Below are 72089 nucleotides of genomic sequence, written 5' to 3' on the forward strand. Positions count from 1 at the left end.
TCCGAAGCGTAACTTCGTGGGCCGGGACAGGGGGGCGGAGGGTGCAGCGAGACCCCCCTCGAGGAGAGGTAAGACTGGAAGCATCTCAGGGAACTTTGGGAGCGGTCGTCTCCCACTGCGACGAGAGGGAGGAGAGAAGGCAGAGAAGGGGAGGACAGAGCCGGCGGGAGTGTGGGGAAGCGGAGGGGCTTTGGGGACCCGGGGGAGGCTCCAGCTAAGAGTGGAGCAGGCGGGTCGGTGCGGGCAATCGCGGGACTTGCTCTCCGGCCTGGAGCGGGCCGCGGGAAGGGGTCACTTCTGCCGGGCTGGACAAGGCCTGGCGGGGGCGCGGAGGCCAGGGGTGGCCAGCGGGAGCTCCAGGGTGGGAAACTGCGTTTGTTCCCGGCGGTCTGGGGCCGAGGCGGGGCCGCCGGGGGTGGCCAGGCGTGCCGAGCGCCGGGCGCGGTGCATGCACCCAGCTGGGGCAGGAGCGGGCAGAGACGGAGGGAGTCGTGCAGGGCGGCCGAGGAGAGCGGGGGGCGTCCTCGGGGGGCGCGGGGGATGCTGGCCCGCGGCCCAGGCGCGCGCGGGGCTGGCCGCGGCTGCGCGGGCGCCGGGTGGCCGAGGGCGCGCGGGCGGCGGACGGGCCGGGCGGGCGGGCGGGCGGGCGGCGCGGGCAGGGCCGGGCCGGGCCCAGGTCGCCGAGGGGCGGCGCCGCGGGCAGCCGGGCGCGGGCGGGGCGGGCGCGGGGACCGTCGCCGACTTCCGGGAGCGCCCGGGCGCGCGCGCGCGGGTGTCAGTGCGTGTCCGTGCGTCTGTGTGTGTGCGCGCGTGTGTCGCGCTGCCGCCGGGCCACCGCGAGGCCGCCGAGCGCGGGGTGCCCAGGCCCGAGCCCCCGGTGCCCGCAGCGGCGATGGGGGCGCCGGCGCGGCTGCTGCGCGCCGTGATCATGGGGGCGCCCGGCTCGGGCAAGGGCACCGTGTCGTCGCGCATCACCCAGCACTTCGCGCTGAAGCACCTCTCCAGCGGGGACCTGCTGCGGGACAACATGCTGCGGGGCACAGGTGGGAGCCGGGGGTCGCCCTCCCTCCTCCTCTCCCCTCCCCGGGGCGGCCGGCGCGGGACGCGGGCCCGGGGTGCGGCGCAGCATCCCCCAACCGCCGCCCGGACTCCCGAGCGGCTGCGCCCCGCGACCTTCGGCCTCCGCGGGCCGCGGCGGGCGGGAGGACCCGGGGAGAGGCCGGGGTCGGGGCCAGGTTCGAAGTTCAGAGATCCAAGGCCGCTCCGGCTTCGGGGGGCGAGTTCCGCCCCCCGGGAGCGCTGCCCGAGGGTCCATCCAGCCGCGACTTCCCCGCCTGCCCTTTCCCCTGGAACGCTGACGTTGGACCTGCCAAGGCGTGCTCGATCTTTCTTTTTTTTTCATTTTTTTCCCTTTTTTTTTGGTGGTGGTGGTGGGGGTGCTGTTTAAACTCTGATTTTTTTTTTCTGGCTCTGACCTTTCCCCCCCATACTCAGAAAGCCCAATATGCAGCTAGAAAATTTTGGCTTAGATCTTTGCTCCCCCCCCCCCCCCCCCGAGATTGCTTAAAACATGAAAGCAATTCTTGTGCATGGTCATCTGAAAGATTGTTTTGTTTCTCAGTCCTAAAAAAAAATTTCTACGGACTCAGCACAAAAGCTAGTGAACAAACCTCACTTTCTAGCGAGGGAAGTTTGTGTTAAGCAAATTATATGTTAAGCGAGATCTATGTTTTTTGAAAGTCAACGGGACAAAATGATTTCTAACCTCAGAAGTGTTGTTCACCTCTCGTTTCTAAAGACAACCCATTCTGAAGCTTCTTTTGAAAATTATAAAAGTGATGCTTGCCCAGGAGTAAAAAATTAGATGGAGACAAGACAAGAGAAAAGTACAGAAAATGACAACCACTATCTCTCCACTTCAGTCTCATTCTGCAAAGGGAACAGTGTCTTGTGTTTCCCTTTGAAGGGAGTATTTATATGCAAATGTCTGCATATTCCTAATATTATATAAAGGAATTTCATACTATGTCTTTTGTGCTTATGCATTTTCACTTTATGTCACATATATCTTTATATGTGTGTATAATCATGATTTGTCACATGAAAATATGGAAATTCCCGTTCACTCTCTTAAGATTTGTATGATTATCTATTTGCTGAATCTACTCTTATTTACTTAAGCAACCCCTGTTGATGGAAATGAAGGTTTGTTTGTTTGTTTTTTAACAGGGGGTGTTGAATTAAAGGCCTGTCCTCTATCACTAAGCTACATCTCCTGCTGGACTGGGAGGTTATTTCTGGGTGGGTTTTGGTTGTAACTGTTCATTACAGTTAACATTTAAATGGAAGGAAGAATCAATCACTTCAGTGTTTTTGTCTCTTGGAGTTATTTGATTCAGCACTTAGTCTTGGGAGTTACTACTTTTAATTTTTCCTTTCTAAATTTGATCTTTAAAAAAATCATAAAAATATTTTAAAGGCAAAGTTTTCCAAAGAGTTAAATGGCTGGACTATTTTGTTCTTGACACAACATATTGAAGTAGTTAGGTGACAATAAAAAGTCAGTAATCCTGCGTCCTGTTGAGGTAAGGTTTTCCAAAGTGGAATGGAGTAAAGAATTTTTATGGAAATTTTATCTAAAAAAAAAAAAAAGAAAGGTTTTATTTTTTGCTTAGTAGACAGCTTCAGCATAGAGCTAAGGATACATTAATTTGAGAAAGCAGATTAAGACCGAAATATAAAGCTAATTAAGGAAGCTTTAAAAGTAGGAAACAAAGTTCTTTGTTTATTCTGCTTTTGTTTTGTGTGGGGTCACCCCCAGCTGTGCTCAGGGCTTACAGCTGGCTCTGTGCTCAGGGCTTTTAAGTGGTGACAGAAATGCTAGGCAAGCACCTTAAGCCCGAATTATATTTATTTATTTTTCCCTCTGCGGTTCGTTCTGAGATAATCAGGGGTCATGCACTTGGTCGGTTGTGTGGCCTGCAGATCCCAACCAGCTGAGCATTTTGTTCAGGAACTGTGCTGATGAATTTTGTTTTGTTTTGGTTTTTGAGGGGAGGCACATCCAGCAGTGCTCAGGGCTTAGTCCCTGCTAAGTGTCCGGTGCCGAGGGATCACTCCTGGCCGTGCTCAGGAGACCATATATGGTACCTGGGATCAAGTCCACACCCACCACATGCAAGCCAAGTGCCTCTTCCTACTGTACTGTCTCTTGGGCCACGGTGCTTCTCCTAATGTGCTCTTCCCCTCATTCCTCTTTTCCTTTTTGCTTTTAAATGTCGTTGCAGAATTGTTCTGTTCTAAATGACTTCCTGTACACCTTTCCCCCACTTTTGTGGGCACGTTCACACATTGTGAAATAGTCTTAAAATTGGTATTTAATTTCATCTGGTTTAAAAGCTTTTCTATTTTTGGTCATCCACGTTCTTCATTATTCTTCAGTGTAATAAGTACCGTTGGGATTATACATTTATATCTGGCATCATCTGAACACTTCAAGTAAATTGTGTAGTGTGGAATTTCTATAAATAAAGTACATTCCGGTCTACTCCCCAGCTATCATTTCATGAGGCTGTTATGTTTTATAACCCATGATTACTTAATAGCTAAGGTATTAAGTAATACATCATCTGTATTAACATCATCTGATGTCACAAGGAAATACAGCAGGTGAACAGTCATGAATCCTGAGGAACGACAGACCACCCTGCTCACGAGAATCACTCTTTGTCATCCTCCTCGTTTTATTTTTCTATCAAGATTTTTTTAAAGAAAAGTTTTATTATATAACAATGCTAAAAGCAATCTTGGCGGGCCCTCGGCTAATTCTCTACAACCCTTTCTCTTGGCATATATATATATATATGGGAACTGTTATTTCCAGACTGCTCAGACCTTTTGTACTTGATAGTTGCCTAAACAAATTTCCAGCTCATTCAAAATGAAGGTGTGGCTGATGTGGGTCATGAATAGACTTTTTTTTTTCTTTTTGGGTCACACCCAGCGATGCACAGAGGTTACTCCTGGCTCTGCACTCAGAAATCACCCTTGGTAGTGCTCAGGGGGCCATATGGGATGCTGGGAATTGAACCCGGGTTGGCCACGTGCAAGGCAAACGCTTTCCCTGCTGTGCTATTGCTCCAGCCCCTGAAGAGACTTTTAAAGGAGATTCTATTTGCTTTTTGGGTCACACCCGGCAATGCACAGGGGCCACTCCTGGCTCTGTGTCCAGGAATTACTCCTGGCGGTGCTCAGGGGACCACATGGGATGCTGGGGATCGAACCCGGGTCGGGCATGTGCAAGGTAGATGCCCTACCTGCTGTGCTATCACTCTAGCCCCTTAAAGGAGATTTTAAAGGAGAATTGAAATGGGGCCTTGAGAGCATGCCTTGCACGCTGAGTCCCTGTGTTCAGTCTCTGGCACCACATGCCTCCTGCATTCCCTTTCCTTCCCCTTTAGGCACCTCTAGGAGTGACCCTCAGTACCCTGGACCTGAGTAGCACTGCACCATCAGGCCTACACATTGAATGGTCAGACTTGCACAGAATAGACTACCTGTATGCCCTGAGAATTACTTGGGAGTACTACCCCCCACCCCCAACCAACACACACACAACATAGTTTTAGTAGAATTATAAATGATTTTTACTGTAATACAATTTCATTGCTCAGGTTAGTGTATTTCATCTTTTAGAATTCTGGTTATTGTCCTTAAAATTAAAGTTGGTTTTAACCTTTCCTGTTTCCCTTTAAATTTTCTTTTCTGTTTTTGTAACTGTAAAAAGCTTTTAAAAAATAGTTTATTAGCCAGCAGGTCAATCTAATCTGTACTACCTGTGTATCAGCAGCCTGATGGCACTTTCAGACTTCCAGATATCCCAAAATTGCTGCTGTGCGTTTGGCCAGACCCCAACAACTTGGGGCAAAGTTTGCCAAGAAAGTAAACGGCCAAAAGTTAGATATGAGGGAGACACACCCACGAATCACCTCTGGCTCAGCTATATAATTGGAGGCAAGGCCTCTCTAGTTCCTAATCGAACTGCTCAACGGCCATGATCCCAGAGACTCAGAGACAAATCTCAGAACCAGGCGGCTTTTGCCAGAGAAGTGTCCTGTCCCCGCAGTGGGTTAACTGGCACCGAGCCACCCCAGGGGGGAAAGGTTGTTGGCCCTCTGCCTGCTCTCTCTTAGCAGCTTGGTGTCTGCCATCTTCCAGAGGCCATTGGACAGTCAGGATTGGACCCGCAGTGATGAGACACGCCAGGCCTCACGGGATGGGGGTGGAGCCAGCCCTTTCCTCCCCAACCCAACGAGACCCCGAGTCACCACCCACAAAAGGCCTGTCTGGCTCCTGATCAAGCTGCTTAATGGCCATGATCCCAGAGACTCAGGAACAAATCTCGGAACCCAGTGGCTTTTGGCGGAAATGCGTCTGGTCCCTGTAGCGTGTTATCAGAGCTGGGCCACTCCGGGTGGGAATAGGTTTTCATGCCTTGGCCTACATCCCCTGGCAGCTCAGTGGCAGCCATCCTCCAGAGGCCACTGGACGGTCAGGTTTGGGCCCACAGTGACGAGACATGCGGGGCCTCATGGATGGGGGTGGAGCTGGCCCTTTCCTCCCCACCCCAACAAGACCCCGAGTTGCCGCCCACGAATGGCCTCTCTGGCTCCTGATCAAGCTGCTTAATGCCCATGATCCAAGAGACTCAGGAACAAATCTCGGAACCCAGCAGATTTTGGCAGAAATTCCTTCACATTTAATTGTTAAAATTTCAGAATTCCAAAATTGCTCAGCCACTACTGCGGCCACACGACATCATATGTTATTCATAACCAGCAATAGAAAACAAATTGTCTACCGTTGCTTTTCTGGCAGATCTGAGTGTTGGGTCTGGTGTTGAAATATTGAATGTAATCAAAGTAGAGAGAGAGTAACGTAGAAATCATCTGCCCCACAGGTAGGGGGAGGGTGTGGGATGGGGGTATACTGGGATTTTGGGGGGCGGAGAATGGGCACTGGTGAAGGTACGGGTGTTTCATTGTATAACCGAGACTTGAACCCGAAAGCTTTGTAACTGCTCTCATGGTAATTCAATAAATATAATTATTAAAAAATAGTTTATTATTGATTTAGGGTTTGGGAGTCACATCTGGTGGTGTTTGGGGGATACCCCTGGCCCTGTGCTCTGGGGCCAGTCCCACTGGTGCCAGAGGTGCTGTGGATTGAGCTGGGGTTGGCTTCATGGAAGGCAAGCACTTTAACCCCAGTATTATATCTTGGTCCCAGTAATTTATTTTTAAACTAGCTTTTTATGTTTTGTGTGTGGTAGGTGTGAAACTCCCAAATTGGTTATTTTTTTAATGTTTGAAACTTTATTTTTATTTACTTGTTTTTTTTTTCTTTTTGGGTGAGACCCAGCAATGCACAGGGGTTACTCCTGGTTCTACACTCAGGAGTTACTCCTGGTGGTGCTCGAGGGACCATTTAGGATGCTAGGAATCGAACCCGGGTCGGCCGCGTGCAAGGCAAATGCCCCACCCGCTGTGCTATTGCTCCAGCCAAGTTGTTCATAATGCAGTTGTTTCAGGCATTCAGTGTTTCAACACCAATGTTTCCAGTTACCCATCCAACCCCCTCAATCCTGCCCCCTTAGCAGGCTTGAATTAACTTTATATTGCTTATTACGACAGATATCTCACAATAGTGTTACTAAGATCACTGTCTGAGGATATACAGAGCTGTTTGGTGAGAGCTGAGTCTTCTGTGTTACTGTTTTCACTCCTTGAGCTTAGTGGGCTTCAATGTAACTTTCCCCTCTAATTTACTTTGCTCCTCCTGGGCTATCAGTAGGACAGCCTATGAAATTTGGAGATGTCATGTGGCTGTTTATATAGGAGCTGTGGATCTGGGATGACTCGCCAGCTTGGCATCTCTGAGATTAGTTGTGGAGCTGGGCCATTTGTATGCCAGAAAAGTCATGTGTGGGTGGGGTGTTGGGTCTTCCCACCCCTATCCTGAAAAGGCTCCAGAGATCTCAATCAAAGACCAGACATACTTGGGATGACTAAGCCAAGGCATCTCTAATCCAAATTGGCTAATTTTTTTTTTCTTTTTGGGTCACACCTGGCGATGCACAGGGGTTACTCCTGGCTGTGCACTCAGGAGTTACTTCCTGGCGGTGCTCAGGGGACCATATGGGATGCTGGGAATCGAACTCGGCCTGGCCGCGTGCAAGGCAAACGCCCTACCCGCTGTGCTATCTCTCCAGCCCCAAATTGGATACTTTTTTAATCAAATAGGAAAGGGTATCTTTTTGAGGCACCTACTCAGAAACAGCCTTGAGTTATAGGCAGTCAAAGGGATAAAACTTTATTAAGTGTCCAAAGACTGTACTAGCAAGAGTTCCTCCAGGTAATTCTGAGGAAGGGTGAAAATCTGAAATGTGGCAAATGAGCAGTGTAAACTTTGATGTAGGAGTTGAATCAGAGAAATAAAACCAATTGAAGCATTGCAGACTTCAGATTTTAATCACGTTTGTGCATCAATATTTATCGGCAGAAAAAATATTTTAAATGAAAAGATTATTAATTATCCATCGTTATTCAGTCACAAAATTCAAAGCAATGTTATATTTTTATATCCCCATGTAAAATTTTTGTTTTTGTTGTTTGTTTTGGGGCTGTTCCCTGTGCATGGTTGGGTGAGTGGGTTTCCCGGAGTGCTTGGGGTGGGGGGTGGGAGGATCATGCTGTGCTGAGGACGAAGCTTAATTCTCCCACCTACAAAAACATGCACATTGCTTCTTTGAGCAATTTCCCATTCCTATATTCCAGTTTAATCAATGATAATCTGTGATCTGAATAGTGATGTGTAAATGGCTTTACTTTCTTTTGTGGACTTGGCATTTTCATCTTTTTTTTTTTTTCCCCCATTTGGCCCTCTTATTCCCTTTCTATCAGCAATCACTTCAAACTAAATACATTTCAATATCCACGTCTCAATACTTTATTTTCTTTATGCTGACCCCTCAGATAACCTTAGTTTTGTTATCAATATCCACAGGTTTGTCTTTTACTTTTCTTGTTCTTTCTTGGTGCCAGGATTGAATACAGGGACCACATACATGTGAGACATGTACTATACGAATGTACTTGTACTGCAGCCCTGATTTCTGTATTTTGTTTTCTCTGTCCATCAATTTTATATATGATATTTTATGTTCATCAATATTATTCTGCATGTATAATAAATTATCCAGTACTTGCCTTTTTTCTTTTTACTTTTGGCTTCATATAATTTCCTCAAGTTACTTACATTTTATTGTGAACATGAAAATTTCATCTTTTTTTATAGCAGAATAATAGTCCATTGTACACATGTACCACATTTTTTTTATCCAGTTGTCTACTGAATAGCACTTGTTGGTGGCATATTTTGGCTATTGTAAATAATAATAAATATTGAGGTGAATATAACTTTTTGTGTTTTATGTGAGTTTTTTTTTTTCACTCAAAAGTGGTGTTTCTGGAACATACATAGCTTTTTTTAAATTTTTTTTTCTTCCATGGTATTTGCATTGTACCCAGCAGTACTCAGGGCTTACTATGGCCCTGTGCTCAGGTATCACTCCTGGCAGTGCTGGGGGACCGTAGCAGAGGCTGAGGCTCAAACCTGAATTGACTGTTCTCAAGGCATAGCGCCTTAAGCTCTGTAACATCTCTCTAACCCCTATACTTGGCATCCTAATAAAGGTCCAGAACGGTTGCATTGATTTATATTCCCACCAACAGGTTGAAGAGTCCCTTTTTTCTTTATTTCCTTCATTTGGTGTTATTGCCTCTTGATGTAATAAGCCGCATGGTGGTCTTAAGTTGCTTTGTTTGGTGATCAGTGGTCGTATTTTTTTATACACTTTCTGTGTATCCTCTTTGGAGTGAATGTCTGTTTATTTATTTATTTTTTAAATAGGTTTATTTGTTATTGTTGGATATTTTTTCTGTCACCTGATGAATGCAAAACAGGTATCTTGTCCCCATTCAATTAGCTGGCTCTGCATTCTCTTTATATCTTGTTTTTCTGTTCAAAAGCTTTTCGATTTAATGAAGTCCCAATTGTTTATTTTTCATTTCTTTTGCTGCCCCTAAATATCTCTGATGTGAATTTCCTGAAATATTTTGCCTATGCGGTCTTCTGTGTACTTTTTTTGTTAAAAATTGTAATTGAGGTCTTTATCTTGGGTTTATTTTCGTATATGGGGTTAGATACTAGCCCAGCTTTATCTTTAAGCAATGACTGTGCAGGAGGTCCCTATAACTTAGTTATAAAAACTTACTTCCCCAGTGAGTAGCCTTAGATCATTATAAACACTGATAAGTATGCGGGTTTATTTCGGGGATTTCAGTTTTATTCCACTGATATCTGTGTCTCTTATTTCAGTATTGCACAGTTTGAATTTTGTTACTCTATAGTGTAATTTCAAGTGAGGTAACATGATAGTTTGGAGTGAGATAACATGTGGACTCATTCTCATTTTTCTTTTTCTTTCTCAGGATTTCCATAGTCACTTGAGTTCCTTTATGATTCCATATATATACACCTTAGTAGTTATTGTGCTGTTTCCTTAAAACACGTAATTGAAATTTTGATTTGTGCTGCATTAAATCTGCATATTGCTTTTGATAAAATGTACATTTTAACCTTATTACTTCTCCCCATCTAGGAACTTGAAATGTCTTTCCCTCTCTTAACATTTTATTTTATGTCTTATATTTATTAAATTTTATTTTTTTGTTTTGTTTTTTTGGACCTTCAGATTATGAGACATATTCGATATGCCAAACACAGTAACAAGTCTCACAATGTTACTGGGCCCGCTCGAGCAAATCGATGAACAACAGGAGGACAGTGACGGTGACAGTGACAGTTTTTTGGACCATACCTTGTGGTTCTCAGGGCTTTCTCCCAGCTCTGTGCTCAGAGATCACTCTGTGCTCAGAAATTACTCCTGGGGGTGGCTGGGATCCAATCTGGATTTGACCTCATGCAAGGCAAATGCCTTATCTGCTGAACTATCACTTTCGCCCGTTCTATGCCTTTTAATAGTTTTTTTTTTGTATGTTGCTTTTCTGTTCTTGGGCCACACCCAATGATGTACTCAAGAATCACATCTGGTGGGCACTGAGGACCATACGTGGTCCCTGGGATCAAATCTGAGTCTATTGCCTGCAAGGCTAGGGCCTTACCTATTATCTCTCCAGCCCAAGTTTGTTAGACAAATCTTTCACCTCCTTCATTAAATTCATTCCTCGGTATTTGACCTTGTTATTTTTTTTTTAATGCCATTTTTTTTATAGACTAATAAATTTTTGTGCTTGGGTTTCAGTTATACAATGATCAAGTACCCATCCCTCCACCAGTGCCCATCCTCCCCCACCACGGGTCCTAGCACCCCTCCCACCCCCCATCCTCCCCCCCACCCCCCCGTCCCACCCTGCCGCTGTGGCAGGGCATTCCTCCCTGTTCTCTCTCTCTTCTTTTGGGTACTGTGTTTTGCCAGAGAGGCATTGAGTGGCAATCATGTTTGGTCTATAGACCACTTTTAGCATGTCTCTCCCACCCTGGGAGGGTCTTCACAACACCCTTTATTTGGTGCTCTCTTCTCTATCTGAGCTTCCTTCTCACCTAGCACATGTGGCTGGCCTTCAAGTCATGGAGCTAAATTCCTGGTACTAATCTGAGCCCTTCCTGGGTGTTAGTCTCCCGTTTTGTTGCTTTATGTTCCCCAGATGAATGCAATCTTTCTGTGTCTATCCCGCTCTTTCTGACTTTAATGCCATTTTGAATGGAACTACTTTTCTACTTTCTTTTCATTCATTATTAGTATATAGAACAATCTTTATATTGATTTTGTAACCAATCACTTTGGTGTACTAATCTTTTCTAATAGTTTTTCAGAGAACTCTGTCACTTTCTATTTGTATTTTAGCATATCTTTCGCAAATAAGGGTAGTTTCACTTCACTTCCAATCTGGATTTTTTTCCTTCTTGTCTAATTGTTTTGGCTGACACCACTAATACAGAATCGAATAGAAGTGATGATCCTGGACAGGCCTTATATTCTTCCTGATATTTAAGAAAAAACTTTAGCTTCCTGTTGGGTTTTACATTTGTTGTAAGTTTTGATTTTATGACCTTATGCTCTATATAATATACATATATGCATGTATTATATATATTTATATATGTAATAACTTGGGCTGGAGCGATAGCACAGCAGTAGGGCGTTTGCCTTGCACGCAGCCAACATGGCCGACCCGAGTTCAATTCCTCCGCCCCTCTTGGAGAGCCCGGCAAGCTACTGAGAGGATCTCGCCCACACGGCAGAGCCTGGCAAGCCACCCGTGATGTATTCGATATGCCAAACACAGTAACAACAAAATCTCCAATGGAGACGTTACTGGGCCCACTCGAGCAAATGAACAACAGGAGGGCCTTTACCTCTTTACCTTTATGTAATAAGTTATGCTGAAATCTGTTTCTCTTTTTAAGGGGGCCTCCCCAGTACATAAGGGACGTGGGGGTCACTCCCGGTAATACTTCCCCTGGCTGTATGGGCTGGGATTGTTCAGTGCTTGGGCCCAGTGGTGCTATGGGCTACCAGGGCCACTCTTTAGTGTGAGATGTTAGAACTCAAACTTGGGGTCTTCAGAATGCAAGCCCAGCTACCTCTCCTGGCTCCACTAAATTCTTACTATTCCTATTTTATTGAGTTTTCTTTGACCTTCTGTTGGCATCTTTATCATTTGGGGGCCACATCTGCAGTCCGGGGTTGGAGATGTGTTTAAAAACTCATCTGGCAGTGCTCAAGGACTACAGGGCCATTACATGCGAGGGACAGAATCCAGTGCCTCACATAATGTTCTGTCATTTAAGCCACAATGGTGGCCAGTGAGAGTTTTTATCTTGAAGAGTGATTTTGATGAATTGTCATGTTTTTTTACTTATCTACTGATGTTGCCGTAGGATTTTGTTTGCCATTTATTTTATTGATAGAGTGTATAACTTTGATTGTTCTATGTTGAATCATCCTTGCATGCCTGAAATAAACTGCACTTGGTCATGATATATGAACACGTCTTTTGCATGCAAGGAACCACTGAACCACATCCCAATCCCCTGATTTTCTTTTGGGATTTGGGCTCTAATTTTATAACATATGGTTTAAAAAAAAAAGGATAAATGGATATTATCTGACTCCCCATAAGTTACTGATTTCTTATTTCGTGTCTAAGCATATGGTCTATTGAAAAAGTTCTGTGTGTCTATTTTTTTGTGTGTGTGTGACTTTTTGGGTTATGCCCAGTAATGCTCAGGGATTACTCCTGTCTCTGTACTCAGGAATTACTTCTGGCGGTGCTTGGGGAACTGTATAGGATGCCGGGAATTGAGCCCGGGTTGGCTGCATGCAAGGCAAACACTGTACCCACTGTACTATCTCTCCAGCCTAGTTTTAGATGTCTAAAGCCAGTAAGATCGGTACTCTGTCTACAGGGAGTCTGATGGGTTGTTGAATTCAGTATGCAGTGTTTTCTTAACAGTTGCTCTATCTAGGTTCTTCAAGGATATTAAACTGTAGTTTTCTGTTTTGGGTATGATGTCTTTGTCTGGTTTTAGTTTCTGGGTAACATTGACTTCATAAAACATACAACTCCAAGGAGAACAGGTTTAAGTTCTTCCCTAAAGACTTGGCAGAACTCACTGGTAAGGGCATTTGCGGTGGAGAAGTGGGCGGGTGTTGTTTGTTTTATTGTTCAATCTCCATCCTTGTGGCTGGTTGATTTCCATTTCATGTTTCAGTTTTGATAAGTCGTCTTTACCTAAAATTTTATATATTGTCAAATTTAAATTTTCTTTTATTGTTGTTATTATTATTATTATTACCTCCCAATCAGTGCTTAGGGGCCTCTAGGGCATATTCGGCAGTACTGATGGGTGTGTGGGGACTATGTGGTGCTGGAATCAAACCAGGTTGAGCACATCCCAGAGGTGGGCCCTACTGCTATACTATCCTTTGGCTGACAAATTTATGTTTTTGGTTTTTTTTAATTTTATTTATGTTTTATTGTGAATATATTTTTTTAAATTATTATTAGTGAAACACCATGAGGTACAGTTGTAGATTTACAAATTTTTGTGCTTGGATCTCGGTCATACCACGATCAAATACCCATCCCTCCACCAGTGCCCATTTTCCACCACCAGGATAATATCCCTCCCCCCCCATCCTCCCATCCCCCCATCCCCCCCTGCCACTGTGGCAGGGCATTCCCTTTTGTTCTCTCTCTCCTTCTGGGTGTTGTGATCAGCAAAAGAGGCATTGAGTGACGAACATGTTCAGTCCAGTCTACTTTCAACCTGCATCTCCCCTCCTGGGAGGATCCTCCAAACACCCTCCACTTGGTGTTCCCCTTTCTATCTGAATTGTCCTTTCCCCTAGAATACCCGGCTGGCCTCTAAGTTATGGAGTAATTCTCCTGGTGCTGCTCTCAGCTATTCTTGGGTATTAATCTCATATTTTGTTACTTTATATCCCCCAGATGAATGCAATCTTTCTATGTCTATCCCTCTCTTTCTGACTCATTTCGCTTAGCATGATACTTTCCATATTGTACCACTTGTATGTAAAGTTCATGACTTCATCTTTTCTAAGAGCTACATAGTACTCCATTGTGTAGATGTACCAAAGTTTCCTTAACCAGTCATCTGTTCTTGGGCACTCAGGTCTCTTCCAGTTTCTGGCTACTGTAAAGAGTCCTGCAATGAACAAACAAGTGCAGATGTCACTTCGGCTACACATTTTTGCCTCTCTGGGATATATTCCCAGGAGTGGTATCGCTGGGTCAAATGGGAGCTCAATTTCTAATTTTTTGAGGAACGTCCATACTGTTTTCCAAAAGGGCTGAACCAGTCGGCATTCCCACCAACAGTGAAGGAGTGTCCCTTTCTCGCCACATCCGCGCCAGCAACGGTTGCTTTTGTTCTTTTGAATGTGGGCCAGTCTCTGAGGTGTGAGATGGTATCTCATTGTGGTTTTGATCTGCATCTCCCTGATGATTAATGATGTAGAGCATTTTCTCATGTGCTTTTTTGCCATTCGGATTTCTTCTTTGAGAAAGTTTCTGTTCATTTCATTGCCCCATTTTTGGATGGGGTTGGATGTTTTCTTCTTGTGGAGTTCAACCAGTATTTTGTATATCCTTGATATCAACCCCTTGTCAGATGTGTATTCGGCGAATATTCTTTCCCATTCTGTAGACTGTCTTTGTATTTTGGTCACTGTTTCTTTGGAGGTACAGAAGCTTCTTAGTTTAAGATAGTCCCATTTATCTATCTCTGTTTTCACTTGCTCAGCCAGTGGCGTGTCATCTTTGAACATACCATTAGCCTCAATGGCTGACAAATTTATGAATTTCTTTTGTTTTAGGCTGGAGCGATAGCACAGTGGGTAGGGCGTTTGCCTTGCATGCAGCTGACCGGGGTTCAATTCCTCCTCCCCTCTTGGAGAGCCCGGCAAGTTACCGAGAGTATCTTGCCCGCATGGCATAGCCTGGCAAGCTACCGGTGACATATTCAATATGCCAAAAACAGTAACAAGTCTTACAATGGAGATATTACTGGGCCCACTCTAGCAAATCGATGAACAATGGGAGGACAGTGCTACAGTTTTGGGGAAACACCTGGGAATACTCAGGGTTTACTCCTGACTGTGCACTCAGGAATCACTCTTGGCTGACTCAGTGGACCATATGAAATGCTGGAGATCAAACCTGGGTCAGCTGCATGCAAGGCAAGTGCCCTGCCCATTGAGCTCTTGCTCCAGCTCCCAAACTTATGATTTCTTCTGGGTTATTTATTGGAATATAGCTGCTCATAATAGAATTTGTGATTTTCTGCATTTTCATATCAGTTGTAATTTTCGACTTATAAATCTAACTTTTTAATTAAAATTTTCTCTCTTCTTTTGTAAACTTGGCTAAATGTTTTGATTCTATCTTTTTGAAAACTCATAATTCTACTCTTGGTTATGTTTGCTGTTCTTTTTCTAGTTTTATTAGCTCTAAGGTTCTGTAATTCATTTGTGATTTTTCTTGTTTTTCTCTGAAAGTCTTTATCACTATTAGCCCTCTTTGATTCCACATCTGTTGTATCCCATGGGTTCTAATAATTTCTGTTTTCACTTCATGTATATCCATGTTTGAAATTTCTGCTTTAATTTCCTTATTGACCAGTGGTTGCTAAGAAGCATATTATCTAATCTCCATATGTTTGAAGGTTTCTGATTATTATTATTATTATTATTTTCTCTGTGTGTATGGTGCTGTAGATTGAAAACACGTCTTTTGCATGCAAGGAACCACTGAACCACATCCCCATCCCATGATTTTCTTTTGGGATTTGGCTCTAATTTTATAACATATGGTTTTTTTTTAAAAAAAGGATAAATGGATATTATCTGACTCCCCATAAGTTACTGATTTCTTATTTCGTGTCTAAGCATATGGTCTATTGAAAAAGTGTTGTGTGTCTATTTTTTTTTTTTTGGTGACTTTTTGGGTTATGCCCAGTGATGCTCAGGGATTACTCTTGTCTCTGTACTCAGGAATTACTTCTGGCGGTGCTTGGGGAACTATATAGGATGCAGGGAATTGAACCCGGGTTGGCTGCATGCAAGGCAAACACTGTACCCACTGTACTATCTCTCCAGCCTAGTTTTATATGTCTAAAGCCAATAAGATTGGTACTCTGTCTCCAGGGAGTCTGAGGTGGTTGCAGAGAATGAGACCAACAAACATATAAGCAGACAAACAAACACACACGATTTGCCCGAGCTTTAGTATCGCCTGGGCAGTCATCAGTGAGTGCACAGGCTGTTTATTCAGTACATATCAGCCCCCTACTCTGCTTCCTAGGTGTATTATTAAGTTAACAGACTTAACAACAGTTAGTAAGCACATCAAAGGTTCAGTGGATACATTAAGAGCAGAGACTGGGATATTTCACACAGCAAATCAATAGGCACCTTTAAAGTATAAAAGATGACAGTTTTCTCTATTTTTGCCAGTGTTGCTCTTTACATCTAGAAAACCCTAAACTCTTTTATTCTTTTCTTTCATGGCCTCATTTTTTGCTTCTCCCATAATCTATTCTATTCTGAACGCATTTTTGCTCAAGTTTATATTCTAAGACTGACACTGTTCTGCCCAGGACACTGTCCCGACCTTGGGTTTGGGTTTTTGTTAGGGGGATGGTCACCCACACTGCATGCACTTGAGGATAAAAAGTAAATTCTGTTTTTTTTTTGGGGGGCGTGAAGTATTTTATATATATATATATGTATATATATATATATATATATATATATATATATATTTAGCCCATTGATTCTCGTTCATTATTTTAGAGTGTTATTTCTTTGTACTGTATATAGCGGATCTGTCCATATTTGTAAATGGAGTTAAAATCTCTCACCATTCCTATATTACTGCATTACTGTTACTCAGGCCCAGAGGTTCTGGGGGCATTAGGGCATTAGACCCTCACTGGATGGAGTTTGAGGCCCCTCAGAGACACACTGTCCACTGCGCTTGTAGGGGAAGCATGTGCTCCTGCCTTAGAACTATCGTGCCTGAGAGAACGGGGGTGATGTGCTGAGAGGACCCAAGAGAGGTCTGGGAGAATGGGGACAGAAGCTGAGAGAACAGGGAGCACGTGCTTGAGAGATCCTGGGGCCTCCACGACATACATCTCTTCCATGTAATAAACTGCTGCTAAGACCAACCAGCCTGGCCCTCGTTTCCTTCCTTCGCCTGACCATCGCCATCGACCTCCCTGGAGTGGGGAAACGGCCTGAGACTACCGAACGCGGCAGAGGGAGAGATAGGCTGCTGCTGTCCCTTCGCCCGTCCTTTTTTGTGTGTTTACACATCTGGCGTCCCTGGGTGGGCTATCTTCTTGGCCCTGGGAGTTTGCTTTTTGATCCATTCTTTCAGCTTGTGTCTTTTAATGGGTTTATACCATTAACATTTAGGGTAGTTACTAAAATATATTTTTAGGTTTCTTTTCTGGATTTGTTATTCTTTTGTCGTTGTCTGTTTTCTTTTCTTGTATTTCAACATGCCTTCTTTTGTTTGCTTTGAGTTTCTTCTGTGTTTGATTTCCACAGGTTTTGTTTGAAGGTTGTCAGGAGTAAGAGTGAGTACAGGAAGCTGAATTTGCAGAGGTATTTTGAATCAACTTCCGTGTAGGCAGCCTTTGGAGCCCTTCCCTTGCAGGCTGTGGAAGCCCAGGGCCCATCCCTGTACATTCCATACTTGTAGGGACAGGTCGGCCGTAGGAGCTATAAAAACCAGACCAAGTGTCCATTAAACAAAATTGTCTTATGACAACTTTTTTATATAGGGGCCACACCCAGTGGTGCTTGGGACCCTGGGGACCATTCCTGGTGGTGCCAGGGTTCTGACTCAGGACTTTGCACATGCTTGGCAAGTACTCTACCACTGAACTATATCTTGTGGTCCCCTTATTATAAATTTCTATGCCTTAATTTGCGTTTCCTGACACCTAAATGTTACCTGCCTCAAACAGAAGATCTCAAATTTTAAAATACCTTTTTGAATTTATTTTTGTTTAACTAGGACGTTAGGAATTGCGATATGCTGTTCAAGACAAATACTTCATTATTAATAATTACTTCAACATAAAATTTCCTCTGTTGACATTAGGCTACCTGTCATAATGGTATATACATCAAAATTTGAACCGGGGAGACGGGAAAGCAGCTATTCGAACACAACGTGCTCTCTCAGCTTCTGTCTTTATGCAGCCCCCAACTTTAAGCTCTGAAAAACATTCTTTTCCTTTTTTTCCATGGAGCAGATCTCTTTTACATTAGTTGATGGTTTTCTTGATTGTTTGCTTTGTTTGTTTTAGTTTCAGGGTCACCCCCAGTAGTGCTCAGGGGTTACTCCAGGCTCTGCATCCAGGAAGTACTCCTGGCGGACCATGTAAGATGTTGAGGCTCAAACTTGGGTCGACTCGTTTCTTTTTTTCCTATCACCAGTCCCAAGATTTGTATGAAAAGATTTATAGGTGTGGCCTACTAGGCAAGTTGATCTTACATTCATTGTAGCGGACAGCAGTTTTGCTCATCTCTTTCCCCGCCTGCATTGTAATTTTTAGAGAAGATTGATTTTCATTTATAGGAGACACCTTTACTTGTCTCCTAGGGCTGGAGAGAGCCCCCACTGAGTAGAGCACATGTTTCATATGCAGGAGGCCCAGGTTTGATCCCTGGCAGCTCAAGCACTGACAGAAGCAACGTCTTACCCCAGCACAGAGCCGGGAGTAGCCCCTGAGCAGTGCCAGATGTGCTCCTCCCCGAACCCTCCCATATACTTGATCACTTGACCACTAGACATTCTGGTACTCATCATCTGCTTGAGCAGGCACCAGTAACGTCTCCATTCTTTCCTGTCGCATGCTAGTGTAGCCCAGTGGTGTCTGCTCGTTCTAGGAACATGAAGAGCCTCAAACCGGTATTTCAGGGTCTTGATGAAGAAGTCTGACCATCTCGTAGGTGAGCAGCCACACTATCTTTTGACATCACATGGAATTCAGTCAGTAATGGCTCTAGTCCAGCAGTCATCTCCAAATCGCATTACGTGTCTGGCCCATCTGATTTTCCTTGGCAAAGGAGACAGCATCCCTGATTCTTGATCATTGATGGAGGTCGGAACTCCACATTCTTTCTTTCATTTGAGTGAAGCGTGATACTCCAAGCATAGCTCTTCCTCTTTGGGAGACCTGAATAGCGTACTCGTCCTGTTTTCGTAGGGCCCAGGTCTCTGAGGCATATGTTAATGCAGGAAGAACAGTAGAATCGAAGAGATGTGCCTGGAGCTGGAGGTTTTTCGTTCTCTTAGCTATTTCTTTGACACTCTTGAAAGCGTTCCAAGCCGCTCTCTTCCTCCTGCACAACTCAGGTGCCAGCTCATTCGTCATGTTGACTTCTCGACCTAGGTACACATAACTGTTGCTTTTGGAGATGTTCATTCCATTGAGAGCAAATGGAATGTCAGGAACGAGACCGTTTCTCATAAACATTGTCTTCGTCAGATTCAGTTGTAGTCTGACCTTTCCACACTCATGGTCGAAGCATCTGTGCTGCTTGGCTAGTGTTTGGTGTTATTAGAACAATGTCATCAGCAAAGTGGAGGTGGTGTAGTTGACGACCGTCTATCTTCACTCCCATTCCAGTCGTCGCATGATGTTCTCGAGGGTGGCACTGAAGAGTTTCGGTGAAATGGTATCACCCTGCCGAACCCCTCTCTTGACATCAACGATCACTTCTTTGTAGAATGGTGAGATCCTTTTAGTGAATCCATAATAGAGCTCATGGAGGATCCTGATGTATTGAGTTTGAATGCCCTGTTTGGCTAGGGCTTCGATGGCCGCTTCAGTCTCAACACAATCAAAGGCCTTCTTTAAATCAATGAACGTTAGACAGAGCAGCATCTTGACCTCCCGAGAAACCTCAATGAGCTTGGTTACCATGTGGATATGGTCGATCGTGCTGAATCCTTTGCGGAACCCGGCTTGCTCACATGGTTGTTCTTCATCTAGTGTTCTGCCAATCCTATTCAGGATGACTCAAGTGAACAGCTTGTAGAGGACAGACAACAGGCAGATCGGCGATAGTTGCCAATGTCATGGAAGTCTCCTTTCTTGTACAGTAGTACAGTCCTGCTGGTTTTCCATTGGGATGGAACCTTGCATTCAGACAGGTAGCATGTGAAGAGCTGAGCCAGTGTATTAATGAGTACTGAGGGCAGAAGCCGGGAAAAGAATTTGCAACACCTGCCTGTCCTTCGCCAACTACAAGACCAAGATGACTGCCCTCCAATGTCCTGATAGATCCATCACATCTTCCAGAAGGTCAATAGAGAAGATTATTCATGACTTCTATTCGGATCTCTGAAATAGCCACGTCCACCTGCCCACATACCAAATTCCGCAGGATGGATATATCGTTCCCAGCGTTCTCCCTTCCGAAATTCAATACGCCATTTTGTCGGTAAAGAAGTGAACAGCACCTGGCCCAGACAAGGTCAGACCCGAACACCTGAAGAACCTGCCATCAGTACTCCCATATACATACATACATGTATACATATACATATATATATATTTTTTTCAAAGTTTGATGGTGATGAGTTGCTTTGATTTTTGTCAGAAAAACTATTTATTGTCCTTCTATCCTAAATGATAACCTGGCAAGGTAGAGTATTCTTGGTTGAAAATATGTTTCTATTCCAACTTGGAATATCTCATGAATGTGTCCTAGATGGTTTCTGTGGAAATGCCTATGGTTAATTTTATGGAGTTCCCATATATGGACTTTGTTTTTCCTCTTGATGCTTGTAGTATTGATCTTTTTTTTTGTTTGTTTGGTTGGTTTTTGTTTGATTTTGGGGCCATGCCTGATGATGCTTTGGGGTTCCTCCTGGCTCTGCATTCAGGAATGACTCCTAGAAGTGCTCAGGGGACCATATGAAATGCTGGATTGAACCCAGGTCACCTGCATGCGAGGCAAGCACCTTGCCTACTGTACTGTCTCCAATCTTGGAGAATAGAGTTCAGTACATTAATATTATGTGTACAGGTTATCTTAGTTATCCCTCTCAGAACTCAGCCCTAAATAATTCAGAAAAAAAAAATGCTACACAATGGAGTACTATGTAGCGGTTAGAAAAGATGAAGTCATGAAATTTACATACAAGTGGTACTACATGGAAAGTATCATGTTAAGTGAAATGAGTCAGAAAGAGAGGGATAGACATAGAAAGATTACATTCATCTGGGGAACATAAAGTAACAAAATAGGAGACTAACACCCAAGAATGGCTGAGATTAAGTACCAGGAATTTTGCTCCATGGCTTGGAGGCCAGCCACACATGCTAGGGGAAAAGGCAGCTCAGACAGAGAAGGGAGCACCAATTAAAGGGTATTGGGAAGATCCTCCCAGGATGGGAGAAGCATGCTGAAAGTAGACTATAGACCAAACATGATTGCCACCCATTGCTTCTTTTGCAAACCAGAACACCCAAAAGGAGAGAGAGAACAGAGGGGAATGGCCTGCCACAGAGGCAGGGTGGGATGGGGGGTGGGAGGGATACTGGGATCCATGGTGGTGGGAAATGGGCACTGATGGAGGGATGGGTATTTGATCATTGTATAATTGAAACCCAAGTATAAAATTTGTAAGTCTACAACTGTACCTCATGGTGTTTCACTAACAAAAATTTAAAAAAAAAAAATGTAAATGATGGAGAATGGGCACTGGTGGAGGGATGGATACTGGATCATTGTATAACTGAAAGCCAAGCACAAAAATTTGTAAGTCTACAACTGTACCTCATGGTGTTTCACTAATAAAAATGTAAAATAAAATTAAAAAAAGAACGCATATTAAGATTTTTATTTTGGCCACATGCAGCTGTGCTCAGGACTTACTTTGGATCTGTGCTCAGTGCTTACTCCTGCCTCTGCACTCAGGGCTTATTCCTAGCTGTGTTCAGAGATCACTTACAGCAGGCTCCAGGGATCATATGGGATGCTGGGGATTGAACCTGGGTTGGCCACATGCAAAGCAAGAGCCCTACCTGTTGTACTATAACACCAGCTCCAGTTTTTGTTTTTGTATTTTAATAGAAAAATTCCTCTGTGAAAATTTAGATAAAAACAGAAAAGTGCATATTGGTTCAAAAAAACGATAATTCTATAGAGATGATTGCTGTTAATATGCTTGTCTCTAACTTTCCATTTTATATATGTTTCAGACAATAGAGAGTTTGTAAGAGACATAGATTATTTTAAAATACCTGTATTATCACAAAAGTTGATGATATAATGTGTTACCCAGAGGGTTTCTTCAGAGAGCCAGCTCTGAGGACCTGCAGCGAGATACAGCAGGTGCCCTTGCTCATCGATGTGTTGGCTCGTCTGTTGCAGAAATTGGCGTGCTGGCCAAGACCTTCATTGACCAAGGCAAGCTCATCCCCGACGATGTCATGTCCCGGCTGGTACTTCATGAGCTGAAAAATCTCACCCAGTGTAACTGGCTCTTGGATGGTATGTGGATGTCACTGGGTGCCCAAACCTGACTGTCCAACGGCCTCTGGGGGATGCCGGCCACCAAGCTGCAAGAGGGAGCAGGCAGAGGGACAGCACCCTTTCCCCCCTAGGGTGACCCGGCACTACTAACCCACTGCATGTACTGGATGCATTTCTGCCAAAAGCCTCTGGGTTCCAAGATTTGTTTCTGAGTCCCTTGGATCGTGGCTGCTAAGCAGCTTGATCAGGAGCTAGAGAAGCCATTCATGGGTGGCGACTCGGGGTCTCATTGGGGTGGGGAGGAAAGGGCCGGCTCCACCCCATCCTGTGAGGCCCTGCGTGTCTCATCACTGCAGGCCCGAACCTGACCATCCAGTGGCCACTGGAGGATAGCGGCCACTGAGCCGCCAGGGGGAACAGGCCAACGCACCTATTCCCACCTGGGGTGGCCTGGCGCCAGTAATCAACTGCAGGGACTGGACGCATTTCTGCCAAAAGCCGCTGGGTTTCGAGGTTTGTTTCTGAGTCTCTTGGATCATGGCTGTTAAGCAGCTTGATCAGGAGCCAGAGAGACCATTCATGGGCAGGACTCGGGGTCTCGTTGGGGTAAGGAGGAAAGGGCCGACTCCACCCCCTCCTGTGAGGCTCTGCGTGTCTCGTCACTGTGGGCCCAAAGCTGACTGTCCAATGGCCTCTAGAGGATGACGGTCACCAAGCCGCTAGAAGGGAGCAGGCGGAGGGACAGCACCCTTTCCCTTCTGGGATGGCCCGGTGCCAGTAACCTACTGCGGTGACCAGATGCATTTCTGCCAAAAGCCTCTGGGTCCGAGATTTGTTTCTGAGTCTCTGGGATCATGGCCATTAAGCAGTTTGATCAGGAACCAGAGAGGCCTTGCCTCCATTTATATAGCTGAGCCGGAGGTGGTTTGTGGGTGTGTCTCCCTCATACCTAACTTTTGGCCATTTACTTTCTTGGTAAACTTGGCCTTAAGTTGTTGGGTTCTGGCCAAAGGCACAGCAGCACTTTGGGGGTACCTAGAATTCTGAAGGTACCAGCAGGCTGCTGATGCACTCACCTTACAGATACAGATTGACCTGCTGGCAGCACCATACCCTCAGGCCAGTTTTCTTTTCTGGGTTAGTTTTTTTATTGAATTGGAAGGTGAGAAATCGGTCTCGTAATTTCTACACCCCATTCACTTGCACTCAGGAATTACTCCCTCATTTCGGTTGGGGACTGTATTGGATGCCGAAGATGGAAGCCTAGTTGGCCATGTTCAAGGCAAGCGTCCTCACCTCTGTACTGTCTCTTCAGCCCCGATAGGACTTTTCCCTTCCTTTAATAGGCACGTTTCCACCAAAGGAGATTGAGTTACCTCAGCAGTTACTTTTCACCTCCAGAAGGATAGTGGAATTCTTTAGATTATGGTGATTTTTAGTTTCTAAAGAGGGGAGGGAGTTGCTGGAAGTTTATATCTTTATTTGCTTTTTGTTTTGTTTTGTTTTGTTTTGTTTTAAGCGCTGCAGCTGGCAGTTCTCAGGGGCTGTTCCTGGCTCTGTGCTCAGGAGTCACTCCCAGCCATCCTCAGAGGACTATGTGGTATTAGGAGTTGAATACGGGCCTTCTAAATATTAAATTATTTTTAATTAATTGGATTAAACCACTCCAATTGGATTAATTTAATTAATTAAATACAACCCATTGGGCTAGAGCGATAGCACAGCGGTAGGGCGTTTGCCTTGCACGCAGCCAACATGGCCGACCCTGGTTCGATTCCTCCGCCCCTCTCGGAGAGCCCGGCAAGCTACCGAGAGTGTCTCGCCCGCATGGCAGAGCCTGGCAAGCTCCCCGTGACGTATTCGATGTGCCAGACACAGTAACAACAAAGTCTCCAATGGAGACGTTACTGGGCCCGCTCGAGCAAATCGACGATCAACGGGAGGGCCTTTACTTTACTTACAACCCATTGGATATGTATTTATTGTGAAGAATTTTTGTTTTTTGTTTTTTAAATGTGACTATGAAACTGATGCATCCCAAAGATGTGTGGACTCAGTAAGGTGAAGTCTGTAGGCCAGTAGGCTTCTGACCTAGGAAGAGCTGTGTTTGAGTTTGAGTCTGAAGGCTGGAAAGAGTTAGGGTCCTAGTTCCAAGGCCACCAGGCCACCTTAATCAGGGGAAGGTGGGCTCATTTATCCTGCGCAGACCTTCAGTGGATTGGATCAAGCCTGTTTCCCCACTTCAGGGAGAACAGTCTGTTTGATCAGTCTGTTTGATTCAATCTGCTGATTTGTGTTAATCTCATTTGAAACCACACAGACACACCCAAAGTAATATTTGGCCAGAATTTCTGGGCGTCATGTGGCCCAGTCAGGTGGACGCATACAACTATCACAGTGACCCGTGGCTGAGACCGGCCAGCCTGCAGTTGACCAGGTTGTTCAGATTGCTTCACATTCTCTTCCTTCTACTTTCTCTCTTTCATTCCTCCCTTCCTTATTTTTTTAAATCACTTTTTTTTCTGCATAGGTTTTCCAAGGACACTTCCACAGGCAGAAGCACTGGACAAAGCCTACCAGATAGACACAGTGATTAATCTGAACGTGCCCTTTGAAGTAATTAAGCAGCGCCTCACTGCTCGCTGGATTCATCCGAAGAGTGGCAGAGTCTACAACATGGATTTCAACCCTCCCAAGACTGTGGTGAGCAGTGGCAGAAGAACTGACGTGACTCTCCACAGAGTCGACCCCTCGTGACTTCACAGTTTTGATTTTTGACCTTGGAAAGGCTACCCTGATCTAGACTCCTGAGGCAGAGTCTTTAGTGCACTCAGCTTGGTGGTAAAGGATGGACCGAGCTCAGGGGTTTCTGATTCCTTCAAAAACATTTATTGTGCCAGGGATTGTGTTAGGAGGTAGGGCGGTCAAGATTGGTGACACTTGGCACTTGGGCTTATGCAGGGCTTGCTACTGAGATTTCTCGTCCACAGCTGAAACCCTTCTTTTTATTTTTTCTTTGGCTTTTTGGGTCACGCCTGGCAATGCTCAGGGGTTCCTCCCGGCTCTCCACTCAGGAATCACTCCTAGTGGTGCTCAGGGGACCATCTGGGATGCTGGGGATGGAACCTGGGTTGGCTGTGTACTAGCTGTGTGGAAAATGCCTGCCATTGTATTACTGTTTAGGCCCTGAAGCCTTTTTGTAAAAGTGTGTAAAGTTATCTGGCAGCAGCTCTGAAGGCTTTTTACTTACAGGAGACTCACTCTGGAAATGATCCTGGGGTCTCCTAGTTTGGATCTGGATTTGAGTCTATTTCAAAACATACACTGGTGTGTCTTCTTGCATAGAGAATATGTCTGTTTAAGAAATGTATAATTGGGGCTGGAGAGATAGTCCAGTGGGTAGGGTGTTGGCCTTGCACTCAGCCAACCAGGATTTGATCTCCTGCATCCCATATGGTCCCCTGGTCCACCAGGAGTGACTGCTGAATGCAGAGTCAAGAGTAACCCATTAGAATTGCCAAGTGTGGCCCAAGAACCAAAATAAAATAAAATGAAGTAATACATAACTGCTTCTGAAAATATCTTGCAGAAATAATATATTTGATACTGGCCTCTTTGAACTTCTATTTAGGGCATTGATGATGTGACTGGAGAACCTCTTATCCAGCGGGAGGATGATCGGCCAGAAACAGTGATTAAGAGACTGAAGACCTATGAAGCCGAAACACAGCCAGTCCTGGAATACTACCAGTGAGTTTATTATTTTTCTTAACTTTTCTTGCAGGAGGTAGTGCTGGGTCCATTTTTGTGTGTATCTATGTTTTACAGTTGAGATGCTAAAAGACGAAAAGATTTCGTTCAAGTTGGTTTAAACAATGGGACACTTACTAATTTGTGTAACCAAGAAGTTCAAAAGGTAGTTTGGGCTTCCCGGTCAGTCCACAGTGAGCTCAAGAATGGCTCAGTTTGCCATTCTCTCAGCCATAACTTCCTGTGTGTTGGCTTTTTTTGTGTAGTTTTGTTTGGGGGCCATACCGAGCCGTTCTTATCGGCTACTCTTGACATGTTGCTTGGGGGCACTCCCAGTGATGCTTGGTGGGATCATGTGTTGGGGATTCAACCTGGGTCTCCAGAATGCAAAGTATGTGCTTGGGCCGATTGCTCACTCTCCAGCCTTGTGTGTCGGGTCTGTCCTCAGGCCTGGTTGCAGCTAGTTGCCAGGGACCACCATGGCATCCTTTGCACCACCCCACAAAGAAACAATCCAGTTTCCTTAATCAGCATTTCCCTCTCCTGCAGAGGATTACTTTTCATGCCCTTTCCTTTCATGCATTCACTTACCGGGTAAGGATTCGGTTTCGAGACAGTCTAGTACTTAGGTTTGAGACAGACTCAGGAGCTTGACTGCCTACATTGGAGAGACCAGGGAGGCTGATTTCTAATCCCAGCTCACCATTTGTTCACATGGCATCAAAGCTCTTGCTTAGTCTGTTTTCTCCTTTGTAAAATGGGAGATTAGCGGGTTGAAAGATGAGATAAATGTGTAACTCTTCATAATTTTGTCTGACACATATTAAGCACAATATGATTATTAGTTCTTACTATTATTATTGCTCGAGCGGTGGGCCTGCTCGAGCAAATCGATGAACAACGGGAAGACAGTGACAGTGATTATTGTTGCTGTAATAGGGTTAATTTGCAGTGAAATCTGAATGAGCAGCCTACAAATTATTTTAATAGTTACTCCTGGGGAGTAGGAAAGGAGTAGGAAACTCACTTTCTGTAGTCGCCATTATTATAATTTTGATTTGTTTATAAGCCCAGCTTTGCAGAGAACCAGATGGGTAGCCCTGGGAAAAGCATTTAACCGTGTGCCCCAAATTCTCCATTGGTCAAATCATAGCATTATTATTAAATGGTACCTACTTTCCAGGTAGTGCTCTGGGAGTTAAAGGAGAGAATTCATGTGAAGACTTAAAACTACCCTGGCACTATCCAGTCACTGTGTTAGCTATTCCTCTTGGTGACACTGTGCCGCACCCTCAATGATCATTAGAGTCAGACCTCGCCATGCCTCAGAAAACTCTGTTTATATGTGAGTGAACCAGAGAGCTGGGTAGGAAATATTGGTTCTTCAATGTGATATGTGCTGACGGCAGTCAGGAATCTAATTCACCCTAGTTTAAACCAAAGGAAATTAGTTGGTCAGGTAATGGACAAGTCCAAAGGTTGGGTCCAGGTTTTCAGATGGCATCATCTGGTCTCCGTTCACGCTCAGCTTCATTCTCCTCTGTGGGCTAGTCTTCAGGTGAGCTGTCCCAGTGCAGCCCCCTCAACATTCAAGTTCAAAGAGGGGGCCCTGCCAGCAGATGTCCTAGAGTTGGCACTTGTTAGCTTTCACCAGGCCCCTCAGTGAAGTTGGGGACGGAGACTGTCCTATCTGAATCGCAGAATGAGGTTGGTGAGGTGACTGTTTCCCCAGAGAGATTTGGGGATTTGTTCTGTAAAAAGTTTGGGAAGGCTGCGAAAAGAGTGTGCGGCCTGGCCTCACTTTGAGGAGGTGCCCTGGTCCTTGTCAATTGGCTTTTTTTCTAATCTTTCTGCCACTAATCGCGATTTGTCTTGTTCTAAGCTCCTGCACACAGTACAAGGCTGAACTTCCCCTGAGATTAAAAGTGACATCTGCAGCAACCTTAGTGAGAGTCGGCATTATTATTTAAAATTGTTGGCCATTAATATTCCTTTCAGCCGAGTGACATTGATAGAATGATGAGGGGTGTTTATAAACACTATGCTCTCACTCTTTAGGGCAGGGTTTCTTAAATATTTGTCACCAAGACCTCTTTTCACCAAAGAAACTTTTACATGACCCTGGCATACAGGTCTACTGAATAGGAACACAAAACGCTTACTAGATAGTAAATCATAACGAGATTGATTTTAACACACTTAATTGTGGTGGTGGGGGGGCACACCCAGCAGTGCTCAGACTGACTCCTGCCTCTATGCTCAGGGGTCATGCCTGGTGATGCTCAAGGACCATCTGTGATGGATTGGTCACATGCAGGGCTCTCTTTTCAGGACCGTATGTGATTGGTCAGTCACATGCACATGCTCTATTCGCTGTACTATCCCTCCAGTCTCTTAAAACACATTTTAAAAAACTTCAGCTACCTCACATAGGGTTGTAACACATAGGTTAAAAAGTTAGGTCTTAGAGGTGTAGAAGACAGGTAGTCAAAGCTAGTTCTGTTTTATTACATGAAGATCAAAATGTTCATCCAAGGTAGTTTTAGAACTGCAAGTCCCGAAAGTTGTGTCTTTGATGTTGGTCCACGTATGACCTTAATTTCACTTTCAAAGGGTTCTTCAAGATGCTTAGAGTAGTACAGATGCTGATTTTTGTTTTGTTTGGAGTTTGGGACCACACTCTCTGGTGCTCAGGAGACCCGCTGTGGTGCCAGGGTTAGAACCCTGGTCCACCACACACAAAACAAGCACCCTACCTTGCAGTAGTCCAACATGCTTCTTCTACAAGATGCTACAAGATGCTCTGGAGCCCAAAGTGCTTCTTATGAAAGTTTTGGGAATCCAGAAGGACTTTTTTATATGCAAGGAATACCGTATTTAATCTCTCTGCTTAGCAGATGTTTCTTAAAATAATGGGAATGATTTTTGTCTTAACTCTAGCAAATGTTATGAGATATGAAGAAAGGAGTAATTTTGTTTTCAGTGAAATCTCTGAAAAAGATGGTTGCAGACTCTCACTGTCACTGCCCTCCCGTTGTTCATCGATTTGCTCGAGCGGGCCCAGTAACGTCTCCATTGTGACAATTGTTACTGTGTTTGGCATATCGAATACTGGTAATGAGTTATAGCATTCTTCAGGTGCAGCCTTTACGTCAGTTTGAGTGTGAGTGGGTTGGAGAAAAAGGGTCTGCAAGGGGAATGCCAGAATCTTGAGGTAATTTGTTTTAAAAATCCAACCCCGGGTTTTTTTGTTTGTTTTAACTTTTCCTCACCATATTACAAGAAATTGGCTGTTGATTTACTGACAGGTCAGGCAGATTGTCTTGGGGGCAACAGGAACCACCATAAAAACACTCTTTACCCCTAACTTTAAGAGGGATAGCAGAGAGGGGGGAAAAAAATCTAAGAGTACAGAAGGAAGGATAAACAAATACTAGAAAGTGTCCAGAAGACTGAGAAGGCCAAGTGGGTATTTGGGAGTCTGGCGGGCCCTAAGGTGTTCATTCTGTCCAAAGAGGTGCATGGGGGACTCGGCTACGTGGGCTAGAAGGGTCAAAGCTGCAACTGAATATGTGATGCCTCTTGGCGGTTGTGGTGCTGGAGATGTCCAGTCCCACCCAGCAGAGCTGGAGGACCACCAGGGCCATCTGTGCTGGGGGGTGAGAGAGCCTCCAGAGACAGACTCAGCGATGCAAGGGGCTAATGCTGGTGACCTAACCAGGGTCCCATGTACGCAAGGCATGTACTCTAACTCCTGCACTGTCCTCCAGTCCTAGGTATTGTTCGTGTGTGTGTTTTAATTGGTTTGTGTTTGGGTTCCACATTGCAACGCTCAAGGGCTGCCCCTGGTGGTGCTCAGGGGACCTTGGTATTATTTCCATTGTGTGTCAACCATGCCATGCGCCAACCGTCAACCCAGGGCCTCAAGCATGCAGCGCCTGCACTTGCCTGCACTCTCCCCTTGAATCACATCCCCTGTCCTCACACTTAGCATCCTTTAAGAACCACTTTGAATAAACTTAGAAACCAGGCATATATTATTGCTTTGTTTTGTCTTGTCCTCTTTAGGAAAAAAGGAGTGTTGGAAGTATTCACCGGAACAGAAACCAACAAGATCTGGCCCTATGTATATGCTTTCCTACAAACAAAAGTTCCACAAATCAGTCACAAAGAGTCAGTTACTCCATGAGGAAATATACCGATAGATAGTAAGATGAGAAGCTTCTTTTCCTTCTCTCTTTAGAAACTTCTTGCCCTCAGATTCCGGCAAGTATGAATTCTTAAAAAATTTAATTCATTTCTGATGATTTATTCTGGAAATAAAAGATGTGCCAAAGGAGTCAAGATACTCAGATCGATATTTTTGAATCGACGACTGTCTTTTATACAATTATCACCTGCTGATGTACAGTTCACGAACATCAGTGATGTTTAAACTTTCGAAGACCAACAGAGATGGTTTTCCAACTACTGCTTAGCAAGTGATTGACAGATATTCTTTATTTTTCTTGGGAAGGTAAAAAAATTCATGTCATTTGGGGGAAAGTATCTCATTGGAGGCTCTTGTGTAGTTTTATGCCAAAATCGGTATTTCTAGCACTGTGGTACCATTTTTTTTAGATGTTATATCTATAAAATTCCAGGAAAAAGCAACAGTATTTCCACATCAGTTCCAGGATGCAAATTCACTGCTGCCTTTACACTAAGAAACGTACAGTATATGCTGTATCTGTTTTGTTATGATGCATACCTTCAGCTTAGAATTTTCAATTTGCTATAAAATGTTATATTAAGAATCATTACTTTCACATGACTTTTGGAAATGCCTGTGTACTGATGTATTATATTTAATGTGTACACATGACTTGTTAGAAATTGATAATATAAGTTCATGCAAGAGCACCAAATATGAATTTTCATTGGAAAATGTACTTGAAATCATAAGTTTCATAAGCTTATGTTACTTATGCTACTTATGTTAAGAAATGTGTGCACTGGGTTCTGCCTGTCAGTTTTTCTTTTTGCTTAAGATGTGTGATTTGCCTTGATGAGTGACAGAGTACAAGGGGGGGAGGGGAAACTAAGAGGAAATCCACGGCACTATGTAAAGTAATAGAAATAGATCAGCTATTCTTGAGCATATGTCCACTGACACAGAAATAGCAATTTTAGTTAACAGGTATAACGATGAAAAGGAATTACTTGATAGCCAAAAAAGGACCAGGACGGGGCTAGGAGTTATAGTACAGCTGGTGGGGTGCTGGCCCTGCACGTGACCTACCTGGGGTTCGATCCCTGGCATCCTATATGGTCCCCTGAGCACTGTCAGGAGTGATTCTTGAGTACAGAGCCAGGAGTAACCCCTGAGCATCGCCAGTGTGGCCTCATAACAGACAAACAGGACCAGGAAAGTAACTGAACTTGCTGAAGGAGTTCTGATTCCTAATCAGATGTGACACTTGTTGGTGTTCACTGCCATCCTGTCTTCGGGGGAAAGAGTTCTGCTGCAGACTGACATCTGAGCAGCCACTTAAAAATCAACGATTTCTTAGTTGGGGCAGCAAGGACAAACAAAATACAGCAATGTGTGCTTCTGCTGCCCAGAGAAACCCCATGTTGTCTTCATGGAATAGTCACTCCTACTTGGTGCTAAGTCAGACGAAATGAGTCCTTGTACATGCTACATCAACTGCCTTTGAAATTCTGGCCCATTTTATTACAGATACTTAAAATATAAATGCCAGCAAGTGTTTCTTACATATCTTCTGATTTTTAGAACTTCAGTGTTCTTTCCAAACGGACCAAGGCTTTCAAAAAAAAAAATACAGTAAATATTTACAAACTTTCTATAATGCCTTATTTGAATGTTAATAGTGTGTGCTTCCTTAAAATGTTATAACACTAACCTTATGAATTATCACTAGGTTATTAGATATTTTATTAATGTATTAAATAAAATTAAATTTCACAACTGTGGATCTGACTGTCTTTTGGCACTTCACAGGGCTCACTCCACCCCTCTGCTCTGCGGTTCTGAATCTCACGAGCTTTTATATTAGTGACTATTTTCTAATCATTGTATTAAAAACAGTACAAAGTTTATACATTTCATGCTATACTTTATTATCTCCTGCTGTAGCACAGCGGTAGGGCATTTGCCTTGCGTGCGGCCGGCCTGGCTGAGCCAGGTTCGATTCCTCCGCCCCTCTCAGGGAGCCTCGCAAGCTACCAAGAGTATCTCTCCCGCACGGCAAAGCCTGGCAAGCTACCCGTGACATATTCGATATGCCAAACACAGTAACAACAAGTCTCACAATGGAGACGATACTGGGCCCGCTCGAGCAAACTGATGAACGACGGGAGGACAGTGACAGTGACAGAATTATATCCATACTGGTCATCTTGACACTTCAGGGTTTGGAAAGCAAAAGGTACTACTCGGCTATGAAAATTATGACTTTCTCATAAATGTGACCCCTTCTCTACAACTGAAACATTTTTTTTAAATTTTGTTTCTTTCTTTTTTTTTTTTTTTACAGTTGTAGATTTACAATTTTTTGTGCTTGGGTTTCGATTATACAATGATCAGATACCCATCCCTCTACCAGTGCCCATTTTCCACCACCATGGATAATATCCCCCCACCCCCATCCCCCTTCCCCCCCCTGCCTCTGTGGCAGGGCAATCCCCTGTGTTCTCTCTCTCCTTTTGGGTGTTGTGGTCTGCAAAAGAGGCATTGAGTGGCAAACATGTTCACTCCATAGTCTACTTTCGACATGCATCTCCCCTCCTGGGAGGATCCTCCAAACACCCTTTATTTGGTGCTCCCTTCTCTCTCTGAACTGCCCTTTCCTCTAGGATACCCGGCTGGCTTCTAAGTTATGGAGTAATCCTCCTGGTGCTGATCTCAGCTATTCTTGTGTATTAATCTCATACTTTGTTACTTTATATCTAACCCCAGATGAATGCGATCTTTCTATGTCTATCCCTCTCTTTCTGACTCATTTCGCTTAGCATGATACTTTCCATGTTGTACCACTTGTATGTAAATTTCATGACTTCATCTTTTCTAACTGCTACATAGTACTCCATTGTGTAGATGTACCAAAGTTTCTTTAACCAGTCATCTGTTCTTGGGCATTCAGGTTTCTTCCAGTTTCTGGCTATTGTAAAGAGTGTTGCAATGAACAAACAAGTGCAGATGTCACTTCGACTATACATTTTTGCCTCTCTGGGATATATTCCCAGGAGTGGTATTGCTGGGTCAAATGGGAGCTCAATTTCTAATTTTTTGAGAATCGTCCATACTGTTTTCCAGAAGGGCTGAACCAGTGGACATTCCCACCAACAGTGAAGGAGTGTCCCTTTCTCGCCACATCCACGCCAGCATCGGTTGCTTTTGCTCTTTTGAATGTGGGCCAACAACTGAAACATTTAAACCAAAGTTTTGCATATTTATTTGGGAAACCACATTTTTAAAAACTAGAGGCCTCCCCAGTGGTGCTTGGGGCCATCAGTTCTACGTCTACACGAGGTGCCTGAGTGAAGGGGCAGTCACCCTCTGACCTAGTTTCCCACTTTTTTTTTTTTAAGGAGAGAACGTAGGTAGAATGATGTCCTAGAACAGCCTACGTACCGCATCTGAGGAGTGCAGCCTGTGAAAAAAACAATGATCTGTTTGCTACATGGAAATACTTTTGGAACCGAGTGCCCTTACTCAGAAGCTGTCACTGTCCTCCTGTTGTTCATCGATTTGCTCGAGCGGGCCCAGTAACGTCTCCACTGGAGACTTTGTTGTTACTGTGTTTGGCATATCGAATACGTCACGGGTAGCTTGCCAGGCTCTGCCGTGCGGGCGAGATACTCTCTGTAGCTTGCCGGGCTCTCTGAGAGGGGCGGAGGAATCGAACTCGGGTCAGCCATGTTGGCTGTGCGCAAGGCAAACGCCCTACCGTTGTGCTATCGCTCCAGCTCGCTCAGAAGCTACAATGCCATGAAGGCTAATGAGAACAGCGCCTCCACCCATTATCCTATTTTCAGGAGTATCCGTTATTTTGGTGCACAGTTCATAAACAGAGTGTGCTATGGGAAGTGCAAATTGGCAGTAAGTGCTACTGGAAATTCTACTGTACTCCTCAATTCTACTTGAAATAGGTTAAATATCAGACAGAACTTCCAAACCCCAATCCGTAGCTACTTTTTCCCCAGCTAATTTACCGTGACCTTCTAGCAAACAAAACTAAGTATTGTGGACACTCATAGTTTGGAACAGAACTTGTTAACGTAAACATCATGGTAATTACAGAGTTCAAGTTCCATTAAGTTGCAACTAAGTCACGGTCACAGTCACATCCCTCCCGTTGTTCATCGATTTGCTCGAGCGGGCCCAGTAACGTCTCCATCATGAGACTTGTTACTGTGTTTGGCATATCGAATACGTCACAGGTAGCTTGCCAGGCTCTGCCGGCGGGCGAGATACTCTCTGTAAGCTTGCCGGGCTCTAAGTAAATTTGTATATTAAAATGTAAGTTGTTTTTTCGTTAACAACAGTAAAAACATTCCTAGACACTAAAAACCAAAAAAAAATGGTAATGGCTTTCCTTCCCTGTCTTTATAATTTAAGACTTCAACTTTGGAAGTTAAAATTTAAATATATGTTTATCCCACATTCTCCTCCTCTATTGTTGCCACTAACTGTGCTAAATAAAAGCCAGTATGCTTTGTGGAATCCATTATCTCACTCTACCCACTTTTAAAAATATGTGTGTGTGTGTGTGTGTGTAAACTGTTACGCCAAACTGTTACTGCATTTTGGAAGGATTTTACCAAGTTTAAATTATTCTGGTGATGTGTCGGTCATACTTCGTCAGAGGATTCTAAACGAAGGAATCAAGTTGTTTGAAACATGTTAATGCCATCATGCACCACCGGTGGCTCACACCTGGATGTGGTTTTACCAACTGCAGTATTGGCGTCAAAGTGTTAAAGAAATTAAGTAAAACATAATAATTTTCATTATTAAGACAGTATTAGAAAGCACCAAACTTCAAGTCTGATTCTTCAAGCTGCTGAGAATGGTTCTTACTTCATGATCAGATGATTCAACTTTTATTCGTCTTGTATAGCCCCCCCGGCCCCTCCATCAGCTTACACAGTAAGTAAATACTTATTAGATGAATTAGGTTCTCAAAAGAACCGTGAAACAGTATATCCATGTCCAGTATAGATGGGAAAGAGGCGCATAGGGTTTAAGGATCTTATTGGAAGAAACGAGATAATCGCAAAATTGGAATGAAAAAGCCTGACCTCAACTCAAATTTCCATCTCATCAGTTTAAAAACTGAACGTGGCTGACTTCAAGAACAGTAAATAAACATCTCCTCATTTTTTTCCTGAAAATGCCCCAACATTCACTTCAAGGTCAGGGAAAAATCAACCTTTTTTTTCCTCCTGTAAGAAATCTAATGGCATGTTCTATTGGCAGGCAGCATGTTAGTTCATGCTAGTGTGAAAGGAGACTCAATTTTCTTAACAAGTGACAGATTCTGAGCATTAGGGATATTTTCAGAACCCATTAATTGTATATTTAGATGAGAATATTGTCCATTTATATCTCCTGGAAAATAATTTCAAAATCAGTACTGCTTCCACTATCATTGATAAGTTAACACTAGTAAGCGTGGATTAAAAGGAGGAAGACTAGAAGGACTTTCTATCTTTACAAAATTTAGGAAAAATTGTTGAATCTGAGTAATTCCTTTAAAATGCTACTTAGAGAGTATTTCTCTGAGAATTCTAATTACAAAATAAAAGCAAAAGGAAGAGGATGGTAATTTACTGCTAATACTGCTGAAATTTTGCTAAGCATGTAAAAATAGATTTAATTACAAATTGTATCAGTGGATCCTAAAATAAATCTAGTGAAACTTTAATATTCAAAGGTTAATTTGAAAGTAAATATACATAGCCAGATTTTAAATACTTATTCGATAATTCCCTTTAAGAAAACAGGACCAAAAAACTTTTCAGGAATAGTGTGTTCACTTTGTTGACAGTATTTCTTTCCTCCTCTTTAGCTATTAGTTCCTTTAAGAGAACAAATGAAGTTTATTAAGTACCTTGGGTACTAACAGTCAAATCTTGTGAAAAAGTGAAGTCAGATTTTTGCGACTATGTGGATTTTACTACTGTGTTAATTTTTATTTCATAGAAAGGGAGAAACAAGAGCTTTTTCCAGAACAGTAAAAGATAAAACACTTCTATTACTTGACCATTGATATTTTAAAAAAAAAAGTAGAGGCTGATGAATACTGCTATATAAATTAGTCAAACACTTTTATTACAGAGTATATATTTATATCAAAAGCACAGAAAGTTTTATTCTGAAAATCAGGAAGATAGTGATGTTACAGAGATATTGTTCAGTAATTCCAGTCCATTTTTATGGGTACTAAGTGTCTTGTTTCCTGTTTAAAAAAAGTGCAAATGAGGCCAAGATCAGAGGCCTAATCACCATAGGGGCTGATGCCTTAGCATTATTTGGTTTCTCAAGTTGAAACAAGTTTTCTAAATGTTCTGCACATCTCAATGGGACTGAACCAGACTATACCCAATATAAACCAAAGTCCATGATCCTGTAAGTCATATTAATCCTCAAATAATGACAATATGGTAAGTACTTTCATCTTATTCCAAATAAAAATGATTCACCAAATACCTCAGCAGATTTGAAGTGGTTTATATAGGAGTAATGTTTAGAAACATTCTGTGTTAACAGTTAAAAATGAAAAATTAGTAAAAGGCAGCATGACCAATAAGGGCGCCAAACTCTTGAAACAAGCCGGTAGCTTGGTACACGGAGCTCAAACAAGACACCTCTTTTTAAAAAGTCCTTGGGTTGCATCAGAATGAAACGACTGAAAATCAGATTCCTCATGTTTGATCTAATAAGCCATTAATAGTCTTTAAACGTTTTCCCTGAGAGATTCCCAGACTATGTTATGCAAAAAAACAGTATGCTTGAAGTTGGTTGGGAAAGTTAAAACAAACAAAAAAATCGTATCACTTTTAAGTCACCACTAATCCTCAATATTAAAAGATCAACAGAATAAAATCAACGACTACGGAATACTGTTTTAGCAAGTTTTTGTTCACCCTGGTTTCTGGGCCATACCCAACCGTGCCCAGGGCTTACTCCTGGCTCTGTGTTCAGAGATCACTCCTGGCACTACTCAGGGGACCATGTGGGGTGCTGGAGTCTGAACCCGGGGTTGGCCATGTGAATGGCAAGCACCTTGCCCACTGAACAATGCGTCCAGACCCAGTTCTGAGGATACTGAGAAGGTAAATTAGTGTCTACATAATTTGATATCATAGTCATGAAGTTAACTGATGGTGTCGAAAAATACAAATTATTTTCAGGGGACTTTCAATTTGTCCACCCACCTTAATTTAGTAAAATAGATAATCAACTATTGATTTATTGCTTTTAATAGGATGAAATACCAGATTTGACAGCTAAATTAGCAATAGGATACAAGTACATTTTTCTCTTTAGTCATTTTTGTAGAGTAGGACATGTACACATCCATGTAAAAAGAGACTGTAGCAGATGCCTCCTAGAATCGACCAGTTCTTGTAAACAATCACATTTGTGCAGATTTTCATACTTTGATTCCAAAATTGAGAACAGTAAGATTAAAGGCAAATTTAGTAGCCAAAAAAAAAAAAATGTCCAGTTTCATGTCCCACAACAAATGGTACCACTCCTTTCTTCAGAAAAAAAAAAAAAACAAACAAAACCAAAAAACAAAAAAACAAAAACAACCTAGCAGCACATAAAAAAAATTTACAAAATGTTTTCAGTACTCTTTTTCCCCCTCTCTCATCAAAAACCAAACAAAAATAAAGTGCAGCACCCATAAAAGTGTCAAGAAAATAGCCAAGTTCTTCCTTTCTTGTAACAAAATAGCACTTGGCCTCAGCAGTCTTAACCAATTTATACAGTGTCCATCATTTTGGGTTCATCATCTTCTTTATGTACCACTGAATTTAAACTGCAGTTGACGATAGAATACTGAAGATAATCTGAATTCTGGGGGTGAAAAGAACGGGGAAAAAACAATGTACAATTAATTCTATGCCAGTAAGATATATACATTCAACTTGACATTCACTGTTTCTCTGCAGTTTAGCCGGGTAGAGGGAAAAAAGCTGTTTTTTAAAATCAGACTTGGGCTGAACCCCAAAACGGTAAGGAGGTAAAAAAGACTTATAAGCACCCATTTCAGAGAGACATCTTAGAGACAGAAAGATAACGTGCAAAATACCAAAAAGGTATTAATGTATCATTCAACAAAACTGTTCATTTTAATCGTTATACAAAATGACATCTTCCATGTTACCATGTACATAGCAATTACTCAAACTATGGCTTTAAGGGCCAGAGAGAGTACAGCGGCAGGGGATAGGGTGCTTGCCTTGTTCGTGGCTGACTGAGGGTTAATCCCCGGTCCCCCGAGCCCCACCAGGAGTGATTCCTGAGCACAGAGCAGGGAGTAAACCCCAAGCACCCTGGGTGTGGCCCCCAAACAAACAAAAAAGGCTTTACACCATCAATATATTTTCAGGATTTCCATTTAATTACGACAGTAAATACTAAAAATACAAAATATTTGATAAGGAAAAAATTCCATTTACTAAATGAAAGTCATTGCTATATTTAAGGTTAACTTTGCTTTCCCCAAATTAGGAGGCTAAAAACTAACAAGAAGGAGGAATATGTTAATTATTTGAGAGGTTCTTAAAATCCAAATTTCCAAACACCAGACTCTGGCTGAAAACTTTCGGGTGCCCTCTGGAGCAAGGTGGGCCAAGTCCCCACCCTGCGGAAGCCCTGGGAACCACACCCCCCACCCCACAACTGCCACCATGCCACTGGCCCAACTTGACTCTCCCCAACTAATCTCTGCAGAGACACCAAACCCATGAAAATTGCAGGTACACTGGTTTTCAGGGGTGTAGCCTCCAGGGCGGCATGCCCAGAAAACCGACCCAGGGAACTGCAAGACCCCCACCTCCCCTCGGCCAAGGTGCCTCCTGCGAGCACCCAGACCAGAGGCTAACCCCGTCAAGTTTTAGGACTGCATCAGAAGTGGGACTTAATCCAGCTCAGGCACTAATTCAGCCAAGCCCCTAACAGGTACGGGGGAAGGGGCTTCGGACTCGTATCTCAATCTCCATTACCTAATTCTGAGGAGGACAGCCTTGCTGTCACGAGCACATCACGCCTATAGTTCACTAGCCTATTCCAATCTCAGCAAAATAAACGTGAGCACAAGAAACTCAACAAGCCCAATACAAAAGAAAACATCCCCTGGAGCTGCACTAGACGGCTCACGTACGTCACAGAGGAGCACCAGAGAGGAAGCTCGTCTTCTAGAAGGGGAAAGAGGTGAGCACCATCAACCGAGCTCATCCATAACCCTTTCTCGAAGCAAGAGGGACACTGATAGTGAACGGGTGGGTCCCACCTCCACACGACCACAGCAACAGGAAGAAGCAGCGCAAATCGCCACCATGGGGAGTGGATGAAGGAAAGAGGCCAGAACCCTCCACAGGGAACGCTGACGAATACAATCTCTCCGATAAAGAATTCGAGATGAATTCTTTAGATGAAATGAACCGAAATGGGCGAAACGATGAGGATGTTTAATGAACTCAAAGAAACGGTGGAGCTGGGCATCCGGTAAATCAAAGGAAGACATGAAACAAACAGTGGAACAGACAGCGGAGAAAATACAGAAGGAAACGAGAGCAGAAATAAGAAAGCTACAAACAGAAGTGTCACTAAGTAGATGAAATGAAAAACTCAGTGGGCGCCCTCAACAGTAGAATGACTGGTTTTCAGACGGAGAATTCAGTCTTCTTGGAGTGGGGGTGGACAACCTCCTCCCACCCCAGAACTTTCTGAAGCCCTGCCACACCCCACACCTACCCTCACTTACACTCATCAGCCCAATTCTACAGATACTACAGCTCCAGGAGCACTGACACCTCCAAATTTCACAACCCTGGCAGCCCAGTAGAATCACACCAAATGAGAAGCAAAAGTAACACAGCAGCCACGTAAGCTCAATAAACAGAAACAGTGACATAGACGGCTCAACTAACAACAGCCTAGTAAATCCCCAGACAAGGGCTTAACGATTCCATAGTGAGAGGTAACAATTTTCACAAGCTTTCTTTTACTGAACTACTTTTTAATAATTCCATTCGTCATTTAGTTGTAACAAGAAATATAAAATAAATAAATCAGTGCCTGCTAAGGGAGGAGATGTGGAGGAGGGCGTGGAAAAATGGGAACAAAACGGAGGGAAGGGAATGTTACTCTGGTGGCGGGACTGTAATTCGAACTCTAAAGCCTTAAATGTATTATGAACAACTCTGTAAACCACAGTGTTTAAAGTTTTTTTAAAAATAAAAAAAAGGTTATTTTTGATTTGGGGTCACACCCAGAGATGCTCAGGGCTTTCTCCTAGCTCTGCACTCAAAAATTACTTGTGGGGGACCATATGGACCAGGTCAGCTACATGCAGCGCAAACACTCCACCTTCTGTACTACTGTTCTAGCCTCATTAAAAACAATTTCTTGACTGCAAAAAATTACAAATTACCAAGAAAAAAAGTTTGTGGGGAAGAGAATGAAGCGCTTTTTGTCCATTTAAAAAAATTAGAACAGGGGGCTAGAGCAATAGCACAGCGGGTATGGCGTTTGCCTTGCACATGGCCGACCCGGGTTCAATTCCCAACATCCCACTTGGTCCCCTGAGCACTACCAGGGGTAATTCCTGAGTGCAGAGCCAGGAGTAACCCCTGTGTATCGCCAGGTGTGACCTAAAAAGAAAATAAAAATAAAAAAAAAACTTAAAACAAAAAATAATTCACCTTTTATTTTTTGTAAGAATAATATTGATGAAAATGAAAACATTATTAATAAAATATTATTAAAGCACCATGACTGAGATGTATAGAAACAATGTTAGTTTTCTGTTATGTATAAGAACTTTCTGAAAGCAGGATTTCAATAATACACACACACACACACACACACACAGATTTTTATTTGTTTTGGGGCCATAACCAGTTAAGTAGGGCTTACTCTACTCAGGGATCATTCCTAGAGGCTCTGGGGATCATTTGGGGAGCTAGGTATCAAACCTTTATCAGCCAGATACAAGGCAACTATGTTACCTACTGAACAATCTGAACAATCTCTCTGGCTCCTCTAATGATACTTTAAATGTATCTTTCCCCTCATGTTTAGAACCAATAGCATTCAAAAATCCCCTTTATCCTTTGCATTCATTATGCAAAATCCTTGTTTTAGGACACTTACAGATTGGACCTGACAGGATTTAGTCCCTCAATTCCTTTGGACAGAGTTCTTTACTGTGATGGGGCAGGGATGTTGTGGCTTAAGGAGTAGAACCTTGCCTGTGTGAGGCTCTGGGTTCAATCTCCAGTATAAACATGCCCAAGCACCACCATGTAGAGCTGAGAGTGGCCCCCACAATAACAAATTTTATGAAATACTTTTTCTAGCGGGGGGGTGGGGGGGATAACGACACAGTGCTGGGGATCAAATCCAGGGCTCTACTTCTGAAGTACAACGTCAGTCCCTCCTTGCCTTGACCCCAACCTCTAGACCCCTCCCACACACCAAACAACTGTGGATTATTTCTTGAAAAATTGAACATAATCACTGAATTTAAACAGCAACAGGAGACAATCTATAGGACAAGCTGAAGAGAAATAATGATTCCATGTCTAATAAATAGTATTATCATTTTAAAATCTTAGACTTTGATCCTTGAGAGTATTTTTGGCGAGGAGAATATGACAAACTGTTTCCCTTCAATTGTATTTCATCCTGCCTCTTTTTTTTTTTTTAAAGAACCAAAAGCAGAGGCTCAAGGACTGATCTGAGGTCTGTGCTCCATATTCTGTATTCAAGGGTCGACCAGCAGTGCTTAGGTCCCGGGGCCTTCAGTATGAAAAGCAGTGCTTTGTCCACTGAGCCATAGCTTGGACTGTAAACTGTCCCCTTTGTCCACAATACATGCAACCAGAATAGCGAAATTATAGAGACATAAAGTCAGGATACTGAAAAGATCAGTTCCTATCAATTTTGAGGTTAAAAAAAATACAATAAGTGTTTTCATCACATTCTTTTCTAAACAGGATTCCCCTTTCCTACAGATAATGTGTAGGAAACTTTTTTTTTTCTTTTTGGGTCACACCTGGCGATGCACAGGGGTAACTCCTGGCTCATGCACTCAGGAATTACTCCTGGCAATGCTTGGGGGACCATATGGGAAGCTGGGAATCGAACCCAGGTCGACCGCCTGCAAGGCAAATGCCCTACCCACTGTGCTATCACTCCAGCCCTGTAGAAAACATTTTAAATGGCAATTAAAGTAGGTCTAAAAATTGTGGGGTCAGGAAATGAGGAATGAGTAGGCTCTAATAAAATACTTCTAAAATCTGAAATGTGTAGCAACTTTGTAGAGATAACAAGAAAATTCCGTACTAGTGACAGAAAACAGCTTAGCATGAACTACACTAACGTGTAATAAAAATGTACCTGGAGTACAAGAGCAACACTTAACAATATTAAATCATCCAACAGATCAGATTGGTTGCCACCTGGATGCATGCTTTGAACCCAGTTGATCTTAACAAATTCCTAACAATATAGTTCTACTCAAAATGTAGTCTAACTCATGTGCCATCTTCAGACATTATAACTAATAATCAGTAGATAATAATGTCCTTAAGGATGTTAGGGTACAAATCATCTCTTCTGTATTTAAGTGGAATTGAATGTCTCTCTAAATACCTAAAAAGATGGATGAGAATCAGTGCCAAGACATGGTACAAAATGAAACTCAAAGTTCCCTTGTGAGTTAGGGGGAATGCCCTGCCACAGAGGCAGGGTGGGATGGGTGAAGGTGGGGGTGGGAGGGACCAGTGGTGGTGGAGAATGGGCACTGGTGGAGGGATGGGTATTCGATCATTGTATAACTGAAACCCAAGCACAAAAATTTGTAAATCTACAACTGTACCTCATGGTGTTTGTTTCACTAATATAGGTAAAGGTAAAGGTACAGGCCCTCCCGTTGATCGTCGATTTGCTCGAGCGGGCCCAGTAACGTCTCCATTGGAGACTTTGTTGTTACTGTGTCTGGCATATTGAATACTCTCGGTAGCTTGCCGGGCTCTCCGAGAGGGGCGGAGGAATCGAACTCGGGTCGGCCATGTTGGCCGCTTGTAAGGCGAACGCCCTACCCGTTCACTAATATAAATCTAAATAAAAAAAGTTCCCTTGTGAGGCAAGAATATTTAAAACAGCCACACATATATTACATATAATAGTCAAAATAATAAAAATTGTTACTATGTTAATAAAATATTTACTTTTAGAACTTACCTGTGGTAAAGATTCTAATAAACCTATAGATCCAACACCAGAATGGGGAACATGATTTTGAACTATCATAGGTTGAAAATTTGGTGATTGAGAATAAAGTCTGACTCTTGACTTGAAGGCTTCAAGTTCATTTTTGAATGCTTCAAAATAACCTTCTTCCTCTGCCTAAAAACAAAAAATAAAGACGTTTTTCAAGATTTCTATACCACACAGTAAATTCTTGCAAGCATATACAATCAGGCAAAGAGTTGAAATGCAAATCTTACTAGTTCCCTGTCAGACTTTCTTGCTCCTTTTCCCTCTGCTTAATCAAAAAAAAAAAAAATAAGAAAACTCTTCTCTTCACAGAGAGAGAGAGAGAGAGAGAGAGAGAGAAAGAGAGAGAGAGAGAGAGAGCACACATATAAAAAGCAAAGTATTCCCTGGATTTCTGGCATGATGCAAAATAACCCTCATTTAATCACTAATTCATTCTGCCATCAGCCTCCTATCAAGAAATACTCCTAAAATCTTTCAAATCTCAGCCTCAGAATGTCCCGACCCCACGCCAGACTGTCTTCAATGGGGCAACTCAGAGCGGGTGGGTTTAGTTTCCCTACCCGCCCCAAGCAGAACCCTCGCAGATAAGTACCAGGAGGTTCACTCCACGGCTTGGAGGCCAGCCGCACATGCTGAGTGCTGAGGGAGAAGGCAGCTCAGATAGAGAAGGGAGCACCAACTAAAGGGTGTTGGGAGGATCTTCCCAGGATGGGAGAAGCAAGCTGAAAGTAGACTATAGACCAAACATGATTGCCACTCAATGCCTCTTTTGCAAACCACAGCACCCAAAGGAGAGAGAGATCAAAAGGGAATGCCCTGCACAGAGGTGGGGTGGGGTTGGGGGGGATAGAGTGGTAGGGCTACTGGATTCAGTGGTGGTAGAGGATGGGCACTGGTGGAGGGATGGGTACTTGATCATTGTATAACTGAAACCCAAGCACAAAAATCTGTAAGTCTACAACTGTACCTCATGGTGTTTCACTAATAAAAAAAAAAATTAGAAAAACCTCTAATGAACTGCTGTAGCTCAAGGCCACTCTCTATACACTTTGACAAGCCTCACCCAAGAGGGGATGTACCTCACCTTAAGAGTGGACCAGCAGAGGTGGGAATGCCAACTGGTTCAACCCTTTGGAAAACAGTATGGACGATTCTCAAAAAATTAGAAATTGAGCTCCCATTTGACCCAGCAATACCACTCCTGGGAATATACTCCGGAGAGGCAAAAAAGTATAGTCGAAGTGACATCTGCACTTGTTTGTTCATTGGAGCACTGTTTACAAGAGCTAGAATCTGGAAAAAACCTGAGTGCCCAAGAACAGATAACTGGTTAAAGAAACTTTGGTACATCTACACAATGGAGTACTATGTAGCAGTTAGAAAAAATGAAGTCATGAAATTTACATACAAGTGGTACTACATGGAAAATATCATGCTAAGCGAAATGAGTCAGAAAGAGAGGGACAGACATAGAAAGATTGCATTCATCTGGGGAACATAAAGTAAGAAAATAAGAGACTAACACCCAAGAACAGCTGTGATAAATACCAGGTTGTTCACTCCAAGGCTTAGAGGCCAGCCGCACACTCTAGGGGTAAAGGCAGCTCAGATAGAGAAGGGAGCACCAAATAAAGGGTGCTGGGAAGATCCGCCCAGGATGGGAAATGCATGCTGAAAGTAGACTACAGACTGAACACGACTGCCACTCAATGCCTCTTTTGCAGACCACAGCACCCAAAAGGAGAGCTAAAACAAAAGGGAGTGCCCTGCCACAGAGGCAGGGTGGGAAGGGGGGTGGGGAGGTGGGAGGGATACTGGGATTGGTGGGGGTGGAGAATGGGCACTGGTGGTGGGATGGGTACTCGATCATTGTATAACTGAAACCCAAGCACGACAACTTGTAAGTCTACAACTGTACCTCATGGTGTTTCACTAATAAAACAAACAAACAAACAAAAGAGTGGACCAGCAAAAACATCCAGTATGTGGGAACCTATGACTGAGATCTCCAAGCCTGCTCGGATCGGGACTGGGCCTCCTCCCCCCAGTTCCCCAGTTTTCCAGTAGCCTGACAGTCACACCCACGAACTGCCCCCAGCGCCATGTAACCTCATCAACAGCCAACACCCAGCCTCAGAGACTATAAACTAAAGCTCCCGGAAGAGAATGAAGCAGTTTCCTGCAGCATGCGGCCACATTTGTGGCTGCGCGACCTGTTACACTCTATCTCACTTATCAAAAGTAACACACATTTGTTTGGCTTTAACACACTTGCTGGTATTTTCTTATCTACAGGCTTAAATGGCTCCAGTATGAAATACAACAACCTTCACACACTACCCTATGGTGGTGGGAAGGTGCTCGGTGGTGGGATTGGTGTTTGGATATTATCTGTAATGAACTACTCTGAACTACTCTGAGTAAAGTAATTCACCTTTACTCTGAACTATTTTTATGAAAATAAAATACATATGAAATTTTTTCGAAAAAATCTCCTTAGGTTAATGAAGTGGTACGAGTACCTATTTTACTTTCCAACCCCATACTCCCTTGTAAAAGTCATGAAAATCACAGAAAACAACATAAACATGTTGACACCGCCAATCAGTGACTCATACCTACATGTGGTTTGATTAACACAAGTCATAGCACCAGTGTCAGAGTGCTGACCATCATTTTGGAAAACATTAAGGATTTTAGTTAAGTATTGTATCATCTTTATGTTTAATGGAAAGAAGAAAGTTATGTTAAGGGGAGCTCCTTCCAATGATGTAAAATACAGGCAAAATTCTTGATAAGATCTACTGGGATTAGCTTCCGTTTATTAATGTTTAAGAATGGCACAATTAGAGGCCAAAGAAACAGTGCAGTGGATTGGGCGCTTGATTGCATGCATCTGACCAGCGTTCAATCTCTTGCACCCCATATGATCCTCCAAGCCCCACCAGGAGTGATCTCTGAGTGCAGAGCCAGAAGTAAGACCTGAGCAAAGATGGGTGTGGACCAAAACCAAAAAGAATGGCAGAGTACTCATCATCCAGTATTAACAGAACAGTCTCCCTGCACTCCCTCCCTCCCTCCCTCCCTTTTCCTTTACTCTCATCACTGTATCACTGTCCTATGCTCGAGCGGGCGCCAGTAACGTCTCTATTCGTCCCAGCCAGTCCTGAGATTTTATTTTTCATTAAATACTATAGGAGTGCTGCTATTTGTTCAGCCATTGATTAAGCTGTTTGAGTTGGGCATGAACTCCACATGATTTTTTTACTGTATCATCGTGAGATAGAGTTACAAAGCTTTCATGTTTGAGATTCAGCATACAATACCCATCCCTCCACCAGTGCACATTTTCCAACATCAATGTCCCAAGTATCACGCCCCCCCCCCCCCACACACACACAAACACATTGTAGTCCTCACCCTGCCTCTAGGCAGACAATTTCCCCAATACACTCTCTCTCTCTCTCTCTCTCTCTCTCTCATCTTAATCATTAATTTTACTCAAATTTTCCCACCACCATTCAAGTCTACCTGCCAGGGCAGACTCTAGATAATATATTTTCCATGACTCATTTCAAATATCATGAGAGCTCACGTGGCGATGATTATACATGTAAATTTCTAGATTGTAAATGGTTGGATTCCAGAGACAGCTCTGTATGGCACTAATCATTTTGGGATTCAATTGGGAGTCTCTGGGCCAGGGCTATTGGTTTGCTAAGATGGCGTCCGAAGGCAAATTGTGGGCATGACAGCCAGTCTTCTGGGTGGGCGGTGACCCAGGGAGGGCCAGCCCAGGTCCACCGCCACCATGTGGCCTGGAGACTTAGTCCTGGAACCTGCATACCTGGGCCTTGCTTGTGAAAGCTCTTGGTCACTGGGATTCCAACTGAAGTAGGTGGGGACTGCACCTGCTCCACCTGGGGTGCCCCGGTGATATTCAGCCCTGAGATTTTGGCAGCCTCTCCTTACTGGTCCTTCCCAACGCTGCCATACTGGAGGCTCTTTCAGGGTCAGGGGAATGAGGCCCATTATCGTTGCTGTTTTTGGCATATCGAATACGCCACAGGGAGCTTGCCAGGCTCTGCCGTGACTTTACTCTCACAGGCCCACTTAACTAAAACGTGCTTTTTCTTAAGTTTAGTTTTACATTGAAGAGCCAGGTTAAAATCTATGGGTTAGTTATTGGCATTAATATCAATACAATATAATTTGTTATGCTACTAATTTTTCTTTTTATAAATGTAGGAATTATTTATATTACTTGGTTCTTCTTGTATTTGACATTTATAAAGCACTTTATGATTGGGCCAGACAGACAGCAGAAAGAGCAGGTGGGGCCCAGCTGGGGAGATGATGGAGAAAGCAGGTGAGGGGTGCAGAGATAGCACAGAGAGCAGGTGAGGTGCACGTGCCTTCTCTAATGGTCCCTGGAGCACCATCAGGAGCAAGTCCTGAGCACAGCTGGGTGTGGCCGCAAACAACAACAACAAAAACATAAAACAAAAAAAAAACCTTAATGACATATGTTTTAACTAATACTGGTTATTTTATTGTGACTTTTTCCCCGTCCATACTGACACTATTTTACAAAATGGATATATAAAAATTCATTTTGTTAATGGGTATTTGGGTTGTTCCTAGTTTTTTTGCAACTATGAACTACTCCAGTATGAGCATTATGGTTTCTAGAACATTAGGGCTCTGAACTCCTTCACACACCTAAAAATTATTGAGGAACCTAAAAAAAAAGTGACTGTTTATGTACAGTGCATCTGTCAATATTTAAAATCTTTTTTAAATAAGTGGTTTTTAAAATTCCTGTTTTAATTTCTAACAGTAATTCTAACAGATACGTCATACATAAACATAACTTATGAATCATTTTTAATAATGTAATTCATGGTGATTCAATAAAAAGGTTTAAAATAAAAGATAAGAATAATAAACCCATGGTGATGCTTGTGACATTTATTTAAAAAAATCTTTTTCAACAAAAACTTTATTGAGATGTCCTGCTTACTAGAAGGTGGATTTACACATCAGCTTTTCCTTAATTGATCTTTGCTGTACTCTCAAGAAAATGACAGTGAAAACAGCACATAATATAATGGTTATTATGAAAATAATTTCTACTCAGAATTCCTGAAAGGGTCTGCAAGATTCTCCAGTGTCCTGAACTTTATGCTGAGAAATTTATTCTTTTTTTTTTTTCCCCTTTATTTTATTTTATTTTTTTTAAAGTTGTAGATTTACAGAGAAATTTATTCTTTAGGGGGCATACCTAGAAGAATTTCTGGGAATGAGTACTTGTTCAACTTTACTCGGAAATTTTCCACAGTAATCCATCAATACTCCCACGGTGAATAAGATTTCTGATTTTTCACAACTTTAAATTTGGGAGGGGGTGGGGGGGAAGTAGCAAGGGCCTCCCAAGCAGTCTTAAGGGGCTAGCAAGCGGGTTATTCCCAGTGATAGTCGGGGTAGCAATGTAGGCCTAATGGGTCAATACGAGGCACTACTGACATGGTGCTGCTGGGGTCCACCAGTGTAGTGTGTCCCTGGTAGTGCAAGACAGTCTAACGCGGGGATGAGGGGATAGACAGTGTCAGGGATCAAACTCAGGGACTAGTGCACGCTAGGCATGTGGTTCCCGCACTTTAAGCTACCTTCCCAGTCCAAAAAACATCTAACACATCACATGCTCCTGTACATATAAATACCTATTACTTTTTTCACTTTATAGCACTTTGGCAGATAAACAAATAAATGTCTTTTAATCGCCACATTCTACATACATGTCACAAAAGGTTTTTTTTAACTAGTCCTCTGTAGAGTATCATGTTGTCTCCTATCTTTTCCTTACAAAAATTTGATTTCTCATTACACTGAGTTAACATATGAGGATAGAGTATGTAATCTTTTCAACACTGTCTCCTTAGCATCTTACAGAGTTGTCCTTTGTGCTGGTTCCCAATGTCTTCTTTTTGATGAAACAGAACAGTAAATATACACATTCTTCTAAATGGGCCTTAATTTTACATACATTCTATGGCACAGTGTAATATAATAGATCTGTTAGGTTTAAATTAGCATGAAACCAGAAGTAAAAACTTCGCACTATAAAATCTAAAGAATTTAACCTGTGCTATCCTGGTTGAAGGCTTTGCTTTTATGTATCAACCAAAGAGGTCTCTGCTGAGGGCTAATTTTCCCACTAAATGATACCAAACGATTACTTACTTTGGCTTTCTGGAAAAATAAACGAAAACACCCTCTTGGATCCACATTACAGTTTTTGGCCATTTCCATAATAAACTGCATTACAACAGCTTGATGTGCTATTTGTTCCATCAGAGCTCCTTTCTGAAAATAGATCAAAACTGTCAGAAATACCTCTGCAATCTCTTTATGACTGTCTCAAGAGTGTGTGTGTGTGTGTGTGTGTGTGTGTGTGTGTGTGTGTGTGCGCGCGCGTACGCTGGGAGGATTGAATTCAGGGTCTCAGGTATGCAATGCATATACTCTACAAAAGACTTCTATGATTAACACTGAATTACTATTTGGGTTTTAATCTAATAGGCAAAAAGAAGAAAAAGCTTGCAATATATGGGGTAAGGAAATGGGAGCAGGCAAAGCAGATTATGAAAATGTTTTCATAACTCACTGAAATAAGTTAAAAAAAATAATTCCCACAGTAAACTTAAGTAGGTATGATGAAAAAAAAAACAAACGATAATTCCATTTAATGCCTCGATTTAATTTAAGAAAGGGAAAAAGCAAACAAAAATCACACCAAATTTCCCCCAAATTCTAGGCTCACACAGTACCTGTTCAGCTTCTAGATGAAAACACCATAAAATAAGATATTTAGCAGTTTCTTCACATACAAGATAAGGATGGTCAGATAAAAATCTTTGACTATCATCCCATCGACTCAACATACCTGTAAAAAGAGAAACCATGAACGTCAAATGCTTTCCTTTTGTAAGTGAAAGACTGAATTTTAAATGATTCTCTTTAAAGACAGTTTTAACACAGTAATGTGTTAAGATAAAAAGTAAACGAAAAGGGTTTCTTTTTTAAAAGCAATGCCCATTTGTACAAGACATAGCTTCCATAAATCACTGACTGTCTTGTTTTTAATGATGGGTGAGGTTAAAGCAGAGTGACTCGCTTAAAGATCGAAACAAACACTGGCTGGGGAAGCAGCTCAGTGGTTGAACACTTGTCTTGCACATGTGAGGCTCTGGGTTTGGGTTTGAAATCCTGCTCTCCTCTGCAACGCCCCATCCCCACCCCCAGCACGCACCCAAGTTCCTTTGGGCCTTTGGGGCTGAGAAGATAGCTCAGTGCCAAGGGTATATATCTTTCGCGTCCTCAGCACCAAGTATCTCCAGGTATGGTCCTGGACGCCCTAAACACGGCCAGATGTGAGCATGCTGGCCCAGCACCTCTTAAGCCAAGCACCGTCACACTGCTGGGCCAAGCACCAAACCAAGTATTGCTGGGAAAGGCCCCAGAGCCTCAGCACTGCTTGGAGGTTCCCTGAGCCAGATCCCTCACCCCTGCTGCTAATCACCCAAGTGTCAGGGAGACAGCTCGAGTGGTAAAGCACAAGCCTAGGAAACCACCACTGGGTCCTGCCCCCATGTGCCCCAAGGTCCCAGCACCAAACTAGCAACCCTGCATATCAGGGCTGAACATCAGTGGGAGTGGCTATGGGCTTCTCAGAATCCCTGCATGTGGCCTCTACTACAAAAAATTATTTTAGGGGCTGGCGCACAGAAGGTAGGGAACTTGCTTTGCATGCAGCCAACCTGGGTTCCATTCTCAGCACTCCTTATGGTCCCCCCAAACCCGCCTGGAGTGATCCCTGAGGGCAAAGCCGGAAGATCGGAGCACCACCAGATACAGCCAAACATACAAATAAACAAATGAAAAAAAAAAAACTCAATTATTTTATTTGATCTGGGATTGCCTAAAGTTTGGGGCAAACTAAGAGTGCTGGTCTTCCTGAGCTAAAGTGACAATAGATTACTTCCAAAAGAAATTATTCACAGAATGCAGTATTTCTTAATCGTTGCAAATACATTATTTACAGAGACCTAGAAATTGAAACCTCAAGAAACGATACTAAGCTAACAACAGAAGATTCAGAAAAAAACACACTGTTTCTAAATTATTGTCTAAGATAGTGGTGGAGATTCTCGGGCAACTTGGTTGTGGTAAGGTGGGTGACAATGTATAGCAAAACAAGAAACAATATTATAATAACCGTGTTAACTTAAATTCTAACAAAATAAGAAAGAAGAATAAATGAACGTGTTCTAAACAAATGAACAAGTCGAAGAGGAAATGGTAAACTTTTGTCAGCAAAGGAAACCAATCCAAGAGTGTAATATATTTTAACAATAATATACTTTCAACGCATCAGTCAAGTTACCCATTTACTCATGTTTATATGCACAGAAAACAAATGGCCGCCATTTGTTTCAAAAGATCGAACTAATGCAGAGTACTGATTGTGGGCTTTCGTCTTTATTCCAATTTATAAAAAATGTGAACAGAAAGTCTGCATCAACTGAGAAATAATGAAATCAGTGAAGTATTTAAAAAAAAATCTACCATAAAAAAAATCAGCCAGTCAGCTTCCCATCTGAATAGAACAATATTAGCTGTAGACATTTTAGACTCATCCAAGAAGCCTGGACATTTTGAACCATCATGGAAATCTTACAAGTCTCAATAGTTGGCAGGACATCTTCCGTCTAGGTACAAAATAAACTTTGAGGTTTCACATGAGAACACAAAGAAAACAGAGGACAAATGTATTACCAAGAAAATGTATTTAGCAACACATAGGAACCTACTTAAAATAATTTTCCCCCATGTTGAAAAAGGGCATTGTAACAATTTTCCCAAAGAATTACAAGTTTGATAGTTACTTTCACAACATTCTGGATGTAGTGACTGAGTTATTTAGCTGATTAAATTATGAGAAGCTAAGTGTGATTACTTAAAACTACTCATATTAAAGAGTTAACAAAGTTCTGGGGACAAATCTAAAGAAAACATAATTTTTATTTCTTTTACCCAAAGCCAAAACCTAAGTTCTATGAAGCACTTTTGTCTTAGCTTTGTTATACCTCAGAAGTAAACATGCTTTCAAACATGCCTAGGGAATACTACTAATGCTCATTTCTCCATGGTAGCATCAAGACACCAAAGCACTAAAATCCTATCCATTTTTGGTTATTTTTGCAACAAAGATATTATGAAAGAGCAGGTGATACTTGTCGGTGCCATGAAGCAGGTATGATTAAACGTTATCGTTTTAAAACTTAACTCTGGAGACAAGATTAACAGGAGGTTGATCGGTTTTTTCTTATCTGAGAACTATCATTTGAGTCTAAAAATGTCTATTGAGGGAGGAGAGAGAGCACAGCAGGTAGGGCACTTTCCTTGTATGCAGTCCACCCTGGTTCCATCCATCCCCCGTATTTCACATGGTCCCCTGAGCCCCTTCAGGTGTGATTCTTGACTGCAGAGCCAGGAGTAACCCACAGGCACTGCTGAGTGTGGCCCCCAAACAAACAAAAAAACATAGACCACATCTACTGGGTGTGGCCTCAAACCAATACATAAAAATCCATACCAGTATCAGAGATCTACTATAGCACAAGGGGTAAGGTACTTGCTGTTCAGGCAGCAGTTCAATTCCCGGCACCGCATCTGGTCCCCCAAACACTGCCAGAGTGTCCTCTTAGCAGAATCAGGCCACACTGCTGGTGTGGCCAAAACCAACGACCGCCCCCCAATCCCCACCAAGAAATAAAAAAATAAAAATAAATAAAATTACATGCCAAATTATTATGAAACTGAGGAGATGCTTACAGACATTTGCAGGGTGTGTAATTTTGTTTAAATAAAAATGAGATCAATGGCTTAGTTTAAAAAAAAAACTGAAATTACTAAAGTTATTCTGAACCTTGTTAACAGACCTACACAAAAATGAAGAGTACCATGATGGCTAAGGAAACAAATTCCGGAAATAAATTCTGTGTTCATGTACTGGCCTTACATCGTGCCAAAATTCCTTACATTGACCTTTAAGCCTCCATTCCTGACACATAAAATAGGGCTAAACAAAAGGGGGGGGGGAGGGGTGGGAGAGGGGGAGGAGAGGGGAAGGAGGAGGAAGAGGAGGAGGAGGAGATGGTGGGGGGTGATGGGAAGGAATCTGGGGATACTGGTGCTGGGAAACGTACACTGGTGAAAGGATGGGTGCTGGAATGCTGTATGAATGGAATCTAATCATGAACCGCTTTGTAAGGGTCGATCTTACAGTGAATCAATTAAAAAGTTTTTAAAGTATATAAATAAATAAAATAGGGCTGAAAACAGTAACACAACTAACACCTAGGTTTTTGTGAAAGTGAAATGAGCTAAAGCATATAAAGGAAGCAGAATAGTACCTGAGATAATAAACACCTGATGTCAGGCATTATTCACACAAAAGTGAACAATCGGCATATTCATTTATTATTAAAATAACCCTCTAAAGATGGTCTAGTCCTTTAAAGCAACACTTCTCAACTATAGGCCAGCTGGCCCACGGTGGGCTCGCAAGATATTCCAAGGGGCCACAAGTGAATAATCACATCAATGGGGAACAACATGAGACAGGGGACCAACTGGAAGGAAACAAGGTCAGAAGCAGGCTACGATGAGAAAAGGTTGAACAACATTCATTTAAACTAGTCAACCACTTCCTCTCAATGTTTGAAAGCCTGACTTTTACAAACTAAGGTATCTTAAAAAATAATGTATTTTTACCTATGCATTTTCCTGGTTAAGTATCTACCAATGCACCCATCCTCTTTCAATATTCCATCGGATTCCTAAAATGGTTCCCGTATACACGAGTTTTTATTGGTTTCCCTTTCAATTTTAATCCTTTACATATTAACCATTCAAATGTCTCAATGTGCTAATAAAAACTTCCCAACAAGGCTGTACATTTTTGAACGAAAGATACATCCACTCTCTTTCTACATTTTCTGAGGCCCCTCCCTCCTGCACACCCAATCAGCTACCACCAGAAAAATATTTCAAGCCACTATGCGGAGAAACTTTTATTTAAGTAGAAATTTTATTTATAACCAAATGCAGGGCAGGAGAAAGAGTTCAATGGGCCAAGTAACCGCTTTGCAGGCAGGAGGCCAAGTTCAATCCCCAGCACTGCATAATGTCCCAAGCACTTCTGGAAGTGAGCCCCAACCAGAGAGCCAGGAGACCCAGAGCACTGCTTAGATGCAGTTCCAAAACAAAATAAGGGGCCAGAGGAACAATACTGGGGTTAAGGTACTTGCTTCGCATGCAGCTTACCCCCGTTCAATTCCTGGCACCACATGTCCCCTGAATAGTGCCAGGAGTGAAGTCAGAAGTGCTACAATTGTGCAAAGAGGGCAGGACAGTGCTACGAAGGCAGTATCCTTGAAAGCACCAGGAGGGGGCCGAAGTGATAGTCCAGCAGGTAGGGTGTTTGCCTTGCACGTGGCCGACCCGGGTTCAATCCCCGGCAACCCATATGGTCCCCCAAGCATTGCCAGGAGTAATTCCCGAGCGCAGAACCAGAAGTAACCCCTGAGCATCAGTGGGTGTAACCCAAAAAGAAAAAAAGAAAAAAAAAAAGAGAGAAAGCACCAGGAGTCGTCTCTGAGTACCTCCAGATGTGGCCTTAATTCTCCCAGCCCACCACTCCACCAGCTCTTAAACATGACTTTGAATACAACTTTTGTGAAGCCTAAGAGAGGACAGACTTTGGTTCTAAATTAATTTTATATTTGTAAAACATAAATTACATTAATCAATTACGTACAAGTCAAGGAGAAAAGGAAGACTTTAGAATCCAATGCTTTACAATACTCTATGATGTGACTAAGCTTTTTTTTTTTTAAAGGCAGGACCTATCTAATTATAAGGGTAAAAGCAACATAAAATAGTCAAATACTGTTAGGGAAAGTTTTAACTCTGCAGAATGTTAATTACCTGAGACCACAGAATAAAGGACATGTCCCACTCATAATCCTGGAGAGAGCATCGCCCATCTCTTCCAAGAGTCCGAAATGCAATTCAGACCTAGAAGGCTAGGGAGCTAGGACGTTTAGTTACGATTTCTATTCCAGATGCTACTTCAAAGGACTGCATCAGTGAGGTCATTGCTCTCGTGCTTTTTCCCCTTTTACCACAAACAGAAATGTTTGTTTCCATTCAGCAAGCACAGAACAAAGCTGTCATTACCTTGCCTACCATCTCCATAGCCCAGTCTGTGCCATCTAGTCCCCAGGGACTTTTCCTCAACATCCCACATAAATCTACACTGGTCCCTTTCACGCTGACGGAACATGCTGAGGAGGAGGCAGCAACTGCCCCAGACGTCCTGGGAAGACACATGCACACCAGAAAGTGGGATAAAATCACATGAAAAGTCTGGCAGCCTACTACCTTAGAAACATTTCTGGGCATCCAATAAGCTGCAGCAAGGAGGACATCTCCTCCAAAGTGAAAAGGCAATGTGCACTTCCACTAAGAGACAGGCACAGTGTGAATCTGGGAGTGGCTACCAGGTCTGGCTGGCTTTGAAGACAGTAAGGCTCTGGTTAGCATTACAGGATGAAACACTGCAAGCCCACAACATGCAGGACACATCAGTTGCTTATTATCACTTCTGGACGTCAAGTCAGCTTTTTCTGTGGCTATTCCATGGCTTCTACAGTATGTCAACAAAGGGATCAAGGTGTAAAATTTAAGATTATGCAAATTCCTAAGCAGGAACTCTCCCTATCAAGGATATACCAATAAAGCTGAAATAACCTAATTTGCTGGTAGTACGAACAACTGTTGAAGCCCCAATATACACTGGCACCTTGGACTACAGCAGAGACCACAACTGAACACCTAATTTGTCGGCAGCAGAAACTAGTGTTGAAAACTAAATAATGAATCTGCACCGTATGTTGGAGAAACCAGCTAACAAGTAAAAGGGTGACTATGATTACTCTTGTCCCTTTTCATTTGGGGCTTTTTGTTTTTGGGTCACACTGGCGATACTCGGGGGTTATTCCTGGCTCTGCACTCATGAGTTACTCCTGATGGTGCTTGGAGGACCTTGTGGGATGCTGGGAATCGAACCCAGGCACCTGTATGCAAGGCAAGCCCTCTACCTGCTGTACCATCACTCTAGCCTTAGTCTCATTTTATTTTGGAAGGATCAGTGATTCTTCTCCTTCACATTTTCCCTTTTTTTCTGTGCTTCTCCCAGTAAGAGATCTGTAGCCCTAATAGGCAAGCTATTCCCTACACATTACTTCTGACCCAGAAACTTACTTTGCAGAAAAAGAAACGAGAACAATGAACTCATGAACTCACTGGAGTTTTGACGTCCCTAGCATAGCGTTTTACGGAATGTGAAGACATTTGTTCCCTCTTTCTGAAATTGTATTTTCCACACTCCACAGCCATCTCTCACACACCCTACCACTTTTTCCTTGGATAATCTTTGTCCACTTTTTCTATTTCGCTTTGCCTACCTATTACCTTTATATCCTCATGCTGCACCATAGGCGAAGTGATACAGTGCTTGACTTTTTCCTGCTGACTTCCTTGGCTTCGAACAATTCCCACAAGCTCCTTTCATTTTGTTTTGAATGCTCATCTTGTAACTGAACAGTAATAGACTAAATAAATAAACTACACCTTCTTTATCCAATTCTCTACCAATGAACATTTCCTTTTATAGGAACCGCTGCTTCTATCTTTTTGACTATTGAAATAATGCTACACTAAATACTGCGTTATATATAACTTTTTGTATTAATTTTTTGCATTCTTCGATTGATCTGTAAGTGGAAATGGTGGACAATATGGCAGCTCTGTCTTTAGCTGTGACTGCTTAATTTTTCGTATTTTCTGCCTTCTCCTTCCCTCATACGTTGCTGCTGTGGTGATGCAGGTAGCACACACACCTGATGTGGTGTGTACATACCTAGTTGTGGTACCTGCACACACCTGGTTTTAGCGTGGCAGGAGACCACTTCTGACTAAAAGGATACTCAACAGCAGAGCTGCCAGGCTCTGGCCGGTGAGCACGGTGATAACAGGGATTTGCCTGCAAGACAGGCACTCTGAACTGTGCGACCCCTGACCCCTATCTTTAGTTTCCTGAAGCAGCCCCAGAGCAGTTTCCAAAGCAATCACACTAATTTATAATCCCATGCAACGCTTCACTGCTTCATAGTGTTTCACAGTGCATGTGAGCTATACATCTTAGGTGGTTTGGTAATTTTCCTCACAAATTTGCATCTGACCAAGACACTGAGTTTATAGTAAAAATGACGGCATATTTTACACGCAGGAAGTTTTCCACTGGCAGTGTTTAAGATCACCTTGAGTACTATGTTACCAATGCAGTCATGCGCTAGTCATAAAACCTACCTAGGTCACTCTTTCCTACAGCTGAACTCAAGACTAGAAACTAGTGACTAGTGGAATTGGCAACTTAACCTTATCACATCAAAGACCCGCTTATAAAAACCTTTTATCCCGCTAACTCAGGATCTTGTTGACTTTTTTGTATATTATAAATAATGCATAATATTAGTTATAGTAAGCTTGATACATTAATAAGTCGTATTCCTTTTTTGTTTCAGTTTTTTGGACCACATCCAGTGGTGCTCAGGAACCACCCCTGACCTGAGCTCAATCTCTATGTGATGCTGGGGATTGAACCTGGTCAGGTGTGTGCAAGGCAAGCGCCCTACCTGATATATTATTATTATCTCTCTGGCCCAAATTGAATTTATTCTTGAATTTAATAGAATACAGTCTATTTTCTTATTTTAAAATAAAAAGCATAAAAAGTAACACAGTTTTATGAATAATATGAATAGAGCAGCATCTACTTTTAATAAATACATAAAATGCTTTTGGGCAAAAACACCAGTAGCAAAAAAATTTCATAAGCCACTCAAAAAGCTTATACTATAAATAATGAAATGATACTTGGAAAAAAAAAAAAAGACCTGAAACTTCTGTTTGTTTGGGGGTCACAACTGGCAGTACTCAAGACTTACTCCTGGCTCTGCCTCAGAAATCACTTCCAGTGGGTTTGATGACCGTATGGCGTGCTGGGAATTGAACCCGGGTCAGCTGCATGCAAGGCTAAAAAGTACCCTAACTGCTGTTATCATTTCTCTGGCCACAAAACGCCCTAAATCTTAACTCTTCCTACCAGCATTTTCATTTCAGAGTACCATACTGTTTCCAATTCTCAGAACAGAATGGTGCTGCTGAATTCTGCCTTCTCAGATGCTGTTTCCTAACCTACCCTTATTGAAATAAAAAAATGCCTGTGCTCCTCACAATCTAGCCCAGATACCATTTCCTTTGGGGTGCCCTTTCACTAGGGGGGAATCTTCTTACCCCAATAGAGAAAACTATATTTCAGTTCTTTGTACACATGTATAAATATTTCTATTGCTATGTGTGTATATATACCTACACAGATACCTGTAGATAGCTATAGGTATGTATAGATGTATCAATATATCAGAATGATAAATCAAGATTTGCAATAAATCATTAAACTGAAAAAAAAATACATTGATTGTATTATTACTCCAAGATAATAAGAATCTAAAAAAGCAAAAAGAAAGTAAGACAAAAGCAAAAATCAGTTGGGAAATCAAAAGAGGTTACTAAAAAAAAAAAAAAGTTTTAAATTGTGTTTTAAAGGGAGTGTTATCAATAGATTAATCTCCCCAGAATTTGGTTTACTCTTGTCAATCCATTTTTTTATGACTGAAGTACAAAATAAGAACTATGTAACAGTACCAGAAGTAGCTATACAACTGGAGTTTCCACTTTGCTTATCTTCTTTCTGTGTCCATTTTCTAACTCTAGTTTCTGTACACATTTACACGATACCAAACATTACAAAAGAAAACTCAAGCAATGAACTTACCAAAATGTCTAATTTTTTGTTCATATTTCTGCATAAATGATTTTGATTTATCTTCATCTTCTGTCTCATTTCTTTTATCTTGATTAATAAAACTCTAAGAAAAAAATTTAAAACTAAAATCAGAATTTATATTCAAATTGAATTGTTTTCTCAGTACTGAATGCCTAGCAATCCTTCCTACATAGATACCACAAGAGGTGGTAGAGTATTATGCTTATATTATAATTAAATTCCATCTGCCAAAATTTAATAATTGAAATTTTCTTACAATAAAGTTTAAAGAATTTTTTTTAAATTATACATGAAAAATTACAGATTTCAGAAAATACAGAAAAACGAATCAGCATTTTGGTTAAACTTAATTTCCATATAGAATGATCCTTTACATGCATAATTTACATTTTGCAGTATTCATTTCCATTATATATTTGCAACAATAGCCTAGTTTTCCCCAGTTTTAACTATAAATAAATACAAATCCAAATAATAGGAAAAGGTATACATTTACTGTAAGTTCTATAAGTTCTATAAGACATAATTGTAAAATAGACCCATACTGTAAACTTTTCCTAGAAGAGGCTAAAAACTTTGATTCTGAAATCATACAAATTTCTATTAAGGAAGTGCTTATTTTCAGTTGAATTAAGTCATAAAACAGACAAAGATGAAGTTTCTATCTAGCCAGAAAAACTGGCAGAACAGTTTCTCAGAACATTCTGTGATCACATTTAAACCCTGAGATCATCATTGTGCCAAAAATGAAAATAGCAAACTAGCTCTCTGCCAGTTTACAATAAGGAAGTACACTAAAGTTTATAAATTTCACAATAGAAGCATTATTTTCTTGCATTCTGTTATCTAGACCAGCACTGTCCAATAGAAATATAATCAGTCACAGCTGTAATTTAAAGTTTTCTGTTTAGCCACATTAGAAGTAAAAAGAAACAAAATTAAGTAAATATTTATTTAACCCACATATCCAACATTTTATCATTTAAACACGTAAGCAACACAAAAAATTACTAATAAACTAATTTACTTTTGGGGGTACCAAGTCATTGGAATCTGGTGTGTATTTTACACTTACAGCACATCTCAATTCGGACTAGCCATATTTCAAGCGTTCAAAAACACATTTGGCTAGTGGCTATCGAGTTGGACAGCGCAGATCTAGACCAGTCCTCTCAAGTCTCAAGCTCCCAGACAAAATCAATGTACGATTTTGAGCAAATGACTGGAACATAAAGATAGTCCTAATTAATTTGTGGTATACATGTAGGCTATGTTAGAACCTAAGTTTAAAAAAACAAAAGCAGAAACAAATAAAAATATTTCCTTTGTGACCACTGCATTAAGAGACATTCAATTTTTAAAACAAACATTGCTTTGATCTTTTCCTCTTGAAAAAGAAAAATAGTTTAACTTTGGGGAATAAAAGAACACCAGGAATAACTCTTACAAAGACACATCCTTCAGAATATATATTGAAAGAGCAAATTATTAAATGACAATACTAAAGGGGTGAAAAATCATATAAACTGGTATGACTTAAAAATATCAACAGTGGCTATCTTGGGAAACAGAACTGGGGGTGAAAGAAGTCCTTTAATTACATTTTATGTACATTATTTCATAGTAAGATGCATTCTTATCACCTTGGGAAACTAGAGATTGAGTATGGGGCAAAGCTAGCAATACTGACATTTATCTATGTGTATTATTTATTGCTGTAACAGAGATACCAGTGGTCCGGGGGAGGAGGGTGGGCTGAGAATGGATATCAGGATAGAGACCAGCAGTGTTAAAGAATGATGTCTGGAAAACAAAATACTTATAAAGAGTGAATGTGGACTCAGATGTGAATGAAGCATCTATCCCTGAAGCTTGAGAGTAAAACTGAGTGTGAAGAGAAATAAGTACTTGACATGTTTAAAGCAAATGACTGAATTTCACTGTCCATCTGTACTTCAGATACAAAAGTCAAATGATGAATTTAATACAGAACACTGCTCTCAATAATCTGAGCAAAAATACTTTACTAATCCTTTCGGCAATAATGCTTATGACACTAAATCCAGATTACTATCTGAAGTTTAGTAAATACACACTAGCAAATAACAAGACTTTGTTTTAATAAACTGAGTGGCTACCTCTTGTGTTAAAAAACCGATCACACAACAACACAGAAGTTATTCTTAACATCTTGACCTTTATCACACACAAGGCCCTTTGGTATCTGCTTTGCCTTCAGAACCACTCCAGATTTTGGGACACGGTCATTGTGAGATCTTAGGTGACTTGCCCAAGGTAACTAGGTCAGCATGGGACAAAGCTGAGGTTTGAGGCAGTTTGACTCCAAAGTCCACACTACTCTCCTGTGTTCTATACTGTTGCCACATATTTGTCACTGTCACTGTCCTCCCATTGTTCATCGATTTGCTCGAGTGGGCCTGGTAATGTCCCATTTTGAGACTTGTTGTTACTGTGTTTGGCATATCTAATACATCACGAGTAGCTTGCCAGGCTCTGCCGTGCGGGCGCGATACTCTCGGTAGCTTGCTGGGCCCTCTGAGAGGGGCAGAGGAATCGAACCTGGCTCGGCCGGGCTGGCTGAGCACAAGGCAAACGCCCTACCCGCTCTGCTATCGCCCCAGCCCATATATTTGTAGTAAAGTTAATTACATCAGACAGTATTGAGGATACAGGTTTCTGTAACAAGTTCTTTTCATAAACTGCCAACACTAAATAATTTTATAGGACTGTTATTTGGCCGGGGCTGGAGTGATAGCACAGCGGGGAGGGAGTCTGCCTTGCACGCAGCCAACATGGCCGACCCGAGTTTGATTCCTCCGCCCCTCTCGGAGAGCCCGGCAAGCTACCGAGAGGATCTCGCCCGCACGGCAGAGCCTGGCAAGCTCCCCGTGACGTATTCGATATGCCAAACACAGTAACAACAAAGTGTCCAATGGAGACGTTACCGGGCCCGCTCGAGCAAATCGATCAACGGGAGGACCGTTATTCGGCTATCACATACGCACAGCTGATCAGTGCACACACTTTTTTCCTGCACTACGGTTCAGTAAAAGGTCGTACCTTATTAAAAACATCCTTGCTAATGGCATCCATGTTCCACAGACACATCCTCTCTCCTTGCACCAGAGCTGCTTCTTTCTGCCGCCACTCTTCTTCCCGCTGCCTCAGTTCTGCTACTGCTGTTTGTGCTTTGGCATGTTCCTGATCCAGGGACTCCGAGTTATGCAGTGCTAAGCTACCAAGTTTCTGCTGAGCCTCAGCGAGATTCCATCTGCACGCCACAGAGCTCTTCACAAACTCCTTTTGTTTCTGGCAAGCCAGTTCAATTCCATCACTGTACATCTAGACGGAAAACAGTATTTATAAGAGAGAAAAAAGGTGACTGTCACGTTCGCATAACCTGATTTCTCTTTCAGTTCTGTTACCAATATCTGAAGTCTGGTCTTACCAACTCTATTCTAAATTTCTTGGTTAATCTGTGCCTCTCCCCTGACGACTGACTAACAGCAACAAAACAGCCTGGCAACTAGAAGAGTGTCCTGGATCTCGTTATTGCTACACATTTAATTTACAGTCTTCATAATCCTCAAATTAACAGAATGAGAAAAGCTCAAACTCAGTTCATTACCTTAGGACTCAATATGCTTTGAAAACCAAACCATTAAGTGTTTTGCTGTACAAGTTCTACAATGGAAAGAACCTTTTGTTAGAACAAATAATTTCTTGGTTTCTAGTTTCTTTTGTGTTTTTCCAGTCCTTGGTGATCTGGATTTTCTTGGAAACTTCTAGTTATAATTAACTATATCAGAAAACTTGTAACTCACTGCTAATCAAAATAGGAAAAGTTACTTTTTTAAAAAGTCAACTGGTGACTGGTCTCCTCACAAGTGACAGTGATTTGCTTTAATATTTACGGAACCATTACTTAGAAGGCACCGTAGTGGGGTTAATTATCACTTGTATTTCTCAAGTGTATAAACTTCCGTAAAACACAGACACGCGTGGACCTTGATTTGTTGGGGTGGGGGTGGGGTAGGGACCGGGGAGTGACTGGGGCCCACACCTGCAGAGCTCAGGAAACCAGGTGGTGCTAGGGATCAAACCCAGAGTTCCTCCGCAAGCAAAGCACGTGCTCCAGCCCTTTCAGTTACTTCCCCAGCCTATATTCTTTTTCTTTTACCCAAAAAAGACCCACTTCAAACTATTCAGAATAACTTTATTACTACTAGTCCTCTTATCTGCATCATTATTTACACTCCATTTCACACCTTAATTATATACAGTCTTTCTCATGTCAAACCACTCTCCAGAGGAGAAATAAAAGCATGGTCATTTCACTGATCCTCAGAATCTTGGGATAAAATACAACCGTGGTGTGGCATGACATAGTTCTTCATGATCTCACTTCCAATCATCTTCTTTCACTACTTACTCTTCGGTTTGGCTTATTTTTCCTATCCCTCACCCCAAAGTGGTGACCTCTCCCTTCCCTACCAGATTCTGATATCACTTCTTTAAGATTTTTTTTTCCTGCCTTTCTCATTCAAGGTATGCAAACTTCTATAGTAGTGTGTTTGCACAATACTCTGCGTATCTGCTTTCTCAACTATTAGCCCGTGGAAGGAGACAGAATTTAACAAGTCTTAGATGAAGAACTGACTTTTGCTTCTTGGAAGACTAACGATGACGAAGAATTGGAAGGCAAGTATCATGCAAGGCCCCTACTTTCTAGTTGAGTTTTCAGACAGACTATTATTGAGGAAAATGTCAACAAGGTTGCTATCAAGATATCTACTCATTCGGCAGTATTGAAGCCCAGGTCCCAGTGGGCCCTTACCAAGAAAAATGTCTATTTTTTGTGTGTGTGATCATAGAAAATAATAACATCTTAAGTGTTAAATGAAAATAAACAGAAACAAAATTGTAAACAATAAGATATACTAATAAAACTTTACAGGAAAAATGTTCTCAAACAGGTATTCTAAGTTCCAAACTGTCTTTAGGTAGATCTCACAACTATGTATCACAGATTGCATTATGACATTAACAAGTCCAGAAACGCCCATTTGGTATGATTAGTTAAGCATCATTTTGAAAAAGGAATTACCAATATTTAAAAATTGAACATTCTAAATATTCCAGTCCAAGACAGACAGGTTTATTACAAACACACTAATATTGGGAAGGGGTGTGATTTATCAAAACATTTCTTCAAATTCACTGTGAATTACAAAGTTATTCACGCCTGGGATTCAGGAATACAATGTTTCAACAGCAATCCCTTCACCAGTGTTCAGTCCCCTGCACGGATGCACCACTCTCTCCTTTTTCCTCCACGACTGCCTGCCACTGAAAGGGACTTTTTTAAAAATATAAGCTTTGTCAGTGTAAGAACACTAATTTAAGATTTGTAACCACTCTGCAAATTTTAACACTAAAGATAGTTTCAAAGAGTTTTATGTCACAGTATGAGCACTGTACTATCAAGTGGGTTCCGCCTTTAATCCTGCCACTAACTAGCTAGTCTCAGGGAAACCACTTCTATAATAAAAAAGCTGCCTTTTTTTAGTAATAAAAAAACTTCACTTTTATATTCCCGTCCTGCCAAAGAAGTTTATAATTCTCAGTCCACAAGTAGAAAGTGCACATAATACTTGCTTCTTTTATGACTGAATCACAATGCGCTGAAGTTCTTGGAACCTTTCTACTCTCTCCTAAGATGCCTTCAACACCCATGGTGGCAGCTTCTTTTTTCACCCCCCCCACCACCACCCTGTCACTTACTATTAACATTATTTTTGTATACAGAGATGACACTCGGGATGCATAATTAGTGGGTGACGACTAACCTATCAATTCTCATTCTGTTCTAAAAACGCCTTGTACTTTCCCAGGGACTGGCTGGCCGAAGTACAGTCTGTGGTTATGAAACAGCATCTCCCTCGTGTGTGGAATCAACTGAACCCAGGGAGCTGGGCAGAGTATCTATGACGCTCCACTTACTCCTAAAAGACTGGAAATCACTCCTCTTAATCTGTGAACAATTTGTGAACCAACAGCTAAGAGGCAAATCGAACGAAAAACTAGTATTCAAATAGTTTCACTCTTGGGGGGGGGGGAATTCATTTTTCCAAAAAAATAAAAGGGGGGGGGGCTTAGAGAGAAGGGAGACGCCTTTAATCCACTTCATTCAACAACATATTAATGTTCTTAGTCTGCGATCCTGAAATACACTCCCCCCTAAATATACTTTCCCCCTAAGACATCCAAGTTAGGAGGAAAAAAACAAGGGCAGGGTGCTAGGAGCACGGAAGCAACCCCCGAAGATGAAGTACCGGGGCACCCAAAGAATCTGGCACATCTCGGTTAAGTTCGGAGTGTAAAAAGGCTGGTTCGGGGGATACAGCACAGCGGGGAGGGCGTTCGCCTGGCGCGCGGCCGACCCGGGTTCGATTCCCAGCATCCCAGAGGGTCCCCTGAGCAGCACCAGGAGTTCATTCCTGAGCGCATGAACCAGGAGGAGCCCCTGTGCATCGCTGTGCATCGCCAGGTGGGACCCAAAAAGCAAAAGCAAAAAGCAAAAAGCAAAAAAAAAAAAAAGGCTGGTGTGGAGAGCTGGGGGGAGCCTGCAGGAAAAGGCGCGCCTCTTACAGGCAGGACCGAAAAGAGACAACTCGGGTGGGAAACCGGGCTCAGGAGCTGGGGGAGGCCGGCAACTCAGGGGAAGGGCGCAGACGTCCCGAGGCAGGATGCAGAGCCCCTCGAGGCACTCTTGAAAATCAAGGGCTTGGGGGGTCGTCCGGCATCCCCCGCCCCCGCCGCCGGCTCCCCGAGCAACCGCGCACGAGTGCTCGAGCGCTCCGAGCAGGGCACCGAGCGCGCACGGCAGACAAAGGGTCGGGGCGAGCACGCGAGGAGCCCCAGGTCTGGGGGCTGTCGGGGGCGGAGGGGAGGCCGGACCCCCCGGAGCCCCCCGAGTGCGCGGAGCGGAGCGGGAGGCCGGGACCCGCGGGCCGGCCCTCCGGAACGCCCCCAGAAGATGCTCCCACAGCGGCCACGGCCGGGAGGACCCCGGGAGCGGCGCCCGGCGGCGGGGGGCACAGCCCGGGGCGCGGCGGGGCCCGGCCCAGGCGCCGCCCCGCCCCCGCGCCCCCGGCCCAGCGCCGCCCCCTCCTCACCTGGGCGCCGCCGCCCGGCAGCGGAGCGCGGCGGGGAGACCCCGGGGACGCGTCCGCGTCGCTCTCGTCCTCCGCCTCCCGCCCGGCCCGGGGCAGGTGCCAGGGCCCCGGCGGCGGCCACGGCTGCTCCATCCGGCCGCTCCGCGCGCGCTCCCCAACCGCCGCCGCCGCCGCCAACCGCCCCGGCGCGAGGGGGACCCGCCGCCGCGCGCGCGCAGCAGCCGCCCCGGCCCGGGGGTTCCGTTACCCAGAATCCCCCGGGCGGCCGGGACGCGGCCGCGCGCGCACGGCGGGGGAGCCGGCCGGCGCACGTCACTTCCGATGGGGGGCGGGACCGTGGGCGGCGTGTCCTGAGCATGCGCGGGCCGAGGGGGCCGGGCCGGTTTCCGACTCCCTTTTCCCAGGCGCTGCCCCGCCCCGCCCCAGAGGCAGGGTGGGATTGGGGGGGGGGGGGGATGCTGGGAGCACTGGAGGTGGAGAATGGGCGCTGGTGGAGGGATGGGCACTCGATCCTTGTGTAACTGAAACCCAAGTACTAAAATGTGTAAGTCTGCAACTGTACCTCGTGATGTTTCACTATTAAAAATTAAAAAAAAAGAAAATAAATGATGAAAAAAATGTAAATGATGGAGAATGGGCACTGGTGGAGGGATGGGTCTGGATCGTTGTCTAACTGAAACCCAAGCCCGAAAATCTGTAAGTCTACAACTGTACCACGTGGTATTTCACTAACAAAGATTTTTGTAAAAATGTAAATGATGAAATACCCATCCCTCCCACGCACAAAACTGTGTAAGTCTGCAACTGTACCTCATGATGTCTCACTATTAAAATTTAAGAAAAAAGAAAAATAAATGATAAAAAAATGTAAATGATGGAGAATGGGCACTGGTGGAGGGATGGGTACTCGATCGTTGTATAACTGAAACCCATGCCTGAAAATGTGTAAGTCTGCAACTGTACCTCATGGTGTTTCACTAAGAAAATATTTTTTAAAAAATGTAAATGATGGAGAATGGGCACTGGTGGAGGGATGGGTACTCAATCATTGTATAACTGAAACCCAAGCACGAAAATGTGTAAGTCTGCAACTGTACCTCATGGTGTTTCACTAACAAAGATTTTTTTAAAAAATGTAAATGATGAAGAATGGGCACTGGTGGAGGGATGGGTACTCGATCATTGTATAACTGAGACCCAAGCACAAAAATTTGTAAGTCTACCACTGTACCTCATGGTGTCTCACTAATACGAATTTTTTTAAAAAAAGAATTGAGGGGCTGGAGCACTAACACAGCAGGTAGGGCGTTTGCCTTGCATGCAGCCGACCTAGGTTCGATTCCCAGCATCCCATAGGGTCCCCCCCGAGCACCGCCAGGAGTCATTCCTGAGTACATGAACCAGGAGTAAGTCCTGTGCATCGCCAGGTGTGACCCAAAAATCAAAAAAAAAAAAAAAAGAATTGATTTAAGAGGCTGAGTGTCTCGGGACCCTTTTCATCTGCCCACCCGATCTTTGATGGACTTTTTAACACTTGTGCCTGCTGCTAGATTGTACCTAATAAAATAAATGTTATTTGCAAAAAAGAAAAAAATACAACTCCCTCCCCCCCCCCCCCCCCCCAGCTCTTTCCAGCACTGTCTTCGCTTGTGTACTCAGTGGCTTCCCTTCTGTACGCGAAACGCCTGGAAATCGTCCGCTCTGCATCCTGTTTAAAAATTGCAGCGCTTATAACTGAAACCCAAGCACAAAAATTTGTAAGTCTATAACTGTACCTCATGGTGTTTCACTACTAAAAAAAAATAATAAAAAAAATTGCAGCACCAGTGAAATAAAAACTGCAACTCCTTCCTGTTTATAAATATAGGTGTTCTCAAGCGGGGTGGAGGGCAGGGAGAAGAGGGTCTAGAGAATGGGGGCAAACACCCAGTTTTCTGCTCCTTTCGATGTTCAAGCAATAAGAGTTCTGTGGAAGGCTGAGCCTCCTGGTGCCCAGAATGAAGCACTGTAGAGAGCAGAGCTTAAAAATGGTAACACGAGGGGCAGGTTATGGCTCAGAGGTCCAGCACCTGCCTCCTATGCATGAGGTCCTGGATTGATCCTCCACAGCCCCCACCAACCTCCCCGAACAAAAAGGAGATGAGAACATTTACTCTGATGTATCGTAATTTGATCTTGATTATTTGTGCTCTTACTACTTTTTTTTATTTAAAGAAAAAAAATAGACACTGTTAGGTCTAAGATCAGACTACCATCACCCCAGGAAACTCGACTTCAAAATGTGCACTAACAATGAGGCCTTGCTAATTAAAATTAGGGTGACAGACTTCTGAAGTTTTATCACTACTAATACAACTTCAACAAGATGTAGAAAAGATGTTGGTGAGAGAGAGAAGAAACTAGAATAGTGGTTGAGGCACTTGGCCTTGCCTGCATCAGACTACGGATTCTTGCACTGAACCAGAGCCAACCTGGGAGGGCCGGCCCTGGGGGCCTCCTGAGAGCACTGCTTGGAAGAGTGTCCCATCTCCCCCTCAAAAATTGCTAGAGAATATCACGTATGTCACTTTTGTGGGGTAGGGGGCAGCTTGTCAAGATCAAAGGTTTAAGTGCTTTGATTCAGCAGTTTCCTTACCAGAAAGTTATCTATTAAAATTATACTTACACCAACAACCAATGATTTGTCTACAAAGGTGTTTATTGCATATTTTTGTTTTAGTATGGAGGACACACCTTGCAGTGCCCAGGACCTACTCCTGACTCTGCACTCAGGGATCATTCTTGGTGGAGCTGGGGGCACATACCTGGAGCAGGGGACTGAACCCAGGTTGGGGTGTGTAAGGCAAATGCCTCACCCACTGTACTATCGCACTGGCTCCTATGGCAACTTTGGGGGGTTTGCTTCGTTTGGGGGGCTTGCTTGTTCTCAAACAGATCTTAATATGCCACCTCAGGGCATATTCCGACCTCTGTGCTAAGGAACCACTCTGACTGGGCTTAGGAGGCCCTATGTGTTGTCAGGAATCAAACCCAGATCATCCACATGCAAGGCAAGTGACCTACCTGCTGGTAGGCCCCTTTGCAACGTTTGGATAGCTATTGCAACATATTTAAGAGAGATAAGGGAAGCAATTAAATCACTCATTAATAGGAAAACTTTAAATACAATGGGATACTGTCATTCTTTAAGAAGAACAGAGAGGGGCTGGAGTGATAGTACAGCGGGTGGGGCATTTGCTATGCTTTAATAGAGTTCCCAACAGAGAACTCTTTATTATTATTATTATTATTATTATTAATTATTATATTGGATCATGGTGAGATATACACTTATAAAGTTGTTCACGATTGAGTTTCGGTCATAAAATGCTCCAACACCCATCCCTTCACCAGGACACATTTTCCAGTCACTAATGTCCCCAGTTTTCCTCCCGCACACCCAGCTCTACCCTGTCGCCATGGCACTGTGGTGTACAGTCCTGTAGTAACTGAAGGGGTATCGTGCCTCCTTTCAGCTCTCAGTTTTTGCCCAAAGTGGTCATTGCCACCTGTCATCCAAGAGAGAACTCTTGATTTTTACCCTTTCCCCAAACTTCTTGTCCTTTCAAACCTATAAAGGCTCGTCCTTCGTGCCCAAAGTAGATCAACCTTAATTCATCCTTCTCCTCAACCTCCCATATCTGAACCAATTACAAGTTTCGTTATCCTACTTGCAGATAAACCTTCAATTTTTTTTTTCTCTTCAGCCTTGTTTCTTTTCTAGCCCTGGACACCATGATCCTTTGCAGAACCACTGCAGTATTTGAAGGTTTTATTAAGTTTTCATTCTTCAGAGTCTCTTTGCACATTGCTAAAGAAATAGTACAGTGAATAGGGCAATTTTCTTCACATGGCCGATATGGGTTCTGTCCTTGGCACCACATGTGGTGATCTCTGAGCTCGAGCACTCCCTACGAGTGATCTCTGAGCACAGGGCTAAGAGTAAGTCTTGGTTTGCCCCACCTCCAGGAAATAAAAAGGAGAAAGAAATTAAATTAAGGTTTATTTCTGCACACATATATGCTTTCAACACAAATAATCCAAAGCCCAGTTTGCAAAATTTAATTTATTTTCTTTTTAACAAAAGGTAAGAAGGTAGGTGGTCCCAGGTTTGCTGTAACACTTTGGAAATATCATCAAGGATTTACATCCTTTCAGTCCTTTCCACAACACTAAGACTGCTGATTTTGATCTTCAGACTTTCATGGGTACAGGATGGTCACCACAGCTCTGGACATCACAACAAAGTCTAAGAAAGGGCCGAGGATATGGCTCAGTGGCAGAACACTTGCCTCGAATTTTTCTCTATGGTATTGCAAAAATCAACAAAGACAAAAAATTAATTTGTTTCTTAAAAGTTTCCAGTGACTTTTTCTTATTGAAATTTCTTATTTCATTGGCCAGAAATGGTTTGAGTTAATTACGGTTAATTCTCTGGAGCTATTTGCTTTGTCATCCAATGAAACTGGGGTTCTATTCACAAGGATGAAGAGCTTATGGCTTTTCAGCAGACACAATTAAATTGTCCACCATAATTGTTTTAGTTCCTGTACTATCTAGTGCTAGATTAACTTTTGAGTTAATTATTTTTAACCTCCTCTATCCTCTGCCCAGATCTTTCTTAGTGTGCTCATTGGCCTTTTAATTTCTCAGACTTACGATCTTCTTTCCTGATTCATGATATCATAATATTTGTTGATGTTTGCATATATTTTTCTCTCAGTCTTAAGAATCTTGCCAGTGGTCATATTTGTTGTCCTTCCTAAATCTTAGGACTTTGGGAAACTGGATTTATGTAATTTAGGTTCTAAAAAAGCTAACTATAAATCTCTATCTCACTCCACCCCCCAGGTACTTTCTTCCTAGTATTCATCAAACCATTACCATATTACTCTTGTCCACTTATTTTGTTTCCTCCTCTACTAGAATGCAAGGTTCATGCAGCACATATATTAGTTCTTATTCACCCTGTACCATTACCTGAATAACACATAGAAGGTTATTCAATATGCAGTCTATAGCAAAAACTAGACTAAAGGGAAATTGTGGAATTAAACATGGACAGAAAGGAGATGTAAAAAGGTGTTTTGCAGGTGAGGAGAATTAAATAGAATATAATGATGTGAAACGTAACCTCATCTTATTCACTGCTGACTTTAGGACCTAAATCCTGTGGCCCATAGGCACATGCACATGCTTGTACAAGTTTTAAAATGAAATCATACACTTAAAAACTTTTTATATATAATAATATAATTTATTGAAAATTTATTTGTTCTTAATTAGCTTAACTACTCCAAAGGACATAGAATTAGCCAACCTAATCTCAAAGGGACAAATTAGTTTTTCCTGAATAAA

The 72089-nt window shown here is 42.7% G+C and overlaps 2 protein-coding genes across 2 annotated transcripts; one reads left to right on the top strand and one right to left on the bottom strand.

The window, feature by feature from the left end:
* Positions 1-773: 773 nt before the first annotated feature.
* On the top strand, positions 774-30990 carry AK3 (adenylate kinase 3). Its single transcript, XM_056106895.1, has 5 exons — positions 774-1043; positions 22073-22192; positions 24705-24877; positions 25806-25924; positions 29993-30990. Exons 1-5 carry the CDS (start codon positions 893-895, stop codon positions 30111-30113), a joined length of 684 nt encoding a protein of 227 aa, XP_055962870.1. The 5' UTR covers positions 774-892; the 3' UTR covers positions 30114-30990.
* A 5277-nt stretch (positions 30991-36267) lies between these two features.
* Positions 36268-66901, bottom strand: CDC37L1 (cell division cycle 37 like 1, HSP90 cochaperone). The gene is made up of 7 exons (XM_056106889.1): positions 66693-66901; positions 62575-62856; positions 59482-59575; positions 50285-50400; positions 49698-49820; positions 43416-43580; positions 36268-38018 (listed from the first exon to the last, which is right to left on the bottom strand). The coding sequence occupies exons 1-7, from the start codon at positions 66822-66824 to the stop codon at positions 37923-37925; spliced, it is 1008 nt and encodes a 335-aa protein (XP_055962864.1). The 5' UTR covers positions 66825-66901; the 3' UTR covers positions 36268-37922.
* Between the last annotated feature and the right edge of the window lie 5188 nt (positions 66902-72089).

This window comes from Sorex fumeus, unplaced genomic scaffold (genome assembly GCF_029834395.1).
Source record: "Sorex fumeus unplaced genomic scaffold, SorFum_2.1 ptg000149l, whole genome shotgun sequence".
NCBI classification, from domain to species: domain Eukaryota; kingdom Metazoa; phylum Chordata; class Mammalia; order Eulipotyphla; family Soricidae; genus Sorex; species Sorex fumeus.

Coding starts and splice junctions, on each gene's coding strand:
- CDC37L1 (XM_056106889.1), bottom strand. CDS start 66,824: ATGGAGCAGCCGTGGCCGCCGCCGGGGCCCTGGCACCTGCCCCGGGCC. Junction 62,857..66,692: donor TGCCGGGCGGCGGCGCCCAG/GTGAGGAGGGGG, acceptor TTTTCCGTCTAG/ATGTACAGTGATGGAATTGA. Junction 38,019..43,415: donor TATTAGAATCTTTACCACAG/GTAAGTTCTAAA, acceptor TTTCACCCCCAG/AATTCAGATTATCTTCAGTA.
- AK3 (XM_056106895.1), top strand. CDS start 893: ATGGGGGCGCCGGCGCGGCTGCTGCGCGCCGTGATCATGGGGGCGCCC. Junction 22,193..24,704: donor GTGTAACTGGCTCTTGGATG/GTATGTGGATGT, acceptor TTTTCTGCATAG/GTTTTCCAAGGACACTTCCA. Junction 25,925..29,992: donor CCAGTCCTGGAATACTACCA/GTGAGTTTATTA, acceptor TGTCCTCTTTAG/GAAAAAAGGAGTGTTGGAAG.